This window comes from Scyliorhinus canicula, chromosome 28 (genome assembly GCF_902713615.1).
Source record: "Scyliorhinus canicula chromosome 28, sScyCan1.1, whole genome shotgun sequence".
NCBI lineage: Eukaryota > Metazoa > Chordata > Chondrichthyes > Carcharhiniformes > Scyliorhinidae > Scyliorhinus > Scyliorhinus canicula.
In genome coordinates this window covers 15,002,855-15,074,943 of record NC_052173.1, presented here as the reverse complement: position 1 = coordinate 15,074,943, position 72,089 = coordinate 15,002,855, and the positions used below count along the sequence as shown (strand labels likewise).

Below are 72,089 nucleotides of genomic sequence, written 5' to 3'. Positions count from 1 at the left end.
CAGCTATGGTAGTGGAGTCGGACACTTTAGGAACTTTCAAGCGGTTATTGGATAGGCATATGGAGTGCACTAGAATGATTGGGAGTAGGTTGATTTGATCTTAGTTGCAGACTAGTTGGGCACAACATTGTGGGCCGAAGGGCCTGTACTGTGCTGTACAGTTCTATGATCCCTCCAGTCAGACATTATGATCCTGCTAAAATAAACCAAATTCATATGGCCAACTGCATCTACCAGTGGGAGAAATACCAGAGTGAGGATACAAACCCCTGGCCTTTATTTAGTACAGAATATGGGACCTGTTCTCTGTAACAAACAAAAGATTATGTCCCCAGCCTTGTGCCTTTTTTTAAAAGCTGGGAGCTTGGCGAACGTATAGCTCCTGATTACTTTCTCCATGCAATGTCTGGGCAAATCACGCAATATGCCAGCTCATCACCACCCTTTTCCCTTGCAGTATAAATTGTTGTTGGAGTTTGAAATTTGGCATTCTTGCATTTGTCCTGCTCAGGAAAAGCTTCAGCAATATATCCCTCTTTTCAACAATATTTTGAGACCTTGTTTAATGGATCGGCACCATTTTTCCACGTTTACAACATGGAAATGATTTCCTTTCCGAAACAAAGTCAGAAGCTAGTCGGCTTGACCTGACTCAAAACTGGAGCCTCCGTCACTGCGATTATGGTGCATTTCTCTCCCCAGACCTGCCTCCAGCCTCCGCCACGGCTCCTCCAGTGCAGTTTTCCCGTTTTCCAATCCGCTCCGAGCGAGCGCGTCTGGAGAAATGGCTTCTCGTCCTCCCCCTGCACCTTGGGAGCCCCTGTGAGATTTATACTTAGCCCCCATTACTTCCTCGGGTGCATGCTACACCCAGCAGCGTCAACTGAAGACATGTCATCAGGGTCCACATGAGCACTGAGGGCACCCAGCTTCACCCCTCCATGAATATTGTCCAATCTGTCATGTTAACTTTAGTTTTTAGGCCCTTTCTGTAAGGGGAGGTGGTGGTGTCGAGGTGTTTTCACTGGTCTAGTAATCCAGAGACCCAGGGTAATGTTCAATTCCCGCCATGGCAGATGATAAAATTTGAATTCAAGAAAGACCTCAATTTTTTTTTTAAAAAAAAGACGAAACCAAAACCCATCTGGTTCACTAATGCTCTTTGGGGAAGGAAATTTACCACTGGCCCAACTCCAGACCCACATCAATGTGGTTGACTCTTAAATGCCCTCCTGAACAAGGCCAATTAGGTATACCATCACATGAGCAAAGAAAAAGGCTGGAAAAGTCTCTCTCACCAGCTGCAGCTGATGAGTCTTCGGCTGCAAGCTTCCGGTGTCCCAGCCTCCCATGAGGAGATGAACTGCTCAAGGATGTCGTGATCGATTCCGGACTTGTCAAATTTGGGCGTTTGAGTAGAAAGTGGCAGTTTCTCAAGTAACGAGAGGGAAAGAGAAGTTGAAGTGTAGTGTTCGAATAGATACTTTAGCGGGAGTTCTCCAGCCATTCGCTGGCAGCGGCATTCTCTGGCCCTGCTGGTACCCCCGCCCATGGGTTTCCCGGCGGCGTGGGGCAAGGTGGCTTCAATGGGAAATCCCATTGACGAGCGGCGGGAGTGGAAGCCCCTGCCGCTAGCAAACACCGTGCCACCGGGAAACATGCAGCTAGGGGGCCTGGAGAATCCCGCCCTTCAGAAAATTCCAAGTGACTTGATCACCCCATTGAGTCCTGTAACATGTGAATCCTCTTGTACATGGTATGTTGGTGTGAATCTGGGTATCTATGTAAAAATTATTAATCCTGATTATCATTGCATGTGTGTAATTGTTAGTTTATCGTATGCTTCCTTAATTCTCATGCAAGACAATAAAAGCGTTTGAAACCTCTGATCTTGTGAGACAATTTATTAAATATGTAATGACATCCATTTCCAACACCGCTTCCTGACCTTGCCTGCTGCCTCTGTGTTATCATTCATGCCCGCATTCTGATGAAGCCGTTTGCACATTTACATAGTGTCTTTTAACATGGAAGTCTGTCCCAGTGTCGATTCCAAAGTGTCCTTCCATGAGAATTTACCACAATCTCTCCCGGCGGGGAGATAGACTGCTCCGCTACATCAAGAATGTTATTGCTTCCTACCCCCACGCAATCGCGCTCCAATTCAGCACACCACAAAGAATTTGTTTGACTTGCAAAAAAAACTTTCTGCAAAACAGTAACATTTATTTTAAAACTGCTCAGCATCTCGCCCCCTCCACGGAGGGCGAATTCAGAATGTCCAATTCACAGAGAGGTGGCAGTTGTAATTTGATGCAGAGCAGTGTGTGGTGGCGCATTTTGTGAGGCAGAACGTGGAGCGACGATGGACTGGATTTACCGCTTCGCGATGCCGAGTGTTTAGAGCTGCGATCGAGCGGAGAAATGCGCAAAATGGAGGGGGAAATTTTTTCCGCCAGGTGCCCATTCCAACGCCATGCTCCGGTCCCTTGCGGGTGGCAATATCGAAGATTGCGCCCCGCGCCGGCCGATTCATGCAAAACCGTCATTTGCATGGATTTCAATATTATTAGCAGTTTGGATTCTTCATGCCCCAGCCTTTCACGATGCTCTACCCCCACTTTGGCAGAAGCCTCGCGGGCGTGAATTAGTGCAAGTATGGGCAAGCGGGGCCAGGGTGACATGCCTGCGAAGGGGGAGCGGGAGGCTTCAGAAACTTAAAAAGCCTCAATTGTCATATTTGCTGGGGTATGGCTGCCCGGGCTGGGGGCAGTAGGGGGTAGTGACTTGGTGCCAAGTCCATGGTCTCTGGGTGTCTCCCTCGGGATTGGGGTGGCCTGGCTCAGACCCCATTGCTGCAGTCTGTGGATTTAAAGCCACTCCGTTGGTGCTACTGACAGGCTCCTGGCTGCTCACACTGCTGACTGCTCACTGTGTCCTGTAAATGCTCAGAGAGCCTCTGGTCATCTGGAAGCCCACCCAGGCCGCCCCTCGGGCCACCCTCATACCCCAGCTGTATCATGAAGGGGATGGGTGTGGCCAAGCTCAATCAGGGTCCCACCAGGTGTTGGCGCTCCTCAGAAGCGCTGCCCCACTGCAGAGGAAGCAGAGGATCAGTAGAACTCACCCCAACCAGAGGACACCTGCACTGTGGCCTTCGGAACCCTCCCTGGTTCTCTGCCCCTCTCAGGGCCGAGGCCTCACCAGTGACCCCCACCCCTCCAGATCACCAGCTGCCTCCTCCTGGTAAAACTGACTGCCTTGGCCACCATCTCCAAGGCCGTGTTCAGGAGGGCAGGCTTGAGTCTGCGGCCTACACTGAGGAAGAACTGTGGGTCCTGGGTCTTTGGGGGGGGGGGGGGGGGTGTCTCTCTGAAATCACGCTGGCCGAGTGCTGGCCCATTGGCATGTCCTGACCTGCTTACCGAATAGCGCCCCCAATGGGAACACAAATCGCACACTATTCAGTCCTGACGGGAACGTGATAGGTGCAATTCTACCACCGCGTTACATCTGATGCCGATCTGGGTGCATCGTGGGACAGCCCCAAATTGGCCTCTTCACTCGACCTGCGGCTTAGCTGAGGCTGTAGTTTCCCGATGCTGGGAGTCACCTCCTCACTTCGGCGGCAATTAGTGCTGGTCGTCACAAGCGGAAACCAAGCGTGATGGCCACTCTGGGTGGTCTTGGAGGCCCCCCTCCCCAGGGGGTCAGGGACCCGGCAGGGCAGTACCCTGGAAATCTCCGGCTGCCAGGGTGCCCAGGTACTGGATTGGCACTACCAAGGGTCAGCCATGTGGGGGCCAGGCCCATGATAGAGTGGGGGTGGTTGGGGAGGGTGGGGGGTGCCTTTCCCTGCCAGGGGCTGAAAACCCATGTGGTTCATGGCCCTCCCATGAGGAAAGGAAGTCTGCCATCGTCACATGGTCCCATCGACATGTGACTCTGGACCTCCACAACAGTTGACTGACCTCTGAAATGCCCATCGAGGGCAATTAGGGATGGGCAACAAAAGCTGGCCCAGCCAGTCACGCCCACATCCCATGATGTAAAATGGGGAATGCGCTGCCCAGAGCAATCAGCAAAGTGAAGACTGTCAGACTCCCTTTCAGAGCTGGAGGCTAGCCTCCTACACTGTTCGCTCCCCTAAGGCATGCACAGGCAGCCCACAGTGCAGGCCATTCTCGGCGGCACGGCAACACAGTGGTTAACAACACAGTTGCTTCACACCGCCAAGGAACCAGGTTCGATCCCAGCTTGGGTCACTGTCTGCGCGGAGTCTGCACATTCTCCCCGTGTCTGCGTGGGTTTCCTCCGGGTGCTCCGGTTTCCTTCCACAGTCCAAAGATGTGCAGGTTAGGTGGAATGGTCACTCTTAAGTTGCCCCGTCGTGTCCAAAAGTAGGTGGGGTTGCTGGGATAGGGTGGGCTTGGGTAGGGTGCTCCCTTCCGGAGCCGGTGTAGACTCTGGGCTGAATGGCCTCCATCTGCACAGCTATGATTCATTCTGATTTGATGACACGAGGAGGCAGCACTAAATTTGCATCTCGATGGGGGCCAGGCGGATCACGAATTGCAATCCTCACATGTGAGAAACGGAGGGGGGGGGGGGGGGGGACAAATTGTTAGCTCTGATGGCAGGTTTTGCTTTCCTTGAATGAACGAGATGGGTTTTGATGGCCAGTGGCAATCATGGCTTCACATTCCAGAAACCTTAGTTAATTGAATTTAAACTCCACCAGTAACTGGTGAGATTTGAACTCATTCCCCAGATTGTTACCCTGGGCTTCTGGATTACAGGACCAGTGACATACCACCACGGCACCATCACCCCAATGCATCCTACAGCCATCGTTACTGCCACTTGGGCGAGGGAAGATATTCCGGCAGGTCAATAAATGTAAGTGAGTTCTATTATCTGTTTACCACAGGTCAAAAAAGAACAAATTTACAGAATCATCATTCAATCACCTTGATTCCCAGAATAAGCATATAATTCAATTATTCATGGATAAATCAGGAAGCCATTCAATATTAATCAACCGTTATTCTGCCAACAGAAAGTAATCACATATCTAAATCAAATCCCACCATCTCAAAATTCCCATCACATTTCGGGAAGGATTCTCAGCGCGAAGCCAAATCCCATTGGCTCTCGGGAGCATAATTTGCTTCCAGAACACAGGCAAATCCTTGGCATAGCACAGCACAATGCACATTGACACTTAGATCTACAGGATGCACAGTGGCAATTTACCAGCCCCAACGGGCATCAACATGGCAGCTTGAATGTAGTAAAAAAGGAGGTACTTCAGCGGACAAATTAACCCCAAGTCGCATAAGAAGACTGCTGCCTCACGGCGCTGAGGACTCGGGTTCGAATCCCGGCTCTGGGTCACTGCCCGTGTTGAGTTTGCACATTCTCCCCGTGTCTGCGTGGGTTTCGCACCCACAACCCAAAGATGTGCAGGGTAGGTGGATTGGCCACACTAAATTGCCCCTTAATTGGAAAAAAATAATTTGGTACTCTAAATTTGTTTTCAGTTTTCGGGAGCGTCTTAAAGTGAGGAGAGAGGGAGCGGAGAGGTTGAGGAAGGGAATTCCAGAATCGCAGGCAGCTGAAGGCACAAACTTCAATGGTGGATCGATGAAAATTGGGGATACAAAAGTGGCCAGAATTCGAGGCATACAAAGATCTTGGAGGGTTACGAATCTGGAGCAGGTTAGGGAGGGACGTGGTCTTGGGAAGGATTTGAAGGCATGAGAATGAGAAATCGAGGCATTGTCAAACCAGGAAGCACAGGGGTGGTAGGGGAACCGGACTCAGCACTTGTCAGGACATGAGCAGCAGAGCCTTGGTGAGAGGGAGGTGAGAGGTCGGTCAGGAGAGCATTGGAATAGTCAAGTTCAGAAGCAAAGATGGGATCTTGGACATTACATCCCTCCAGTAATTGACCACTGGTAAAGGACAGAAGCCGCAACATTGGAGGTGATAGTTTTTTACCACAAGTCACTCACTGACTTGGAAATATATTGGCCGTTCCTTCAATGTCCCTGGGTCAAAATCCTGGAACTCCCTCCCTAACAAGCACTGTAGAACTGGGAAGGAGAACCAGTGGACGTGATCTATATAGATTTTCAGAAGGCCTTTGACAAGGTGCCACATTGGAGACGGCCCTGGTGTCCAGGGTAAGATCCTGGAATGGATAGAGGATTGGCTGACTGGCAGAATGCAGATAGTGGGGATAAAGGGGTCTTTTTCAAGATGGCAGCCGGTGACTAGTGGTGTGCCTCAGAGGTCTGTGCTGGGACCATAGCTTTTCACAATATACATTAATGATCTGGAAGAAGGAACTGAAGGCACTGTTGCTAAGTTTGCAGATAATACAAAGATCTGTGGAGGGACAGGTAGTACTGAGGAAGCAGAAGGGGGCTATAGAAGGACTTGGACAGGCTAGGAGAGGGGGCAACGAAATGGCAGATGGAATAGTGTGAGGTTGTGCACTTTGGAAGGAGGAATGGAGGCATAGACTATTTTCTAAATGGGGAAATGCTTAGGAAATCAGAAGACTTGGGAGTCCTTGTTCACGATTCTCTTAAGGTTAATGTGCAGGTTCAGTCGGCAGTTAGGAAGGCAAATGGAGTGTTGGCTTTCATGTCGAGAGGGCTAGAATACAAGACCAGGGATGTACTTCTGAGGCTCTATAAGGCTCTGGTCAGACCCCATTTGGAGTATTGTGAGCAGTTTTGGGCCCTGTATCTAAGGAAGGATGTGCTGGGGCCTTGGAAAGGATCCAGAGGAGGTTCACAAGAATGATCCCTGGAATGAAGAGCTTGTCGTATGAGGAATGGTTGAGGACTCTGGGACTGTACTTGTTGGAGTTTAGAAGGATTAGGGGGATCTTATTGAAACTTAAAGGATACTGCGAGGCCTGGGTAGAGTGGACGTGGAGAGGATGTTTCCACTTGTAGGAAAAACTAGAACCAGAGGACAGCATCTCAGACTAAAGGGACGATCCTTTAAAACAGAGATGAGGAATTTCTTCAGCCAGAGGGTGGTGAATCTGTGGAACTCTTTGCCGCAGAAGGCTGTGGAGGCCAATTCACTGAGTGTCTTTAAGGCAGAGACAGATAGGTTCTTGATCAATAAGGGGATCAGGGGTTATGGGGAGAAGGCAGGAGAATGGGGATGAGAAATATATCAGCCATGATTGAATGGCAGAGCAGACTCGATGGGCCGAGTGGCCTAATTCTGCTCCTATGTCTTATGATCTAAGAGCGGCCCCAAGGTTCGCCGATGGAGAGCTCGAAACCCTGCTGGATGCCGTGGAGGAGAGGCGGGGTACCCTGTTCCCCGGGTGGGAAAGAGACTGCCACCTGCGGATGTCAATCGGGCCTGGGCACAGGTGGCAGATGCCGTGAGTACCGTGGGCCCCACTGCCAGGACTGGGCAGCAGTGCATGAAGAAACTGCACAACCTCCTCAGGGCGGCCCCGGTGAGTCACCACCCCCGTGCCTCTGGCACCACCCCCAACCCCCCCCCCCCCAATCCACCCAAATGTGGCCCACACCAGACGCCAGAGATGGGCCAGAATGGGCAGTCCACCAGGCCAGATATGGTGCTCCACTATCCCCGTGCCCCTGGCACCACCCTAGACCCACACACAGCCCCACCTCCCCACCCCATAGGGCGACCGGAGCCCACCCGCCGGCAGCCCCTCACACTCTGCCCCACATGCCAACACCCATACTACCCACCATGGCAAGAGGCCCCGCGCACACAGGCCACCAGGGGCGGGACCATGTCTGGGTGTCTCACACTGTTCGTTATCTGTCTCCCAAGGAGAAGCCGCCCCACAACCGCCGGGAGTGAGGACAGACCAGAGGTGTCCCACCGGACCTGTGGCCCCTCACCTTGGCGTAGCAGTGGCCGGTGGACCTGGGTGGCAGGGTGGCAGAGCGGGTAGTCGGCGAGGAGGAGGTCAGCACGGTACAGCCAGGTGTGCTCCTGATGCATTGCGATGTCCCTATGGCACGTGAGTCACACCCCCCTCCCTCCCCCAACACCACCCACGGACAACCATGTGTCTCGCATTGTGTCTCGCAGGGTTACCACCAGAGGATGCGGCCGGTGTCCCTGCCCCCAATTGCAACCCCGCCATTCGCCGAGCGATGGGGCGGGGCTGTGCGGTGTACCCCGTCCCCAGCAGCAACACCCCGGAGCACACGTCCGAGGACGACACCGACTCCCTCCACCTTCCCAGAGACTATCACCTCGGTGGGGAATTTTAGCGAAGAGGCTCTTGGGACACTATCTGGTCTACACCACACACATGCAGTGGTACAGCAGGTGGAGGTAGGAACCCCCCCCCCCCCCCCGCGGGAGCGGAGGGCAGGCCGACCTCAGGAACTAGCTGTCGTCTGGACAGGTCTCTGGCTTCTGGAACGGGCAGGCCCATCAACGCTGGACGTGCAGTCACAGAGTCAGGGACTGCACGAGGGGGTGTCAGCAACCATCCAGCGCCTACATGCGCAGGTGCAGGAGTCGAATCGACTGCAGGGGCAGGAGGCGGTGCCACCCAGGCCAACACTGAACAGATGGTGCCGCAGTGGAGGCCTCGGACCCGACGGTATCAGCTTGGGTCAGGATGTCGAAGGCCTGGGGCACACTGTGCGGGTGGCAGCTGAGGCCCAGGACAGGGCGGCCACGTCGCAGACATGCACATTGCTGCAGTGCTCCAGAACGTGGCCCAGTCACGATGGGTCATGGCTGGGAGGGTTGAGAGCAGTGGTAGGGCCCTGGCTGACTTGAGCCAGTTACTGAGTGACCTGGCCCAGTCCCAGAGGTGCTCTGTGGGCGCAAGCATGGAGACCCTGGCCAACACAACAGCGGGTCTCCAGGATTGCCAGAGGCTGCCCCCCCCCCAATCCTATGGAGTAGCCCGTGCGCCTTTGAACACCCCGAGGGAGGAGGAGGTGGTGGGGGCTGTACCAGCGACTCACGCAGGGGAGGTGCTGGAACGTAGCAGCATCTCGGACCCCCCCGCCCCCCCGCCCCCCCTGTCCCTGGTGCATCCGATGCGTAGCAGGAAGAACAGGGTGGCACCGTGCCACCTGGGTTACCCAGTGGACTGCATGGGCCCATCCAGGCCCGGTGGCTCCAGAGGACGGCCACCAAAAGGGAGCCAGGTCACGGGGCAGGAAACGCAGCATTTGATACAGCACTGGGGGACCACCTAGATAGCACAGTGGTTAGCACTGCTGCCTCACAGCACCAGGGTCCCAGGTTGGATTCCCGGCTTGGGTCACTGTCTGTGTGGAGTCTGCACGTTCTCCCCGTGTCTGCGTGGGTTTCCTCCAGGTGCTCTGGTTTCCTCCCACAAGTCCCGAAAGACGTGCTGTTAGGTGAATTGGACATTCTGAATTCTCCCTCTGTGACCCAAACAGGCACCGGAATGTGGCGACTAGGGGCTTTTCACAGTAACTTCATTGCAGTGTTAATGTAAGCCTACTTGTGACACTAATAAAGATTATTATTAAAATATTATTAGAAGGAGTGTTCGGGCACGTAAGGTTAAAAGTTTGACACCAGTTAAGTTGGCGCGGGTGGGATAGTGTTAGGGGCTGGGGCACGGTTACTGTACACAGCACTGTCACCAATACACCTGTTCACAAACTGCATCGACCCTCTGTCCGCAGGATGTGAGGGATGGGCAGGGGGCAGAGGGTGCGATGGGGGTGTTGGTGGCAACCAGGGGCACGGGGGCTGCTGGAAGGCATGGGGCTCTTGCAGTGGCGGGGCCTACCCAGTGGGAGACCCACCGTCTCACGCCACATGCCCCCCCATCCCCCTCCCCCACCCCAACCCCCGCTTGCTTGCAGGCGTCATGTGGGCAGAAAGTAGAATATGTCCTGGCCATCCTAGCCCTCCTCCGCATCCTCCTCATTTGACGAGGCATGCCATACCTCCAACTCCCTCCGTCAGCACGTTCCTCTCTGCTGCATCATGTTGTGGAGGGCGCAGCAGGCCACCACGATGTGGGCGACCCTGCCAGGGCTGTACTGAAGCATGCCTTCAGGACGCCGATGCGCCGCTCGCCCACGCCCTTGGTTGCTGCATCGGCATTGTTGTAGCGGGTTTCTATGTTTGTCTGTGACCTCCGGGTAGGCGGCATCAGCCGCTGCCACAGTGGGTAACCCTTGTCACCCAGCAGCAAGCCCCTCACCGGGGCACCATCTCAAATGTCTCTGGCACCGATGAGTGTGCCAGGATGAAGGCGTGGTGCACCCTGCCCAGGTTCTGATGGGGTGGGTGGGGGTGGGGGTGGGGGGGGGTGAAAAAGGAGAAAAATCTGTACAAACTGTATAGTTGATTGTTGGGATGAATGTTTCCCGGGGTGTTTATTTGCTGTAACCTACTTCGATACAAGTTTGAATAAAATGTGTTTGAAAAAAAATTAGACCTTAAATTCCAGATTTTTATTGAATTCAAATTTCACCATTTGCCGGTGTGGGATTTGAACCTGGGTTCCCAGAGCATGAACCTTGGTCTCTGGATTACTAGTCCAGTGACAATACCACTACGCCACCGCCTCCCCTGGAATAGAAAAGAGACTGTGAGAAAGAGCAGGAAAAGAGGACACAGGAGAAGTATCACGAGAGAAAGTAGAGAAAAGGGAAAGAAAAAATGGACAGCAAAAAAAACAGAGAGATAACAGAAAAGATCAAAATCAAAACAGTCAGATGATAGTACAGAACTTGCGTTTTGCTAAAAATGAGACATGCTGTCAAAGTTTTTCATCTTGCACTCATCAGAACAGTTTTGGAAGAATACCAATTCTTTTTTTAAAATACATTTAGAGTACCCAATTCATTTCTTCCAATTAAGGGGCAATTTAGCGGGGCCAATCCACCTACCCTGCACATCTTGGGGTTGTGGGGGCGAAACCCATGCAAACACGGGGAGAATGTGCAAACTCCACACGGACAGTGAGCCAGAGCCAGGATCGAACCTGAGACCTCGGCGCTGTGAGGTAGCAGGGCTAACCCACTGCACCACCGTGCTGCCCTTAAGAAGAATACCAATTCTAACAGGAAGAACACTTTACACTGCAGGGGAAAGAGCACTGATTGCTTGGCTCATGGACTCTGATTGGTCGTGGCGTTGCTATGGAGAATACACCAGAATACACCTTAACTGCCAAGCTTTGGGTCAAATTCAAACCAGGCAGGTCAACTCTGATTGGTCAAGACATTGCCATGAGGAATGAACCAGGGAAGGGCTGTACCCCAAGCTTTTGTTAAATTGAAAAAGGCGCAATGCGTGGACATGCAAATCAAAATGTGATTTGCAGTATTTGCCAGCCCTTCTTGAGGCGCAAATGCTGCGCTCCTGTTTGAAGGCTGATGGAGTGCTGGACAGAAGATGGGTGCAGGGAGGGTTGCCTAGTTTGACACTCCAGGGCACCATCATCAGACGGCATCAGTGCCAGCCCACATTTCAGCGTTGGAACACAACCTAGGATGCTCCACACTTTCAGGAAGGCCGTCACGCAGTGAATCTCTGTGTCCAGAACAGCTGATAACTCAGTTTCAGAGGGAGTGGGATGGACATACCGATCCTGCGAACCCAGGCCTGCTGCGTGGTGCATTACAGGACAGCTGACTGATTTGACACACACCAGTCGTGGCGAGTCGTAACAAAGCTAGATGCAGCTGGAACCTGAACCCTTGCAGAAGCAATCAGTTCCCTTTTCCCCTGCAGTATGAGTTGTTCTTCCTGTTAGAATTGGTATTCTTGCAAAACCGTTCTGATGAGTGCAAGATGAAAACGTTTGACAGCGTGTCTCATTTTTAGCGTGTCTCATATTTAGCAAAACTCAAAAGTTCTTTCTGCACATAGGTCTGTAGGAGATGGCACAGCTAGCTGGAACTCCTTTGTGAAGTTCAGCGATTTAATTGACACACAAAAAGAACTATGGAAACAACACCTGTACTTCATAGTGTAGCAATAGCACCATCTAGTGACACAGTAAGATTCTGAAATAAAAACAGAAAACGTATAAACTCAGCAGACCTGGCTGCATCTGTGGAAGGAGAGACAGAGTTAACGTTTCAGGTTGAGGACCTTTTCACATCCACTCGGATTTCTTGAGATGCAATCTTTATTTCAGTTCTATTACTAGCGTTCCTGCCATTATCATTGTGCTTCCTGTTGCATTCTTTTTTACAAATATATTTTTATGAAGAAATTTTCCAATATAACCTCTTCACATCCATAGGCAGACAAAGTTAACAATAGTCCAAACCTACCATCCCAAAGAACAACCAATCCCTTATACCATCGCCCCCCCCCCCCCCCCCCCCCCCCCTCCCTCCCCCACCTCCCCCACTAGCAATAAACTTACTGTGAAAATCCTCCAGTCGCCACATTCCGGCGCCTGTTCGGGTCACAGAGGGAGAATTCAGAATGTCCAATTCACCTAACAGCACGTCTTTCGGGACTTGTGGGAGGAAACCGGAGCACCCGGAGGAAACCCACGCAGACACGGGGAGAACGTGCAGACTCCGCACAGACAGTGACCCAAGCCGGGAATCGAACCCGGGACCCTGGCGCTGTGGGGCAACAGTGCTAACTACTGTGCTACCGTGCTGCCCACTTTGCTGTAGATCTGGAGCCATTACTGAACTAGATGGGTTTTTACAACAATAGTCATCACGATTGAATTACAGGTTTTTGTTGAATTCAAATTTTACCCATCTGCTGCGGTGGGATTCGGGATTCGAGCCGAGGTCCTATTACCCAAGGCCTCTGGATTAGGAGTCCAGTGATAATACCACCTGCAGGTCTGAGAAAATAGCTTTGTTTGCCTCAGCTCGGGCCAGCCCTCTGTTTTGCAAGCAGACTGGTCAGGAAGCACTTGTGTTCAGAAAAACTTTGAAGGACAAAAAGCAGGAAGTAGTGCAGGAGAGAAAACTTTTGCCTAGTTTATCATAGCCACTGTCTGGCACAAAAATAAAATAATGGACGAATTTAGGGCACTTGAGGTTTGCTGATGATGTGTTAATATATTTGAATAAAGCTGAGCATTGTCGTAATAAAGAGATCCAACTGGTTAATGCCTTCATTAAATTATTGGTGAAAGGACTTTCATGCATGCTTAACTACACTGCATAATTTCAACTCCTTAATTTCTCACATTTATTTTTAAAAATAGCATGTTGAAACTCAGCGAGTTTAACAATTGTCATAGCATGGATATTCCACTGGGCGGCGACAAAGCATACAAAATGTTCCCCACTTGCAGTATTTGGATAGCTGAGCAAGAGTGAGGTGAAATGATCTGAAAACCGAACAAGAAATCTGGTGTCTCCCCCTCCCCCATCCCGACCCTCCTCCAACACCCTCTCCACTGTCGTCCAGCTGGGTGTGACGGCTCCCACCTGCTTCCATTCTGATCTATCTAATCGTAGCCCGAGAATCACCAGCAATGGCTTCTCTTCCTGTTCCAGCACCGTTACCTCTGGTGTCCCCGTCCCCCCCGCCCCCCAGACCAAACTGGTCTTCCCAAAGTTTAGAAAATATTCATAGAATCCCGACAGTGCATCGCGTCTGCACCGACTCTCCGAAGGAACATCCCACCGAGGCCCAAGCCCCTGCCCTATCCCCGTAACCCCACCTAACCTTTTTGAGGCAATCCATTTATCATGGCCAATCCACCTAACCCGCCCATTTTTGGACACGAAGGGGCAATTTAACATGGCCAATCCACCTAACCTGCACATCTTTGGACACGAAGGGGCAATTTAACATGGCCAATCCACCTAACCCGCCCATTTTTGGACACTAAGGGACAATTTAACATGGCCAATTCACCTAACCTGCACATCTTTGGACACTAAGGGACAATTTATCATGGCCAATCCACCTAACCTGCACATCTTTGGACACTAAGGGACAATTTAGCATGGCCAATCCACCTAACCTGCACATCTTTGGACACTAAGGGACAATTTATCATGGCCAATCCACCTAACCTGTACATCTTTGGACACTAAGGGACAATTTACCATGGCCAATCCACCTAACCTGTACATCTTTGGACACTAAGGGACAATTTACCATGGCCAATCCACCTAACCTGTACATCTTTGGACACTAAGGGACAATTTAGCATGGCCAATCCACCTAACCTGCACATCTTTGGACACTAAGGGACAATTTAGCATGGCCAATCCACCTAACCTGTACATCTTTGGACACTAAGGGACAATTTAGCACGGCCAATCCACCTAACCTGCACATCTTTGGACACTAAGGGACAATTTAGCATGGCCAATCCACCTAACCTGCACATCTTTGGACACTAAGGGGCAATTTAACATGGCCAATCCACCTAACCTGCACATCTTTGGGCACTAAGGGACAATTTAACATGGCCAATCCACCTAACCCGCACATCTCTGGACACTAAGGGACAATTGAACACGGCCAATCCACCTAACCTGTACATCCCTGGACACTAAGGGGCAATTTAACATGGCCAATCCACCTAATCTTTGGACTGTGGGAGGAAACTGGAGCTCCCGGAGGAAACCCACGCACACACGGGGAGAATGTGTAAACTCTGCACAGACAGTCACCCAAGGCCGGAATTGAACCTGGGACCCTGGAGCTGTAAAGCACCAATGCTAACCACTGAGCCATATCCTTTGACCCCTTTCTACCCGAGCTATATCTAACTCCTTGAAGACACAAGGGGCTGGATTCTCCAGCACCCCTGTATTGGGCCCAGTCTTCTCCATTTGCGTCAAGAGGGTTTGGGTTTACCGAAGAGAGGCATTTTGTCTCTTATCGGATTAGCCCCTCGTTTATGGCTCTGAAGGCTGCTCGCAAAGACTTGTTTTCACTCCTCAGTGGCTGCGGGATTCTCTGTTCCCACCAGCAATGCACCCCCGCCCACGGGTTTCCTGGCAACGTGGGACGGCTTCAATGGGAATTCTCATTGACAGCGGCGGGTGTGGAGACTCCCGCCGCCAGCGAACCGTGTGCCGCCTCCCAGAAACACGCGGCTAGAGGACCGGAGAATTCAGAGAGTGACGAGTCTCTGTTCCTACCATTCACTACCACGGAAAGCAGTTCAGGTCAAAACATTGTGGGCGGGATTCTCCATCCCGCCGCACCCGTTTTCCGGCACGGCGCGCCCCCCCCGGCAGCGGGATTCTCCGTTCCTGCCGCCGGCCAATGGGGTTTCCCATTGTGGGCACCCCCATGCGTCGGGAAATCCGCGGGCGTGAGTGGGCTGCCGGCGAAGCGGAGGATTCCCGCCGACGGAGAATCCAGGAGAACCTGTCCCTGCATTTCAGACCCGATTGCAGCAACTAGCAGAACATTGTAAACTCGGCCCGGCCCTGACCATGCGAGACAGGTTAGTGTGCGGAATAAACAATATGACAACTCAAAAAATATTACTGGCAGAGCCCAATTTGGATCTTTAACCAAAAGCCATTGCGATATTTGTGGAGAATGAAGAAAAAGGGGCGAGGGGCTACAAGGGGCTTCAGACAGCAATGTCCCCCGGCTAGGGGGAGGGGCCCTGTGCAGAAGTGACCATTCCTCAACTGAAGATGGCTGTGTAAATCGCCCATCACCAAATCGGAGCTCAGCTCAGGTTCCTCGACAACAAAGTATTATGGCAGCCGGAAGGATGCTCAGGAACCCGCTCCGCAAGGTTCCAGATGCCAGGCTATAAAAAGGCACAGCTAAAAAAAGCTATAGGAACAAGCAATACACGTGTTACTTGAGGAAGAAGCCTAGGCCAACATAGGCCTAAACCATGCAGGTATACCCACTCCCAGAAGCAAAGACAATGCAACTAAACCATAACATCACGGGCAAGGTCACCCCAATAATGGTAGAACTGCTGGTAAATGGGCATCTATTAGAAATAGAGGTGAACACAGGGCTGGCATCTCCGCCATTGGAGAGCTGACATTTGATCACCCCCAAACTGGTATCCAACCCTTCAGTTGATAAGACACTCGGGCCAGACTAGCCACCTACACTGGGGAACTTTTACGGATTAACGTCACCATCAGGACCCCGGTGACCGACAGACAGCAATCAGCCTGACTTGTGCAGGGAGAGGGACCAAGTCTTATGGGTAGAAATTGGTTCCAGCCGATCAGGCTCAACTGGCCCGAAGTGGTCAGGCTGGCCATGGCAGGACTGTGAGTAGCCATCAGCAAATACCCTGAAGGCTTCCAGGAGGACCTTGGAAAACTAAAAAGGAGCCAGAGCCAGAATTTATGTCGACCCTGGTGCTACGCCGAAATATTTTACAGCAAGACTGGTTCTATATTCCCTGTCTGATAAGATAGAGTTTGAGCTTGGGTACCTGGAAAGACTAGGTATAGTGAGACACGTACAATTCACAAAATGGGCAGCGCCTGTCGCCCCTGTCCTGAAGCGGGACATATCGGTCTGCCTCTGTGGGGCTTATAAGCTTACAGTCAATCGGATGTCCAAACTGGATAGGTACCCTTACTAGGAAACCGGTATGCCAAAGGAGCAGGTGGCACTGGGAAAATCCCAGCGAGCCCATCACTAACTGCCCTCCATTTCAGAGGGCATTTTGAGAGTCAACCACATTGCTGTGGATGTGGAGTCACATTTAGGACAGACCGAGGTAAGGACAGCAGATTTCCTTCCCTTCAAAGGCATTAGTGAACAAGATGGGTTTTTACAACAAATGTTTCACAGTCATCATTGGACTTTTAATTCTATAATGTGCCGTGGTGGGATTGGAACCCGGGTCCCCAGATCTTGCCCCAGGTCTCTGGATCACTAATCCCGCAACAATGCCACTGCGCTGCCGCTTCCCATGAGAGATTCATAGACACAAACCATTGCAGAACATTAAGAACAAAGTACATGGCATTCATTTGTTTTTATTTACCCCCACATTTGGTTAAGGTGGGGCTTTTGTTACTTCCCCTAGTTATTTGATGTGGGACAATGCGGCAGAACAATCACAGGGAGTGGATATATTTAACACAATGCTACTTACCTGTTACGCACTTCAGGTATGTCCAGCTTTTCTTTCAGTTCAGTTGACCATTAACTGTTTGATCCCTTTCATTTTATTTCTACCTGAAAAAGAGTCCAGAGTTTGGTCTTCACTTTGCGCCTTTTTTCTAATATCTTGAGACTCGGCTGATCCTTCAGGAAATCTGGAGCAGTAAGGAATGAAGAATGACTTCGTCCCACCAAAGCGACTGAGGTAATTTTTGACTTCCGAAAGGTCGGGTTGCCAGCTATTGGCGAAGAGGCCACTATGATTTTAAGCTCCAGAAGGCCTCACATGAATCCAACTGGTGATGTGTGAATGTCAAATGGGCATCCTCAGGTAGTTTGCCAGTTTTAGGCTGTAGGAGTGTATGCCAACTAGCTGGTGGCATCTGGTCCCATCAGACACACAAAACTAGACGCCAACTCATGTGTGGGATTCCCTTTGGGTAGGCCGCAAGTCCGGGCACATTAATTCAAAGAAAAGACAGATCCATTTTCAATTCACATAATCTTTTTAATACTGTGTAATGCTGCTTTGAAATACAACCATTTGTTTTGAGGTAGACAAAGAACAAAGAAAAGTACAGGAACAGGCCCTTCGGCCCTCCAAGCCTGCGCCGACCATGCTGCCCGTCTAAACTAAAATCTTCCGGGGTCCATATCCCTCTATTCCCATCCTATTCATGTATTTGTCAAAATGCCCCTTAAACGTCACTATCGTCCCTGCTTCCACCCCCTCCTCCTTCAGCGAGTTCCAGGCACCCACTACCCTCTGTGTATAAAACTTGCCTTGTACATCCCCTCTAAACCTTGCCCCTCGCACCTTAAACCTATGCCCCTCGTAATTGACCCCTCTACCCTGCGGAAAAGCCTCTGACTATCCTCTCTGTCTATGCCCCTCATACCAGTACAGATGAAGACTGACATTCAAAAGACATGAAATAAATACTTCATGTACAATACATACCAATGAGGTAGAAATGGTAATAGATAACGTGAAGCATACACAAGGTTAAGCTTCTGAAGCAAGTACTATTTTGGGAACCAATGCTTTGAATATACAAATATCTTTTATCCCCATACCTAGCATCATTTGATTCTTTAGGAAGAGTAACAGTAGCTTGTCTAATATAGTTACTTTCACGAGATGAAATGCACTGATAGGTTTGAGTTTTCCCAAAGCACAGTTATGAAGCAGAATCATAGTAAGGTTACAGCGCAGAAGGTGACCATTCGGCCCAAAGAATCTGTGCTGGATCTCTGCAAGAACAACTCACCTAAGCCCTATTCCCCGTAGCCCTGCCATTTTCTTGGTCCAATTCTCTTTTGAAAGCTTCTATTGACCCTGCCTCCACCAAGCAACACGTTTCAGATCCTAACCACTGGCTGCGTGTGAAAGATTTTCTTGTTATCGTCGATGGCCTCTGATTCTTCACACTTTTGCCTGGAGGAGCAATTTCTCCCAATTTGTCCTCGACTTCCCATAATTTTGAACACCTCTGTCAAATCTCCTCTTAATCTTCTCTTCTCTAACCAGAACCGCTTCTCCAGTTTAATTGAAGTTCCTCGCCCCCCCGGAACCATACTTGTAAATTCTCTGCACCCACTATACTGCCTTCTGATGGTACAATGTTTAGTTTGGCTTTAGTCACCACTCATGAGTCATTATTTTCCTGGTTACCTCAAAGGTTCATACAGATACAGAGATATACATACCAATACATGGACAAACCGAGAGGGTGAGTGGGATTTTGCCGTGCTGATGGGTGTCTTGTCTATCGGTTTGAGAATCGGTGGGGATCCCCCCTCAGTTTCATGGGGGAGGCTCCGATGGAAACAAGTGACCAGTAGGCACATAACTGGCCACCTTCGGTTGGTTGACCCTGTGGTTGAGGTCACCAGTGGTGGTCTTGTAGGTGGCTATTCACCATCACCGACAGTGGCTGCTGGTCACACCAACCTGAGGTCAAGGGTCGCAAAGGGACTCTGCAGCATGGTGGCGCAGTGGTTAGCACTGCTGCCTCACGGCGCTGAGGTCCCAGGTTCAATCCCGGCCCTGGGTCACTGTCCGTATGGAATTTGCTCTCGTGTTTGTTCTCGTGTGAGAATTCTCGCTCTGGATTTCGCCATTTTCCCGGGAATGGGAGAAAGACAACGCATTCCCGCGATCACCACTCTTACGCCATTGACTTGAAGGTGAAGACGGGGCAATTATGGGAAAAAAAATGCCTCCCTGAAAATAATTGCTCCCAGCCACAATGGTCTTTCAACAAGCGAGAAAGTGTTGTTATTTTTGGGAGAGTGTGTCAAATGGTGTTGCGTCTTCCTTGTGAAATGTAAACCTTCCCTTTCTTCAGGCACTTTAGCACAAAGAGTTCAAAAGGCAAAATCAGAATCGAACCATAAACTTATCTTCAAAGCGCGAGCAACAAGGCTGAAGGCTAAGTGCATCCCTTATGTTTTTTTAAGATATGTATACACAAGTTTCACATCATTAAATCCACATTTATCTGCAACTTTTACTGGGATTCCCATTTCCTGGCAGACCTGGTTCCTTACGCATTCCCATTCTTGTCTTCCGCTGAAAGCTTAAATATGTGACTACACCTGATGGGTGATTGATACGCTGGTAACTTTATAACCTGTGCTCAAGCAACGACAGCTCACTCAATTTGTTAATTGCAGCGATGTATCGATTTGTGGGGTATAAAAGGGGGGGATATGCACCTCATTGTTTCTCTTGAGCATTTCATAGAACCATTGAATCCCTACAGTGCTGAAGGAGGCCATTCAGCCCATTGAGCCGGCACCGAGCCACCGAAGGAGCACCCAACCTAGTCCCACTCACCCACCCTATCCCCACCTAACCTGCACATCTTTGGACACTAAGGGTCAACTTGGCATGGCTAATGAACCTAACCTGCACATATTTGGACACTAAGGGACAGTTTAGCACGGCCAATCCACCTAACCTGTACATCTTTGGACACTAAGGGACAATTTAGCATGGCTAATCCACCTAACCTGCGCATCTTTGGACACTAAGGGACAATTTAACATGGCCAATCCACCTAACCTACACATCTTTGGACACTAAGGGACAATTTAACATGGCCAATCCACCTAACCTGCACGTCTTTGGACACTAAGGGACAGTTTAGCACGGCCAATCCACCTAACCTGCACAGTAAGGTCACAATCTACAGTTGATGAACTCAATGTTGAGTCCAGAAGGCTGTGAAGTGTCTAACCGAAGACGTGGTGCTGCTCCTCCAGATTGTGGTGTGTTTCACTGGAGCATTTCGAAGGACAGACATGGGGGCATGGGAACAAGATGGCGAGTTGAAATGCCAAATGCCAGGAAGGCCAGGGTCATGTTTGTGGACTGAGCGAAGGTGTCCGCCAAGCGGTCACCTAGTCTGCAGTTAGTCCCCCTGATGTAGAAGAAACCCACATTGGGAGTCGCGAATACAGTAAACCATATTGGAGGAGGTGCAAGTAAAATGTTGACCGGCGTGTTTGGACAGCGAGGAGGTAAAGGGCAGGGATGGCACCTTCTGCCATTGCATGCCATATGTTTTTAATTCAATAAACTCTTTAGTTACCTCTGACCACAATGTCTGTTGGGTGAGCAGCGAATCTTAAACTGTTCTATTGAATCCATTACAGAGCATTCACCATAATCCTTTGAGGTAAGTAAGAAAGATTATAATAAAACAACACAACATTAAGGGCACGATCATAAAACGGCCTGCTTATCAATCCAGCTGCAACAAGAACAGCCTTAAAGCACAATCACACATTTTAAGAAACATTGTCATTGTGATTAATTTGTGTCACAATTAAATTAGAATATAGGACAGTGTAAACACAAACCAGTATTAGAAACTTTACCATTACTGACAGAAATAGCATCAGTCAAATTCTCTAGCATGTGATTAAATCAAGAGCCTTGAAATTTGGTTATCTTTGGGTGTCTGAACCAAACAGGGTTCAAAATCTCGCATTCCAATGGGGAGCCCCGAATATCGGGGCTTGGGCCTCATCCTAACGTAGATGGGGCGGGGGCAGGAGGTTAATGCTCCAATTTGTCCTTTATCAAGATGGCATCCGAGCCATTCAGGCCTTCATAGTCTCCAAACCCTAGTTACGCACCCATTCTTCTTCGGAGCGTGCAGTTATCTTCACCGTTTCTCCGCTGGTTGCTCCCGCCCGCCACTCCATATCCGCTCCTCAGAGCTTCACGGTCAGACACAAGTTCCAAACAACTTGCTCCACTCGGTGTACAGCTCCAGCTCCTTTTGCGAGACGCTGGGCTGAACTTTGCGAAGAGCGTTCTCAAAGTCCTCGTAAGTGGTGGGCTGTAACTGCACGGTCGGACCGCGTCCTCGCCCTAGCGCCGCTTGCTGGCAGAGATGCGCGAGGTCACTCCCCGAATACCCCTCGGTGTGCTGGACGATTGAGCCAATTTCCCCATCACTGAGGCAATGGTCTTGTTGGGACAAGCCAGCGATTAAAATTTGATGCCTTGCAATGCTGTCAGGTGGAGAGATATAAAGTCGTTTTACAAAGTACCTGTGTATGGTCTCCTCAATATTATTGGGATGCCTTGTACCCGCAATGACAATAATATGGTCACTGTTTGAGTTGATCACACCTTCTACATGGGACAGTAATTTTGCTTTAATAGACTTCAGATGGATGCCCCCTTCACCGGCTGCACCCGAAAGCATGGCGTCGAGTTCGTTGATGAAGATAACAGATGGCTGGCGGGATCGAGCGATGAGAAACATGGCCTGTAAGATCATCTCTCCATCGTCCTTCCATTTAGAGATGAAAGATGACCCACTGACCTTGAGGAAAGTTGCCCCAAGGTGAGTGGCAATACACCTTGTGAGCATGGTCTTGTGCCCGCCACGAGGTCCAAATAGCAGAATGCTTTTGGGTGGCCCGTTGCCCCCAGCGTAAGTTCTGGGCCTCATCAGGGGCCACAACACGTGTTCTTCAATCACTGCTTTTGCAGTATCCATTCCAGCAATATCGTCCCATTGGACTGGAGGACCGCAGTCAACAATTTCATTGGTCACCAGGCTCAGAAGCTGAGAATCCAAGCTCTTGAATTGCTCCTCCAGCTGGCTGCTTGCTGGCTCAACTCTCTGTAGCTGCATCTGGTGAGCATGTACATCGCCACGGTCATCTTCCCCTTCTCGATTCATTAAAGCAGGGGCGAACTTCACAATTGCCTCAGTTGATCTGGATCGGAGTGGGCATTCCTCTCCGCGATATAACGGGGGCATCACTCTTTTTTGCTCGTGCCCTTCATATTTGCCAATCAGATCACCAGTGATGTGTTGTTTCCCCATAAATTCCACATCATCCGGGCGGAATTCATTCCCCGTACAATCATCCAGGGCCCCATCAACTGGCAACCGGTAAGGACCTGAAGGAATCCTGTGCTGTCCATAACTGTATCGACTAGTACCCTCGCCCTCCTTTGCTGCCAAATCTCTCCTCTTCAAATTACTGCTTGAGCCATTGTTGGCCGGTGCAACGGAGCTTGGGGTCACGTTGTGGCTTTGGTAATCATAACCAGGACCAATGGGCGGACGGGACAAGGGAGGAAGAGGGATAGGAGCTGCAATACCGGAAGGCAGATATGAAGATGGAAGTTGCACTCCAGCATAGCCAGGCCCAATGCTTGTTTGGCAAGGGTAACTGTTTGAAGGGTAGTTATACAGGGGGCTTACTCCAGCCAGAGCTGAACTGTAAGATGGGACCATAGCGGGTGGGGGATGTGCGGGCTGTAAAAGGCTTGAGCTGTTTATAGGTGATGTATAAGAGGAAGAAACAGCTGATGTGGTTTGACTGCAGAAGGCTGAGGGCAAATAGGTTCCGTTGTACCCTGATGAATATTCCTGAGGTTGAAGGCTAGATGGAATACCCGGGAGAGTCGTGTCACTTGGATAGCGAGATTCAGAGTGACTACTGGTCACCACAGAGGAACCTCCTATCCCAACAGTGCCACCGCCTGGTGGGAGAGTGGAATTAGTTGCCACTTTCGTGCCAGAGAGGCCATTGTGTGCTGAATTTACAGAATATGTGTCATCGACGTGAAGCGACATACGCCAGGTGTCATTTTCATTCTTTTGCTCATTAACTGGCGCAAAAGGCCCATCTGCGTACGTATTTAGCTCAGCTCTCTCATGCGACGTGTGCACAAGGCCAGAGTACTTTTCCGCAAACCTCTTGAGCAGATTTGAGGCAGTCAGTGCAGAAATGTCGTCGTTCGCCCACACGTAGCGGTGGCGTGGTCTGCTGGGACTGTTATCTTCTGCTTTGTGTGCTGGAGCTGATGTTGTAAATGAGATGTCAAGGTACTCCTCTGGCCTCTGGGCATGCTCCGGGCTCCAATGCATCTTCAGGCCTGAAAACATAGAACATAGAACATTACAGCGCAGTACAGGCCCTTCGGCCCTCGATGTTGCACCGTCCTGTGAAACCCCTCTAAAGTCCCTCTACACTATTCCCTTATCGTCCATATGTTTATCCAATGACCATTTGAATGCGTTTAGTGTTGGCGAGTCCACTACTGTTGCAGGCAGGGCATTCCACGCCCTTACTACTCTCTGAGTAAAGAACCTACCTCTGACATCTGTCCTATATCTATCTCCCCTCAATTTAAAGCTACATCCCCTCATGCTGGACGGTGCTATGTCTTTTCGTCCGACGTCATTTCGTCCAACGACACTTCGTCCACGTCTTTTGGTCCAACGTCTTTTTGTCCGCACGTCTTTTGGTCCAACGTCATTTTGTCCGGTGATTTTTTTCGTCAAAGAATTTTTGTGACTTTTTACGTGTTTTTGTCGAATGATTTTTTTTGTCAAAGAATTTTTGTGACTTTTTACGTGTTTTTGTCGGATGATTTTTTTTGTCAAAGACTTTTTTAGTAGCATAGTAATTTAGCATGACCAAACTTGCTTAGTAGCACTCCACTCCACTTTAACTTTTGTAAATAGAAATCTTCTCAAATGCACATAATATACAATAAAGGATCTTTATTACCAGCCTCTTTCCTTTAACGAGCCTTGTTAAAGGATAGTTATTATCGTTCTCTCCCCTTTAACGAGCCTCGTTAAAGGATAGATATTATCGGTCTCTTTCCTAATCCCGAATTCGCCCATCCAGAAATGGCAAAGTTCAGGGAAGGGCTAATAATAGGCAAAAAGGCTCAAATTCTTCGGGGAGATCAGTCGACGTCATGTACGCGATACAAGAAAATAACTGAACGCCTTAAAAGATTGGTCGTTGAATATGTTCCTACAGCGAAAATTGATTTCTTGAGGAATGTTGCTCACAATTTACATCAATTTTAAGTAATTTCGGGAATTCATCCTTAGTAAACTTTTAGATCTTTTTAAATGCATTTTTAGATTTTTTAACTTTTTAACTGCATTTTTCAACTTGCATTTTACTTGCATTTCATCAATTACTTGCATTTTAGCAATTAAATTCACTTGCTGTATTGTGCCTGCTTTCTATCAATTAAATGCTTTCATACGGAGTTGATTTGTAATTGGTTAATTGGACGAAGTGACGTTGGACCAAAAGACGGGCGGACAAAAAGACGTTGGACCAAAAGACGTGGACGAAGTGTCGTTGGACGAAATGACGTCGGACGAAAAGACGCGACACGATGCTGGACATCACCATCTGAGGAAAAAGGCTCTCACTGTCCACCCTATCTAATCCTCTGATCATCTTGTATGCCTCAATTAAGTCCCCTCTTAACCTTCTTCTCTCTAACGAAAACAGCCTCAAGTCCTTCAGCCTTTCCTCATATGATCTTCCCTCCATACCAGGCAACATTCTTGTAAATCTCCTCTGTACCCTTTCCAATGCTTCCACATCCTTCCTATAATGTGGCGACCAGAACTGCACGCAATACTCCAAATGCGGCTGCACCAGAGTTTTGTACAACTGCAACATGACCTCATGGCTCCGAAACTCAATTCCTCTACCAATAAAAGCTAACACACCGTACACCTTCTTAACAACCCTCTCAACCTGGGTGGCAACTTTCAAAGGTAACAAAAGGTAACAAAATACATTGTGACCCAGATCTTCAAAGACCAGGCTCCCCAGCTTAATCAAAACAACTATTCAGTTACCCATTTGTCAGGGCTGAATGGTCCTGACTATGTTGCTTCATCCTCAATATAAAACAGGCTATCGGGTTACTTGGGAAGCCTACTAATTTTCTTAATCCATTTATGGGATGGGGATGGGGACGTCACTGGCTAGTCCGGCATTTAGTGCCCATTCCTAAATGCCCCTTGAGAAGGTGGTGGTGAGCTGCCTTCTTGAACCGATGCAGCCCATGTGGTGTCGATTACACTCAAAGTGCAACACCACTTTGTCGTGGTTGGATACAACTGAGTGGCCATTTCAGATCACATTTTAGAGACTGTGCTGTGGTTCTGGAGTTACATGTAGGCCAGACCAGGTAAGGACGGCAGATTTCCTTCGCTAAATGACATTAGTGAACCCGATGGGTTTTTACAACACCCGATTCATGATCATCATTAGATTTTTAATTCCAGATTTTCATTGAATTCACATTCCGCCATTTGGCGTGGTGGGATTTGAACCCAGGTCCCCAGAGAATTACCCTGCGTTACGAGTCCAGTGACAATCCCACTACGCTACCGCCTCGCCTGTTCCCATGATGAAAGTGTACAGTCTTGGGGACGGGACTGGAAGAAAGAGCAAATAAAATTACAGCACAGGAACAGGCCCTTCGGCCCTCCAAACCTCCGTCCTCCAAGCCTGCATGTTTCCCGGTAGCGCCGTTCACTGGTGGTGGGATTTTATCTTCCCATCACTCGTCAATGTGATTTCCTATTGAAGTCACCGCACGCTGTTGGGGAACCCGCAGGCGGGGGGAGGGGGGGGGGGGGGAATGGGGGGTTGCTGCTGGCGGGAAAAGAATTCCAACAGCCGGAGAATTCCAACTTTGTTCTCCCACTTTTCACGGCCAACCCACTGCCTCGCATGGAACTGAATGGTTCAGACCAGGGAGGTTCAAACTTGAGTTCAGCCAAGGATAGGGCAGTCATGGACTTTCAATACGCAATCTACTTTTGTTTCATGTTGCAACTTAGGAAAACTCTGCTCACTGACTGTAAAATGTTCTATTCAATAGCCTGAACTGATTGATTTTCTCACTAACTGGCTAAATGATCTTACCTTGCTGTAAGTAGACATGTGGACAGGAGCGGGTAAGAACAGAATTGGACTAGGCCGAGTTTCCCCGGTAACCCTGACATGATAAAATACTCTTCCAACACTTGCTGTCGAGGTTCACATCGGAATCTCTGATTTACTGAAAAAGATTTACCCGACGTTGTCCAGAGTAGATTTTCTGTCCAAATTTTCAAAAATAATTGCTTCCCAATAACAGGCTCAAATTTAATCAGTGGAATGGTCTTTCGTGTCTTCCACGTTTGTTAACGGTTTTATTTCAAGGTCTTAAGGTTGGTCAATTTATTTTTTTTAAATAAATTTCAGGTACCCAATTATTATTTTCTCCAATTAAGGGGCAATTTAGCGTGGCCAATCCACCGAACCTGCACATCTTTGGGTTGTGGGGGTGAAACCCACGCAGACACGGGGAGAATGTGGATTAATAGTCCAGTGACTATCCGCATGGACAGTGACCCCGGGCTAGGATCGAACCCGGGTCCTCGGCGGCGTGAGGCAGCAGTGCCACCATGTCGCCCCAGCCTCCCCGAACAGGCGCCGGAATGTGGTGACTAGGGGCTTTTCACAGTAACTTCATTTGAAGCCTACTCGTGACAGTAAGCGGTTTTCATTTTCATTTCATTTCATTCAGTTTGCTCAATTTCAAGGTTGACCAAATACCAACGCTTAACGATATTGTTCCTCAAGCTGAATGTTGGGGGTCAAAAAGAGTGAAACGGGGGTCAAAGAGCCATTGAATGTGTCCTTCTTCAATCCTCAAAGAGAAAAAAAGAACTTGAAAGTAAATTGACAGCACAGCCCAACAGGCCCAAGGCTGTTCTGTGGGCAATTAGCAATGCGAATGAAGCGGGAAGAATTTGGGGGGGAAAAGAAAACAGCTGAGGAGAGAGAGACACAGCACAAGTTTGAGTTCTGATGTCAAGCCATCAAGCGGAAACATTAACTCAGGGGCTGGATTCTCCGTCCTCCCAGCCGCCTGTTTCCCGGCAGCACGCCATTTTCTCTCCTCCAGTGTTTCCTGGCCTGCCGAGCAATTCCAGGATTTTATTTCTCATTGCAGATTTCCAGAATCTGAGGTATTTTGAATTTTCCAGTCTGCATGGGCTTTGCACAAGGTCCTGTCAACCACGTGCGACCGCAAAATGTCCCCTATTTTCTTAGGTCAGTGGAATGATTGGATTATTTAACGGGGTCATTGAATCCTGTGTTTTCAGACAGCCATGTTCTCAGAGTTAACATTTCGATCAGTATTGGCTCTTCGAAGAGAAATGAACTCAAAAAGTTAACTCTGTTTCTCTCTCGCCTGATGATGTCAGGCTGACTGAGTTTTCCCAGCACTTCCCATTTTATTTTAGATTTGCAGCATCCACACTATTTTGCGATTAGAACATAGAACAGTACAGCACAGAACAGGCCCTTCGGCCCTCGATGTTGTGCCGAGCAATGATCACCCTACTTAAACCCACGTAACCCGTATACCCGTAACCCAACAATCCCCCCATTAACCTTACACTACAGGCAATTTATCATGGCCAATCCACCTAACCTGCACATCTTTGGACTGTGAGAGGAAACCGGAGCACCCGGAGGAAACCCACGCACACACGGGGAGGACGTGCAGACTCCACACAGACAGTGACCCAGCCGGGAATCGAACCTAGGACCCTGGAGCTGTGAAGCATTGATGCTAACCACCATGCTACCGTGAGGCCCAAAATTACTTTTGGTTAAAATCTGATTACTTACAGATTTCTCAATTCATTCGCTTCAAAATCTCTGAATAATAATTCCATTCCAATTCTCTCCCCACACTTAGTGGGGACACGAAGGCAGGCTTTCATCTGTTTCCATAGCTAGTAATTCCCCGGGATAGGTCGCTAGTCTGTCGCCGGGAATTAATAGCTTGAGGGGCTCCACTCCACATAAAGCCTGGGTGACCAGGAGTCTCTCCCGCTCTTACCATTGGTGTGTTGGGAAGGATTTACAGGTTGACAAACTCAACGTGTTTGGCTGCGTTAGGAACACACCTTCCTTGACCGTCAAGTCCTGGGCTGGGACTCGAACCGGATGTTCCGGCTCAGAGACAGGGTCATTAACCCACTGCGCCACAAGACCTCCTGCCTGAATAATAATGGGGTGCCAACTTTGTAGCAGACGCCATATATTTTGGATGTGTCACTGGTGTCACCTCTCAGGGTCAATTCTGAGTTCTGCTCAAATTGGAGCAAATAAATATTTTTACCAGCAAGAGCAGATGTTGCCCGTGACAGGATGTTGCAAGATCCCAGATGGCGTGTACAGAGAACATACAGTGCAGAAGGAGGCCATTCGGCCCATCGAGTCTGCACTGACCCACTTAAGCCCTCACTTCCACCCTATCCCCATAACCCAATAACCCCTCCTGACCATTTTAGTCACTGAGGACAATTTATCATGGCCAATCCACCTAACCTGCACGATTTTGGACTGTGGGAGGAAACCGGAGCACCCGGAGGAAACCCACGCACGCACGGGGAGAACGTGCAGACTCCGCACAGACAGTGATCCAGTGGGGAATCGAACCTGGGACCCTGGCGCTGTGAAGCCACAGTGCTAACCACTTGTGCTACCATGCTGCATATAACATGATACATAGTTTGCAAGGCATTTCAAGGGAACAATGACAATGATGCCAATTGCTTTTCTCACTGTCACTTTAACAGTGGGAAATATAGTGCCTTTCAGATCCTCAAAACAACCCAAAATGCTTCAGAGCCAATGGCTGCTATCTTCCAGCGATCCACGCCGGCGGGATCTTCCATGGCATTGGGTGGATTCGATGGGAAATCCCATTGACTGGATCCCAAAGATCCCGCCACTGGCAGACCATCTCCTGCTGCCGAGAAACACGGCAATGAAGTACTTTTGAAGTGCAGGCACTGTTCTCATATAAATATGTGCACAGTAAGATCCCACTAACAGCAATGAGAACCCACCTCCCCGTCTAATATCCCTTTCTTTGGCACATTTATGTTTTATAGCACTTGGAATGGTTTTCCACCTTAAAGGCGCTTTATAAACGTTCTCGCTCAATCTCGAGTTTGTCGGGTAATGTGGCCAAATATTCGGTTTTGCGGTGATGTTGGCTGAGGGATGAATGTTGGCCAGGAGAATGTCCCTATTTTTCTCAAATAGCAGATAGATAGATGGAATAGAATACCTACAGTGCAGAAGGAGACCATTCAGCCCATCGAGTCTGCACCGACACTCCGAAAGAACCCCCAGCCAATCCCAATAACCCCAGTAACATCTTGGACACTTAAGGGATCTGGGCTGGTTTAGCACACTGGGCTAAATTGCTGGCTTTTAAAGCAGACCAAGGCAGGCCAGCAGCACGGTTCAATTCCTGTGCCAGCCTCCTGAACAGGCGCCGGAATGTGGCAACTAGGGGCTTTGGCCAATTGGATAAATAACTGGCTATCACATAGAAGACAGAGGGTGGTGGTGGATGGAAAATTTTCAGACTGGAGACCAGTTACCAACGGTGTACCACAGGGATCAGTGCTGGGTCCTCTGCTATTTGTGATTTTTATCAATGACTTGGAGGTGGGGGCTGAAGGGTGGGTCAGTAAATTTGTTGATGACACCAAGATTGGTGGAGTAGTGGATGAGGTGGAGGGCTGTTGTAGGCTGCAAAGAGACATTGATAGGATGCAGTGCTGGGCTGGAAAATGGCAGATGGAGTTTAACCCTGATAAGTGCGAGGTGATTCATTTTGGTAGGAAAAATTTGAATGCGGATTACAGGGTCAACGGCAGGGTTCTGAGAAATGTGGAGGAACAGAGAGATCTTGGGGTTCATGTTCACAGATCTCTGAAGGTTGCCACTCAAGTGGATAGAGCCGTGAAGAAGGCCGTGTGTTAGTGTTTATTAACGGGGGCTTGAGTTTAAGAGCCGTGGGGTTATGCTGCAACTGTACAGGACCCTGGTGAGACCACATTTGGAATATTGTGTGCAGTTCTGGTCACCTCATTATAGGAAGGATGTGGAAGCATTGGAAAGGGTGCAAAGGAGATTTACCAGGATGCTGCCTGGTTTAGAGGATAGGTCTTATGAGGAAAGGTTGAGGGAGCTAGGGCTTTTCTCTTTGGAGCGGAAGAGGATGAGAGGCGACTTAATAGAGGTTTATAAGATGATGAGGTTGGATAGAGTGGACGTTCAGAGACTATTTCCTCGGGTGGATGTAGCTGTTACAAGGGGGCATAACTATAAGGTTCAGGGTGGGAGATATAGGAGGGATATCCGAGGTAGGTTCTTTACTCAGAGAGTGGTTAGGGTGTGGAATGGACTGCCTGCTGTGATAGTGGAGTCGGACACTTTAGGAACTTTCAAGCGGTTATTGGACAGGCACATGGAGCACGCCAGAGTGACAGGGAGTGGGATAGCTTGATCTTGGTTTCGGACAATGCTCGGCACAACATCGAGGGCTGTAGGGCCTGTTCTGTGCTGTACTGTTCTATAATAAATAATCCAATCCCTGGTCCAAGAGAAGCTGAACCCACGCCTTATTTTTCTTTCTATTCGAAGGTTTGAATTTGGTTCCAGGTCCGTGATTCGTGAAATTATTCCCAATCTCAATTATTTTTACATTGATCGGAGGATCTATGTGCCCAGCTATTTTCATTCCAGCGTACGTTACAGTTTACCTTAGAGCCTCGCCTTATGAGGTTTACTCTGAAGAAGATGGTGGTGTAGTCGGAATGGCACTGGACTAATAATCTGGATGATCAGGGTAATGCTCTGGGGATGATGGGTTCATATCCCACCATATCAACTGGTGGAATTTAAATTGTTTCAATACAAAGCTAGTCTCAGACCATGACAACTATCATTGATTGCGGTCAAAACAAATCTACTTAGCTTTGACAAAGAGTCATTAGACTCGAAACGTTAGCTCTTTTCTCTCCCTACAGATGCTGCCAGACTTGCTGAGATTTTCCAGCATTTTCCCTTTCGTTTTAGATTCCAGCATCCGCAGTAATTTGCTTTTATCTACTTCACTAATGCTCTTTAGGGAACAAAATATGTAATTCTTAACTGGTCTGGCTTACATCTGCCAGTCAGGAGTGTGATGGAATACTCTCCACTTGCCTGGATGAGCGCAGCTCCAACAACACTCAAGAAGCTCGACACCATCCAGGACAAAGCAGCCCTGCTTGATTGGCACCCCATCCACAAACATTCACTCCCTCCACCACCGACACACAGTGGCAGCCGTGTGAAATGAAAGTGAAATGAAAATCGCTTATTGTCACAAGTAGGCTTCAAATGAAGTTACTGTGAAAAGCCTCTAGTCGCCACATTCCGGCGCCTGTTCGGGGAGGCTGGTACGGGAATTGAACCGTGCTGCTGGCCTGCCTTGGTCTGCTTTCAAAGCCAGCGATTTAGCCCTGTGCTAAACCAGCCCCGCATATACCATCTACAAGATGCACTACAGCATCTCACCAAGGTTCCTTCGACCTCTACCATCTAGAAGGACAAGAGCAGCAGATACCTGGGAACCCCACCACCTGGAGGTTCCCCTCCGAGTCACTCACTTGGAAATACATTGGCCGATCCTTCACTGACGCTGGGGCAACATCCTGGAACTCCCTCACTAACCACACAGTGGATGTACCTACACCACATGGGCTGCAGTGGTTCAAGAAGGCAGCTCACCACCACCTTCTGAAGGGGCAATTAGGGATGGGCAACAAATGCGGACCTAGCCAGCGAAGCCCACATCCCATGAATGAACATATTTTTTAAAAATTAGTTACTTTCTAATTTCATGCTGGAAAATGTGACAGTGAAAGTGAAAGTGAGTTGTGCAAAATAACAATTTTGTTCAGCAAACTATTTAAGCAAACCATTGCATTGCATTCAGAGAACGAAAGTGATGGAAAGGTTAGCACAGGGGCTGATAATCATTGGTCCTTGGCAACGAACACACCATAGAACATAGAACATAGAACACTACAGCGCAGTACGGGCCCTTCGGCCCTCGATGTTGCGCCGACCTGTGAAACCATCTGAAGCCTATAGCATCATCTAGTGGACTGATCAAGAAATACTCCGGTCACAGGCCACCAATCAGAGAGCCTTGGCTCTCATCGTTAAAGTTGGCAAAATTGCGGACATCAATTGAAAGGCGAAATGTTGGAATAATGAAGAAAGACTTGCATTTCTGTACCGCCCTTCGCGATTTCAGCACGTCCCAAAGCGCTTTGAAGCCAATGCAGTCCCTTTGAAGTGCAGGCACTGTTGCAAATGTGGGGAACGGAGCAGCCGATTTGCGCACAGCAAGATCCCAGGCACAGCAACGAAATAAAAGAAGCAGCGAACGGACATTTCGCGCAGATTTATTGTATCTCTGAGAACTCATCCTGCTCCAAGTCACGAACAGTCTGAAAAATACTTTGCAAGGTTTTCATGAACAACATACAGGCATAGTTTCACAGCAGTGAAGGATACGTGAACAGCAAATGTTTGACTGCAGGCCATACTTGGCATTAGAATACTTAACAATGAACATTATTTTAATGTTTATAATCATCCTCACCCCCTCGCACTCCCTGAGCTCACCTTGTCCAAGCAATCCCTCAAAACCATTCAAACCAAACTGTTGGTCACCCATAGAATCCCGACAGTGCAGAAGGAGGCCATTTGGCCCATCAAGTCTGGACCAACCCTTCGAAAGAGCACACTGCCCAAGTCCACTCCCCGCCCAATCCCCGTAACTCTGCACATCTTTGGACACTAAGGGACAATTTAGCACGGCCAATCCACCTAACCTGTACATCTTTGGACACTAAGGGACAATTTAGCATGGCCAATCCATCTAACCTGCACATCTTTGGACACTAAGGGACAATTTAGCATGGCCAATCCATCTAACCTGCACATCTTTGGACACTAAGGGACAATCCACCTTGAATGGCTGCATCTGCTCTGTCTGCCTCTGTTACTCAGTTGGCTGCTGTGTCCAGAGCTGGTGGTTGCTGAATAGCCTGGATGAAGGAGAAAGGAGAGAGTGAGGATGACATTTGCTGCTGCCTGGTTTATCTGAAGCTCACCCGCGGTCCGTCCCCCTGTGCCCCATCCTCCCTCCCCTCCCCCCTCCTCCCCCCCCCCCCCTGTACTCGGGGCACCCCGCGGTCCGTCCCCCTGTGCCCCATCCTCCCTCCCCCCTGTACTCGGGGCACCCCGCGGTCCGTCCCCCTGTGCCCCATCCCCCCTCCCCTCCTCCCTCCCTTCCCCCTGTACTCGGGGCACCCCGCGGTCCGTCCCCCTGTGCCCCATCCTCCCTCCCCTCCCTCCCCTCCCCCCCCCCTGTACTCGGGGCACCCCGCGGTCCGTCCCCCTGTGCCCCATCCTCCCTCCCCCCCCCCCCCCCCCCTCCCCCCCCCCCCCTGTACTCGGGGCACCCCGCGGTCCGTCCCCCTGTGCCCCATCCTCCCTCCCCTCCCCTCCCCTGTACTCGGGGCACCCCGCGGTCCGTCCCCCTGTGCCCCATCCTCCCTCCCTCCCCTCCCCTCCCCTCCCCCCCCCGTACTCGGGGCACCCCGCGGTCCGTCCCCCTGTCCCTCCCCCTCCCCTCCCCTCCCCCTCCCCTCCCCTGTACTCGGGGCACCCCGCGGTCCGTCCCCCTGTGCCCCATCCTCCTGTCCCTCCCCCTCCCCTCCCCTGTACTCGGGGCACCCCGCAGTCCGTCCCCCTGTGACCCATCCTCCTGTCCCTCCCCCCCCCCCGCTCCCCTCCCTCCCCCCCCCTCCCCTCCCCTGTACTCGGGGCACCCCGCAGTCCGTCCCCCTGTGACCCATCCTCCTGTGCCCCCCCCCCCCTCCAGTTACTCTCTCCCTCTCCTTTCTCCCCTATCGTCCACTACTGACCGGGATGGCAGCAACGCTGCCTACGCCGGTGATGGGGTCCTCGACAGCCACCTATACGGGAATGGTGGTCTCCACCCTCCCCACTGTTCCTGGGGTTAGGTCACCGTTTCGCCTCATGACCCAAAAGCTTGGGGTGAAGCTACGCCCACCCCACCATGTCAATCGAGGCCTGTGTCTGTGCTATGGCCGAGGTTGTTGGCCCTTCGGCCATAGTTGCAGCCTCCAAGGTGTATGGCTGTCTTCATTTTGAGAGCCGAGCGGGCTGGAAAAGGGGCTCATGGTGGGCGGGGTCTACCTGGCGGTGGACCCGCTGGAGGCCACTACGGAGAGAGTTATCCCCTCTACTGTCCCGCCTTTTATTCCCACGGAGCTCCTTCTCACCCACCTCCATCAACTGGGAGAGGTACAGTCAGGGCTGATACTGCTCCTGCTAGGCCTCAAAGATCCCACCCTCAAGCATATTTTCCCATTCCGCCGCCAGGTCTTTGTTTCCCTGGCCCGGGAGGAGGTCCAGGAAGGGACTTCTGAGATCCCTTTTGGGGACGAAACCTACCGCATCTTCTGGGCCCCCGGGCAGCGTGCGGTGCCACGCCTGCAAGAAGGTGGGACAAGTTAGAACAAATTACCCCACCTCTAACACTGCCCCTGATGGTGCCGCCCCCCTCCTCTACTCACACTGGCATTGAGGTGAGGGGAACAGCCGCGTGGCCGAAAGGCTGAGAGGAAGACCAACAGGGCAATTCGCCAGCGGTCAGGTTAGGATCCTTCTGACCCTGTGACCCTGACTGACCCTGTGACCCTGACTGACCCAGTGACCCTGACTGACCCAGTGACCCTGACTGACCCTGTGACCCTGACTGAGCCAGTGCCCCTGACTGACCCTGTGACCCTGACTGACCCAGTGACCCTGACTGACCCTGTGACCCTGACTGACCCTGTGACCCTGACTGACCCTGTGACCCTGACTGAGCCAGTGCCCCTGACTGACCCAGTGCCCCTGACTGACCCTGTGACCCTGACTGACCCAGTGACCCTGACTGACCCTATGACCCTGACTGAGCCAGTGCCCCTGACTGACCCTGTGACCCTGACTGACCCAGTGACCCTGACTGACCCTGTGACCCTGACTGACCCTGTGACCCTGACTGACCCTGTGACCCTGACTGAGCCAGTGCCCCTGACTGAGCCAGTGCCCCGACTGACCCTGTGACCCTGACTGACCCAGTGACCCTGACTGACCCTGTGACCCTGACTGACCCTGTGACCCTGACTGACCCTGTGACCCTGACTGACCCAGTGACCCTGACTGACCCTGTGACCCTGACTGACCCTGTGCCCCTAGCTACTGACCCGGGTGCAGCCGTTACACCTCACCCCACCATCACCCAGCAACACCCAGCAACCCGGTGACATTTCACCATCGGATGCTGGGCCCGGCGACACTTCTGCGCTGGCCCCTCTGGGTGGCGGTAGTGAGGTGCGTGACCTCGAACCAGAGGGTGCTCTGTCCCAGCCACAAATTCTGGGGAGAAGCATTGAAGGACAAGGAGTCAGCCTGGAGGGGCCTCCAGAGATAGAGATCTCCCCGGGGTGTGACCCTCTCCCCCGCAAATGGCGTCAATCCAGGTTCTTCTTCATCGATGTCACGGCCAGTCCCCGGAAGGAAAGAGGCGGGGGGGGATAGTGAGGAAGCTGCCGCTGTCCCCCGAGCAGGGTGCTTCGGGGTCGGACACCACCCAGTACAATTTAGCACCCCGGACTCTCTGCCACCATCCAGGACCCTCTGCCACCCTCCCGGACCCTCTGCCCCCATCCCGGACCCTCTGCCCCCGTCCTGGACCCTCTGCCCCCGTCCCGGACCCTCTGCCACCATCCCGGACCCTCTGCCACCATCTCGGACCCTCTACCCCCATCCCGGACCCTCTGCCCCCATCCCGGACCCTCTGCCACCATCCCGGACCCTCTGCCACCATCCCGGACCCTCTGCCCCCATCCCGGACCCTCTGCCACCATCCCTGACCCTCTACCACCAACCTGGACCCTCTTCCACCATCCTGGACCCTCTGCCACCATCCCGGACCCTCTGCCACCATCCCGGACACTCTGCCCCCATCCCGGACCCTCTGCCCCATCCCGGACCCTCTGCCGCCATCCCGGACCCTCTGCCCCCATCGGGGACCCTCTGCCGCCATCCCGGACCTGTTTCTGGAGTTATTTTCGGGGCCTTCCGGTGACCAGGCGACGGGGGGGAGCAGGTATCTGCACCACCCCCTCCCGCTGGCCCGGGACCCCGGGAGGAGCCTGAGGAGATCCCGCCTGTCGATGATCCTGGTGGTGGGATAAAGGCAGCCCCTGGATTGGTTGGTGGGCCCGTGCCGCCCACTGCATTCAGTGTGGTGGAGGATTCGGGCCCAGAGGGCGACTGTCCGAAGGCTTTCCCTGCAAACTGTCACTCCAATCTCCAACCTTTCTTTCTTCTTCAAAGTTCTTGAACATGTTGTCCCTCCCAAATCCACACGCATCTCTCCCTGCAAGGGGGGTTCCCCAGGGGCTGACCTTTTCCCCAACTTGGTGCTCTCCCTCAACATCGCCACCTGCTGCCGGAGGCCTCGCTACAATAACATTATGTAATTTGACACTCCCTTTCTGACCTTCTCGAACAGCTTCCCATCTCTGCCACACTGAAATGGCTTGAATTAAAGTTACAAAGGTGACGATTATTCCCATTTGGCAACAGGGTTAAGGAAAATCCCTGTGATGATCGGAATACCTTGCCCCTTTAAGAGGCTTGTGATGATCGGAATACCTTGCCCCTTTAAGAGGCTTGTGATGATCGGAATACCTTGCCCCTTTAAGAGGCTTGTGATGATCGGAATACCTTGCCCCTTTAAGAGGCTTGTGATGATCGGAATACCTTGCCCCTTTAAGAGGCTTGGAACCCTGGGGGACTCCGCCTCTGGCTACGCCCCCTGGGAAACAGTACTTAAGATGAGACTCCATTTTGCGAGCACACTTCTCATGGAGGCTGCCATTGTTCACTGCTTATTAAAGCCTTTGATTACTGACCTAACTTTCCTGTCGTAATTGAGAGTGCCTCAATCCCAAAGCCTTTTATTCATATATAAGGAACAAGAGAGTAACTAGAGAAAGGATTGACCCACTCAAAGACAAAAGAGAGAATTTATGCATTGGGTCAGAGGAAATGGGTGAGATTCTTAATGAGTACTTTGCATCGGTATTCACCAAGGAGAGGGACATGACGGATGTTGAGGTTAGGGATGGATGTTTAAATACTCTAGGTCAAGTCGGCATAAGGAAGGGGGAAGCTTTGGGTATTCTAAAAGGCATTAAGGTGGACAAGTCCCCAGGTCCGGATGGGATCTATCCCAGGTTGCTGAGGGAAGCGAGGGACAAAATAGCTGGGGTCTTAACATATCTTTGCAGCATTCTTGAGCACGGGTGAGGTCCCGGAGGACTGGAGAATTTTTAATGTTGTCCCTTTGTTTAAGAAGGGTAGCAGGGATAATCCAGGGAATTATCGACCTGTGAGCTTGATATCAGTGGTAGGCAAACTGGCAAACTGTTGGAGAAGATATTGAGGGACAGGATCTATTCATATTTGGAAGAAAATAGACTTATCAGTGACAGGTAGCATGGTTTTGTGCAGGGAAGGTCATGTCTTACAAACCTAATAGAATTCTTTTGAGGAAGTGACAAAGTTAATTGATGAGGGAAGGGCTGTAGATGTCATATACATGGACTTCAGTAAGACGTTTGGTAAAGTTTTCCATGGCAGGTTGATGGAAAAAGTGAAGTCGCATGGGGTTCAGGGTGTACAAGCTAGGTGGATAAAGAACTGGCTGGGCAACAGGAGACAGAGAGTAGTGGTGGAAGGGAGTGTCTCAAAATGGAGAAGGGTGACTAGTGGTGTTCCACAGGGATCCGTGCTCGGACCACTGTTGTTTGTGATCTACATAAATGATCTGGACGAAGGTATAGGTGGTCTGATTAGCAAGTTTGCAGATGATACTAAGATTGGTGGAGTTGCAGATAGCGAGGGGGACTGTCAGAGAATACAGCAAAATATAGATAGATTGGAGAGTTGGGCAGAGAAATGGCAGATGGAGTTCAATCCAGGCAAATGCGAGGTGATGCATTTTGGAAGATCAAATTCAAGAGCGGACTATATGGTCAATGGAAGAGTCCTGGGGAAAATTGATGTACAGAGAGATCTGGGGGTTCAGGTCCATTGCACCCTGAAGGTGGCAACGCAGGTCGATAGTGGTCAAGAAGGCATACAGCATGCTTGCCTTCATCGAACGGGGTATTGAGTACAAGAGTTGGCAGGTCATGTTACAGTTGTATAGGACTTTGGTTAGGCCACATTTGGAATACTGCGTGCAGTTCTGGTCGCCACATTACCAGAAGGATGTGGATGCTTTGGAGAGGATGCAGAGGAGGTTCACCAGGAAGTTGCCTGGTATGGAGAGTGCTAGCTATGAAGAAAGGTTGAGTAGATTAGGATTGTTTTCGTTGGAAAGACGGAGGTTGAGGGGGGACCTGATTGAGGTCTACAAAATTATGACAGGTATGGACACAGTGGACAGCAAAAAGCTTTTTCCAAGAGTGGGGGTGTCAATTACAAGGGGTCACGATTTCAAGGTGAGAGGGGGAAAGTTTAAGGGAGATTGCGTGGAAAGTTTTTAACGCAGAGGGTGTTGGGTGCCTGGAACGCTTTACCAGCGGAGGTGGTAGAGGCGGGCACGATAGCATCATTTAAGATGCATCTGGACAGATATATGAATGGGCGGGGAACAGAGGGAAGTAGATCCTTGAAAAATAGGCGACAGGTTTAGATAAAGGATCTGGATCGGCGCAGGCTGGGAGGGCCGAAGGGCCCGTTCCTGTGCTGTAATTTTCTTTGTTCTTTGTCCTTCTCGATTCCTCTGCAGTCGTTGACCACACTATCCGTCGCTAACATGTGTGGACCTTGGGGCTGGGGTGCACAACATTATGCCCTCAGCTTGCAAGGTGGTAGCTTCATGCGTCACAATGTTGCTTCTGATAGGGACCTCATTATGGACTTGAATAAGAAGCAGCTTTACTACATGAAGGACCATGCTCTCCAGACGAGCAATGTTCCCTTTCATTCTTTCTATGCATGTGAGGAATTCATTCTGTAATGTGCACCAATATCAAGTCAAAACAAAGAAAACCTATGCATAACCTATATTTTTATAAAATTACTGTCGTTATAGAAGAATAAAGAATACCTAACTCAGCCATTGACATGCTAGTCCACAAATTACCTGATTTGCCTACTTTTTAAGTAAAGCATGGTGGCATTTTAACTGGTCCACAGTACCCCGATGGTACAGAAGGAGGCCTATCGAATCTGCACCAACCCTCCGAAAGAGCACCCAACTTAGGCCCACACCCCTGCCCTACCCCATCACCCCGCCCTACCCCATCACCCTGCACATCCCTGGACACTAAGGAGCAATTTAACATGGCCAATCCACCTAATCTGCACATCTTTAAACACTAAGGGGCAATTTAGCATGGCCAATCCACCTAACCTACACATCCCTGGACACTCAGGGGTAATTTAGCATGGCCAATCCACCTAACCCGCACATCTTTGGACTGCGGAAGGAAACTGGAGGACCCGGAGGAAACTCACGTAGACACAGGGAGGATAAATCTTTAAAATGTCTTTAAGACAGAGCTAGATAGCTTCTTGATTAATGGGGGATTAGAAACATAATAATAATCTTTATTATTGCTACAAGTAGGCTTATATGGACACTGCAATGAAGTTACTATGAAAATCCCCTAGTTGCCACACTCCGGTGCGTGATTGCGTACACAGAGGGAGAATTCAGAATGCCTAATTCACCCAACCTGCACGTTTTTCGGGACTTGTGGGAGGAAACCGGAGCACCCGGATGAAACCCACGCAGACACGGGGAGAACGTGCAGACTCCACGCAGACAGTGGAGGGAATCGAACCTGGGACCCTGGAGCTGTGAAGCAACAGTGCTAACCATTTTGCTACCATGCCGCCCGACATAGCAGCCATGACTGAAAGGCGGAGCAGACTCAATGGGCCAAATGGCCTAATTCTGCTCCTTTGTCTTATGGTCGTATTGTTCTTGTGAAGATTCATGGTGTACATATTGAAATAGTTATGAACGCCAAGTATCTCAATGTCAAAGTGGATGATGGGTTGAATTGGGGGGCGACAGTGTACATGAGGCGGCCAAGGGACATGCACGATTATATTACCTCAGAAAATTAACATCCTTTTGTGTGGATCTGACACTTTGATACAGCTGTAGTTGAGAGTACTGTCCTTCTTTAATGTTTTGTCTGGTCCTGTTGTCTGAGGTAAGCAGACTCAGTAAAGGTACAGAGATTACTGGACCAGACAAGAAGCAAGAACTCATTCCTCCGTCGTCAGGCTAAGGGAATTTAGATAAGCAGATTGCCGTCAGGTCACAGACTTTTTAAGGGTACAGAGATTATTGAGCCATGATATTTGATGAGCAGATCTTTCGTGACGAAACCAGCTCTCGAAGAATTCTGACCCGAGTGAAGAGTATCATGAATCATGAGAATCACTGCTTGTTCCAGTCTGACTGCTGGTTATTGTTCAGAGGACAGGCTACAATCCCTCAGATAAAAGACAAATCAGTTCCTGAACTTAATTGTGTTCCTCTCAATAAGAATTCCGAACAGGTGTTTGATGCATGGATGAGGATATAGACTCCGAGCAGGATTCACTGACTGATTATTTTAATGCAACAGTAGTGAACACGCCAACATTGAGGGCATTTAAAAATTTATTGGATAAGCATATGGATGATAAGGGCATAGTGTAGGTTAGATGGCCTTTAGATTTTTTCCATGTCGGTGCAACATCGAGGGCCGAAGGGCCTGTACTGCGCTGTATCGTTCTATGTTCTAATGGAATAGTTTTTAATAAATATTTAATCAAAGTCACGTCTCTGTGGTTGGGTCATTTTCTTTCATTGGTATTATTCATTTATATGTCATTTAAACAAAAAAAATTTGGAGTATTCAATTATTTTTTTCCAATTAAGGGGCAATTTAGGGTGCCCAATCCACCTACCCTGCACATCTTTGGGCTGTGGGGGTGAGACCCACACAAGCACGGGGAGAATGTGCAAACTCCACACGGACAGTGACCCAGGGCCGGGATCGAACCTGGGACCTCAGCACGTAGGCAACAGTGCTAACTACTGGACCACCGTGTCGCCCATATATGTCATTTTTAACATATGAACAATGTAGCCAAAATGAATTTCCATGTTGATAATAAAGTGAAATTGAATTGAATTTGAAATGTAATTGAATTAATTGCCAGTTGATATATTTCAGTGCTGCTGTTTCAAGGATGAACGCTTGCCAGACACCGTGAGACCTCCTGCTCTTCTGTGAACGCTGGACAAAAGGCATGGGCATCATTGTATGTATGAAGCAAATGGGTCATTGCTGGTGACCAGCAGGCTCCTGCTCCTTTACCCACTCAGCGTGGTCCACAGACCCCCTGTGGCCTGCGAAGGTACTCCAGGCAGCCCACCGAGGCTGCTCCACACTAGAACATCACTGACATGCCACGGCACAGCCAAGGCCTTGTGAAAGAGCCTCATCCCCACCCAAATAGGCCAGCTCCTGCCTGCGGGGCACGATTTGTCAACGATGTGTATTCCGAGCAAGGTTCACGTTGCTGCCAACGGCATGCACCCGCGAGATCGGCTTTGCCACCCTCGTGGGGCTGAAAACAAAGAGGAGGAACTGGTTCACTATGGAACCCGAGATGGCACTCTTCAGCCTGGAAGCAGGCATCACCCCCATTGGTGTCTGATAAAAGAAGCCGCTCCATTCTTCCCATTAATTCTGATGACTGTTTTGTTTTTGTGGTGGCAGCCGAAAGTGGGTGGGGTAGGACAGGTATGTGGTCCACAGGGCCTTCTGTACCATCCTCACAGGCAGAAAAAAACACTTGTTCCAGTCTCTATGTCTTGTAACACACCTGGAGAGACTTCCTCAAGCTCACTTCATAGAATCCACAGAATCCCTACAGTGCAGAAGGAGGCCATTCGGCCCATCGAGTCTGCGCTGACCCTCCAAAAGAGCACTCTACCCAAGCCGCCACCTCCACCCTATCCCCGTAACCCTACCTAACCTGTTAATCTTAGGATACTAAATGGCAATTGAACATGGCCAATCCACCTAACCTGCACATCTTTGGACACTAAGGGACAATTCATCATGACCAATCCACCTAACCTGCACATCTTTGGACACTAAGGGACAATTGAACATGGCCAATCCACCTAACCTGCACATCTTTGGGCACTAAGGGACAATTTAACATGGCCAATCCACCTAACCTGCACATCTTTGGACACTAAGGGACAATTGAACATGGCCAATCCACCTAACCTGCACATCTTTGGACACTAAGGGACAATTTATCATGACCAATCCACCTAACCTGCACATCTTTGGACACTAAGGGACAATTGAACATGGCCAATCCACCTAACCTGCACATCTTTGGACACTAAGGGACAATTTATCATGGCCAATCCACCTAACCTGCACATCTTTGGGCACTAAGGGACAATTTAACATGGCCAATCCACCTAACCTGCACATCTTTGGGCACTAAGGGGCAATTTAACATGACCAATCCACCTAACCTGCACATCTTTGGACACTAAGGGACAATTTAACATGGCCAATCCACCTAACCTGCACATCTTTGGACACTAAGGGACAATTTATCATGACCAATCCACCTAACCTGCACATCTTTGGACACTAAGGGACAATTTAGCATGGCCAATCCACCTAACCTGCACATCTTTGGACACTAAGGAACAATTTATCATGACCAATCCACCTAATCTGCACATCTTTGGACACTAAGGGGCAATTTAACATGACCAATCCACCTAACCTGCACATCTTTGGACACTAAGGGGCAATTTAACACGGCCAATCCACCTAACCTGCACATCTTTGGACTGTGGGAGGAAACCAGAGCACCCGGAGGAAACCCAGGCAGACATGGGGAAAACGTGCAGACTCTGCACAGACAGTGACCGAAGGTCAGAATTGAACCTGGGTCGCTGGTGCTGTGAGGCAACAGCGCTAACCACTGTGCCAGCGTGCTGTTCACTTATTACATCGTCCGGGATATGTGTAAGACTGCGAGCAGGCTACTTGTCCAGGGCAGTGATCGCAGACAAGGGGCCAATGGTCGGACTTCGCCTTGGGAGCAGGTGTAGCTTCGTGATAACATTCTGGGACTTGTTGGCTTCAAAAGGAGCCAGCCACTGGCACGCCGGTATATGTTGGTGCCAAACCCCAACCTGGATCATCGGCGATGATAGTGGCAGAAAGTGGCTGTAAAAGCACCCACCAAATACGAGAAAATTAATTTTATGATTAATATGAACATTGCAAAGGTTCTTCCTGTTTATTCCCTTATTTCCCCGTTCCTTTATTGTGCTGTTACATTTTTGATCCATGGATTATTGCTGACCATGTGTCTTTAAGACAGCCTGTTTCTTCAATTCACGCAGAAGGAAGCAGTGGCCTGTGCCTTTAATTCAAACAGAAGATTCCAGAAGGCCATGCTGGTTTAGACTGGTGATTCCAGACTGGCCGGCATCAGTGTTGACTCGGTTTGATTGATTTGACTGATAGCCAATGAATTGGCCCAAACGGCTGTGCTCTGCCCGGTAACAGGTGGTGATTGGATCTGATCCCACTAGAATGTTTGCAGAGTCACGAGGTTCCAGTTTGGGTTCCGATTTGATTCCGGCAGCCTGGATGAAGAGATGTCATGAACTCTCTCCAAAAAGATCAAACTAATCCTCTCCGTAAGGCCACGATGTGGAGATGCTGGCGTTGGACTGGGGTGAGCACAGTAAGAAGTCTTACAACACCAGGTTAAAGTCCAACAGGTTTGTTTCAAACACTAGCTTTCGGAGCACTGCTCCTTCCTCAGGTGAATGAAGAGGTTTGTTCCAGAAACATATGTATAGACAAAGTCAAAGATGCCAGACAATGCTTAGAATGCGAGCATTTGCAGGTAATTAAGTTTACAGACCCAGAGATAGGAGTAACCCCAGGCTAAAGAGGTGTGAATTGTCTCAAGCCAGGACAGTTGGTAGGATTTTGCAAGCCCAGGCCAGATGGTGGGGGGGTGAATGTAATGCGACATGAATCCCAGGTCCCGGTCAACCGGCAAACCAGAGACTTTAACCAACAAGCGTGCTGTGAGGAAAGTGTGCAAAATAGCCACCATCTGAAGCAAACGCTTGCCTTTTGACCTTCAGCCTTATTATTTTTACCCCTCCCCCCCCTCTGTGTTTGTCTGTCTTGTGTGTGTGGGTAGAGGGTGGGACAGTTAAAGTGGGTAGTAGGTATTAGCTTGTCATTATCCAGTTGTAGTTACTGCATATTTCATGATATAAATAAACAGTAATCGTGTTTCAACTCACAAACCTGGTGACTGTAATGGATTGGGTACTTTTATGAGAACTTTTTACAGTAACTTCATGGCAGTGTTAATGTCAGCCTACTTGTGACAATAAAGTTTATTGTTATTAAAGAAAAGAATGATTGGTTAATTCACTTGTGTTGTGTCTCTGGGGCACTTGGGGCTTGAATTGACCGTGCACTAGCCCAGGGTGTGGTAACATGATCAAGCAGCAGTGCGACGAGCATATGCAAAACCCGAGAGAGAAAGTATAGTCCAGGTTGTTGCCTCCTAGAGACGGCTTAACTGTTCTTTCTTGCAAAAAATATGTTTTGTGTAAATGTGCATGGGAGTCAGCACGAAGGGGGACATCAAACAAGAGGAGGGTGGTTTTTAGCCAATAGCATATATAGTATACATTTGTCATATGCTCCTGGGTGACTATGGAGGGATTTGTCTCTGGGTGGCCTCCTGAAGAAAGTCAGAGGCTAGTAATCCCTGAGCTCTCCTTCATTTTGGGGTTGTGCCTTTATATTATACGCAAACAAAGACTCAGTATCGACATGTGGTGAATTGAAAGAGGCAGGTAGAGTGGCAGACACATTGTGTTTCATTTAGCGACTGTGTATCCAGCAGCTTTGCTGTTGCAGAAATAAATTGCGGCTTGAGCATGTGCGCTGCGGAAGTCTGGGTCGCCATGCAATGCCATTGAAAGAGCTGTAAAAAAAAATTCTCCCCCCTCAGAATTTGGCACGGGACATGGAACAGAGTTACAGGCAACACGTTGGCCTCCTACCTGGTATGTGCGACTGTAAGGTTGTCTTACCCAGCCAGACATTGTAAAACGTGCACGCTGCTCCTCCGCATCTGTTCCTGGAACGCGACAGAGTGCTCAGCGATGGCTTCCACCTTCCGTCAGACCCGATGGCGCTACAGTCCTGTGGGGAGAATTTCTTGGGAGTGCCAAGCAGGTCAACCTTCCCAGCATCAAGCACAGCCTGCCCACCTCAACAGCCATCAAATTGGATACTGTACTATTTGTGCAAAGACTTGGTTTTAAACCTTCACGTTTGCCCCCTCGTTCGTTTTTGTTTTCACCTTCCGAAAGGCGATAAGACCATTTACCCTGTGTGTTCTTCTTCATCCTCTGTATTAAATTTACCTCAAAAACTGATAAAAGGTCAGCTCTCCATACTTATCATATTGCATTGCAAAAGGATCACAGATTTGTTGAGCACGACAGAAACAGAGACAACAATAACATCCTGCATTTGTTTAGTGCTTTCAGCCTAGTAAACTGCCCCAAGGGGCTTCACCATGAGTGATACTGCGCCACATAAGGACATATTAGGACAGGTGACCAAAATCTTGGTCAATGAGGTTGGTTTTAAGGAGCGCCTTAAAGGTGGAAAGTGAGGGATAGAGGGGGATGGCGGGGTTTAGGGAGGGAATTCCAGAGCTTGGGGGGCCCAGGCAGCTGAAGGCACGGCCGTCAATGGTGGACCGATTAAAATCAGGGATTAGCAGGAGGTCAGATTTGGCGGAACAAGGAGATCTCCCAAGGTTACAGAAGGTTACAGAGACAGGGAAAGGCGGCTCCTTGGAGGGATTTGAAGACACGGGTGGGAATTTTTAAAATCGAGGTGTTGCTTGACTGGGAGCTAGCGTGGGGTTCGTGGGTACAGGGGGTGAGAGGGGAAATGGGACTCGTTGTGAGGGAGGAGACGGGCAGCAGAGTTTTGGATGAGCTCATGTTGGTTTAGGATGGGAGACCAGCAAGGAGAGCATTTGAAAAGTTAAGTCCGGGTGCAGTAAATGCACGAATGCGAATACCAGCAGATGTGTTCAGGCAATGGCGGAATCCGCTGATGTTATGGAGGTGGAAGCAGACAGTATAGAACCTTAGTTAGGCCACACTTGGAGTTCAATTCTGGTCGCCACACTACCAGAAGGATGTGGAGGCTTTAGAGAGGGTGCAGAAGAGATTTATCAGGATGTTGCCTGGTATGGAGGGCATTAGCTATGAGGAGAGGTTGAATAAACTCGGTTTGTTCTCACTGGAACGACGGAGGTTGAGGGGCGACCTGATAAAGGTCTACAAAATTATGAGGGGCATAGACAGAGTCATTGGTCAGAGGCTTTTTCCCAGGGTGGAGGGATCAATTACGAGGGGGGCATAGATTTAAGGTGCGAGGGGCAAGGTTTAGAGGAGATGTACGAGGCAAGTTTTATACACAGAGGGTAGTGGGTGCCTGGAACTCGCTGCCGGAGGAGGTGGTGGAAGCAGGGACGATAGTGACGTTTCAGGGGCACCTTCACAATTACATGAATAGGATGGGAATAGAGGGATACGGACCCAGGAAGTGCAGAAGATTTTAGTTTAGACTGGCAGCATGGTCGACGCAGGCTTGGAGGGCCGAAGGGCCTATTCCTGTGCTGTACTTTTCTTTGTTCATTCAATATTACACAATAGCCTGTGATAAACTAATTCACTCTGAATTCACACAACAGGCCACTGGAATTCAACTTCTTTTCAATACTCAGAAATAATCCAGTGTCAAAGCGTGGCCAATGTCAGAGAAAGAGAATCATAGAATCCCGGCAGTGCAGAAGGCCATTCAGCCCATTGAGTCCGATGCGACCCTCTGAAAGAGCACCCTCTCGAGGCCCAAACCATCCCCATAACTCCACCGAACTTTTGGACACTAAGCGACAATTTATTATGGCCAATCCACCTAACCTGTACATCTTTGGACACTAAGGGACAATTTAACATGGCCAATCCACCTAACCTGCACATCTTTGGACACTAAGGGGCAATTTAACATGGCCAATCCACCTAACCTGCACATCTTTGGACACTAAGGGACAATTTAACATGGCCAATCCACCTAACCTGCACATCTTTGGACACTAAGGGACAATTTAGCATGGCCAATCCACCTAACCTGCACATCCCTGGACACTAAGGGACAATTTAACATGGCCAATCCACCTAACCTGTACATCTTTGGACACTAAGCGACAATTTATTATGGCCAATCCACCTAACCTGTACATCTTTGGACACTAAGGGACAATTTAACATGGCCAATCCACCTAACCTGCACATCTTTGGACACTAAGGGACAATTTAGCATGGCCAATCCACCTAACCTGCACATCCCTGGACACTAAGGGACAATTTAACATGGCCAAGCCAGCTAACCTGCACATCTTTGGACGCTAAGGGACAATTTAGCATGGCCAATCCACCTAACCTGCACATCTTTGGACACTAAGGAACAATTTAGCATGGCCAATCCACCTAACCTGCACATCTTTGGACACTAAGGGACAATTTATCACGGCCAATCCACCTAACCTGCACATCTTTGGACACTAAGGGACAATTTAGCATGGCCAATCCAACTAACCTGCACATCTTTGGACACTAAGGGACAATTTATCACGGCCAATCCACCTAACCTGCACATCTTTGGACACTAAGGGACAATTTAGCATGGCCAATCCACCTAACCTGCACATCTTTGGACACTAAGGGACAATTTATCACGGCCAATCCACCTAACCTGCACATCTTTGGACACTAAGGGACAATTTAGCATGGCCAATCCAACTAACCTGCACATCTTTGGACACTAAGGGACAATTTATCACGGCCAATCCACCTAACCTGCACATTTTTGGACACTAAGGGACAATTTAGCATGGCCAATCCAACTAACCTGCACATCTCTGGATACTAAGGGACAATTTGGCGTGGCCAATCCACCTAACCTGCACATCTTTGGACTGTGGGAGGAAACCAAAGCACCTGGAGGAAACCCACGTAGACACATGGGTGTGAAAACTCCGCACAGTCACCCAAGGCTGGAATTGAACCCGGGTCCTTGGCGCTGTGAGGCGGCGGCGTTAACCGTTGTACCACCGTGCCGCCTCACGCTGATGCAGAATATAAATTATAGATACAGAAGAAAAAAATTCATCAACTAAATGGAGAGATTGGATTCAAAATGACTTGTGTTGTACTTTATTTGACAAGCAGTCCATACAATCTCTGCGGTCTAAACTGGCAGTCCCTGGAGATCCATCCAGCTAGACAGCACTTTCATCGAACAAATCTCGCAGATTCCAACCCACCTGACTCAGCCAGGTAAATGTCAACTCACAGGTTCTGAAACCTTTAATTCCTCTTCACAAGAGTTAGTACATCACCTGAACACTCTCATAGGGACTAACTAACGGCCAACTCCATTGACGAGTGGAATAGGCCCTTGTGCATCAAACGCCTATTGCCGCAAGTACGTGCCTTGTTGGCATTTCCATGCCTGGAGAAATGGTAACCCCAGCGCAAGCATTTTTTTTCTTTTTATGCCATCACAGAACAGCACAATATGGAACACTCCATGCACCCTTCTCTTCCCTCCGTGAAAAGCCTACACTGCTGCAATATGTACCAGCCACAACTGTCGCATCGCCAAGTCTCACATCCATCTTCAGTGTTGTCCCATTAGGTTTGATCAGCCAGATCAACACATTATAATGAGCAATTATCAACACATTTCATCATCCCGGAAATAGAACTCCCCCCCACCTCCCCCCACCTCACCCCTCCATGACACAATCACCTGAAAGAAGAACAGAGATCCATTGACGTTCCAACGTGCCTTCCAACCTTCAGGTCTCCTTGGATTGCAGGTAACTGAAAAACACAGAAAAACAGAAACCCAACTGGCCCCGAAATGTTCGGAACCCTCAGCTTCTTTTTGCTTGAACTTTACCGACCGTGACTGTGTTTGGGGCTTCACTCTCCTTTTTGATTTTAAGCCTTTGAATGGCTTTAGTTAAAGGGAATGCATCCACTTCTATTAAGGACTCCCCATCATGGGGACCACCTTCAGGTACTGACATACTCCCTGTGAACCTCCTGTAAATACTGACACACTCCCCGGAGACCCTCTGTAAATACTGTTACACTCCCCGGGGACCCCCTGTAAATACTGACACACTCCCCGGAGACCCTCTGTAAATACTGTTACACTCCCCGGGGACCCCCTGTAAATACTGATACACTCCCCGGGGACCCCCTGTAAATACTAACACACTCCCCGGAGACCCTCTGTAAATACTGTTACACTCCCCGGGGACCCCCTGTAAATACTGACACACTCCCTGTGAACCTCCTGTAAATACTAACACACTCCCCGGAGACCCTCTGTAAATACTGTTACACTCCCCAGGGACCCCCTGTAAATACTGATACACTCCCCGGGGACCCTCTGTAAATACTGTTACACACCCCGGGGACCCCCTGTAAATACTGATACACTCCCCGGGGACCCTCTGTAAATACTGTTACACTCCCCGGGGACCACCTGTAAATACTGACACACTCCCCGGGGACCCTCTGTAAATACTGACAAACTCCCCGGAGACCCTCTGTAAATACTGACACACTCCCCGGGGACCCCCTGTAAATACTGACACACTCCCCGGAGACCCTCTGTAAATACTGATACACTCCCCGGGGAACCCCCTGTAAATACTGTCACACTCCCCAGGGACCCCCTGTAAATACTGACACACTCCCCGGGGACCCCCTGTAAATACTGACATACTCCCTGTGAACCTCCTGTAAATACTAACACACTCCCCGGAGACCCTCTGTAAATAATGTTACACTCCCCGGGGACCCCCTGTAAATACTGACACACTCCCCGGAGACCCTCTGTAAATACTGATACACTCCCCGGGGACCCCCTGTAAATACTGACACACTCCCCGGGGACCCTCTGTAAATACTGACACACACCCCGGGGACCCCCTGTAAATACTGATACACTCCCCGGGGACCCCCTGTAAATACTGACACACTCCCCGGGGACCCACTGTAAATACTGACACACTCCCCGGGGACCCACTGTAAATACTGACACACTCCCCGGGGACCCCCTGTAAATACTGATACACTCCCCAGGGACCGCCTGTAAATACTGACACACTCCCCGGGGACCCCCTGTAAATACTGACACACTCCCTCCGGGGACCCCCTGTAAATACTGACACACTCCTCGGAGACCCCCTGGAAATACTGACACACTCCCCAGGGACCCCCTGTAAATACTGATACACTCCCCGGGGACCCCCTGTAAATACTGACACAATCCATGGGGACCCCCTGTAAATACTGACACACTCCCCGGGGACCCCCTGGAAATACTGACACACTCCCCGGGGACCCACTGTAAATACTGACACACTCCCTCCGGGGACCTTCTGTAAATACTGATACACTCCCCAGGGACCGCCTGTAAATACTGACACACTCCCCGGGGACCCCCTGGAAATACTGACACACTCCCTCCGGGGACCCCCTGTAAATACTGACACACTCGCCCCCCGGGGACCCCCTGTAAATACTGACACACTCCCCCCCCGGGGACCCCCTGTAAATACTGACACACTCACCACATACCCCCCTGTAAATACTGATACACTCCCGGGGGACCCCCTGTAAATACTGACACACTCCCCGGAGACCTTCTGTAAATACTGACACACTCCCCGGGGACCCCCTGGAAATACTGACACACTCCCCGGGGACCCCCTGTAAATACTGATACACTCCCCAGGGACCGCCTGTAAATACTGACACACTCCCCGGGGACCCCCTGTAAATACTGACACACTCCCCTGGGACCCCCTGTAAATACTGACACACTCCCCTGGGACCCCCTGTAAATACAGACACACTCCCTCCGGGGACCCCCTGGAAATACTGACAAGCTCCCTGAGAACCTCCTGTAAATACTGACACTCCCCGGAGAACCCCTGTAAATACTGACAGACTCCCTCCGGGGACCTTCCTGGAAATACTGACACACTCCCCCCGGGTACCCTCTGTAAATACTGACACACTCCCCGGGGACCCCCTGTAAATACTGATACACTCCCCGGGGACCCCCTGTAAATACTGACACATTCCCCACATACCCCCCTGTAAATACTGACACACTCCCCGGGGACCCCCCTGTAAATACTGACACACTCCCCGGGGACCCCCCTATAAATACTGACACACTCCCCGGGGACCCCCTGTAAATACTGACACACTCCCCGGGACCCATTGTAAATACTGACACACTCCCCGGGGACCCCCTGTAAATACTGACACACTCCCTCCGGGGACCCCCTGTAAATACTGACACACTCCCCGGGGACCCCCCTGTAAATACTGACACACTCCCCGGGGACCCCCTGTAAATACTGACACACTCCCCGGAGACCCTCTGTAAATACTGTTACACTCCCCGGGGACCCCCTGTAAATACTGACACACTCCCTGTGAACCTCCTGTAAATACTGACACACTCCCCGGAGACCCTCTGTAAATACTGTTACACTCCCCAGGGACCCCCTGTAAATACTGATACACTCCCCGGGGACCCTCTGTAAATACTGTTACACACCCCGGGGACCCCCTGAAAATACTGATACACTCCCCGGGGACCCTCTGTAAATACTGTTACACTCCCCGGGGACCACCTGTAAATACTGACACACTCCCCGGGGACCCTCTGTAAATACTGACACACTCCCCGGAGACCCTCTGTAAATACTGACACACTCCCCGGGGACCCCCTGTAAATACTGACACACTCCCCGGAGACCCTCTGTAAATACTGATACACTCCCCGGGGAACCCCCTGTAAATACTGTCACACTCCCCAGGGACCCCCTGTAAATACTGACACACTCCCCGGGGACCCCCTGTAAATACTGACATACTCCCTGTGAACTTCCTGTAAATACTAACACACTCCCCGGAGACCCTCTGTAAATACTGTTACACTCCCCGGGGACCCCCTGTAAATACTGACACACTCCCCGGAGACCCTCTGTAAATACTGATACACTCCCCGGGGACCCCCTGTAAATACTGACACACTCCCCGGGGACCCTCTGTAAATACTGACACACACCCCGGGGACCCCCTGTAAATACTGATACACTCCCCGGGGACCCCCTGTAAATACTGACACACTCCCCGGGGACCCACTGTAAATACTGACACACTCCCCGGGGACCCACTGTAAATACTGACACACTCCCCGGGGACCCCCTGTAAATACTGATACACTCCCCAGGGACCGCCTGTAAATACTGACACACTCCCCGGGGACCCCCTGTAAATACTGACACACTCCCTCCGGGGACCCCCTGTAAATACTGACACACTCCTCGGAGACCCCCTGGAAATACTGACACACTCCCCAGGGACCCCATGTAAATACTGATACACTCCCCGGGGACTCCCTGTAAATACTGATACACTCCCCGGGGACCCCCTGTAAATACTGACACAATCCATGGGGACCCCCTGTAAATACTGACACACTCCCCGGGGACCCCCTGGAAATACTGACACACTCCCCGGGGACCCACTGTAAATACTGACACACTCCCTCCGGGGACCTTCTGTAAATACTGATACACTCCCCAGGGACCGCCTGTAAATACTGACACACTCCCCGGGGACCCCCTGGAAATACTGACACACTCCCTCCGGGGACCCCCTGTAAATACTGACACACTCGCCCCCCGGGGACCCCCTGTAAATACTGACACACTCCCCCCCCGGGGACCCCCTGTAAATACTGACACACTCACCACATACCCCCCTGTAAATACTGATACACTCCCCGGGGACCCGCTGTAAATACTGACACACTCCCCGGAGACCTTCTGTAAATACTGACACACTCCCCGGGGACCCCCTGGAAATACTGACACACTCCCCGGGGACCCCCTGTAAATACTGATACACTCCCCTGGGACCCCCTGTAAATACTGACACACTCCCCTGGGACCCCCTGTAAATACAGACACACTCCCTCCGGGGACCCCCTGGAAATACTGACAAGCTCCCTGAGAACCTCCTGTAAATACTGACACTCCCCGGAGAACCCCTGTAAATACTGACAGACTCCCTCCGGGGACCTTCCTGGAAATACTGACACACTCCCCCCGGGTACCCTCTGTAAATACTGACACACTCCCCGGGGACCCCCTGTAAATACTGATACACTCCCCGGGGACCCCCTGTAAATACTGACACATTCCCCACATACCCCCCTGTAAATACTGACACACTCCCCGGGGACCCCCCTGTAAATACTGACACACTCCCCGGGGACCCCCCTATAAATACTGACACACTCCCCGGGGACCCCCTGTAAATACTGACACACTCCCCGGGACCCATTGTAAATACTGACACACTCCCCGGGGACCCCCTGTAAATACTGACACACTCCCTCCGGGGACCCCCTGTAAATACTGACACACTCCCCGGGGACCCCCCTGTAAATACTGACACACTCCCCGGGGACCCCCTGTAAATACTGACACACTCCCCGGGACCCATTGTAAATACTGACACACTCCCCGGGGACCCCCTGTAAATACTGACACACTCCCCGGGGACTCCCTGTAAATACTGACACACTCCCTCCGGGAACCCCCTGTAAATACTGACACACTCCCCGGGGACCCCCTGTAAATACTGACACACTCCCCGGGGACCCCTCTGTAAATACTGACACGCTCCCCGGGACCCCCTGTAAATACTGACACAATCCACGGGGACTGCCAGTAAATACTGACACACTCCCCGGAGAACCCCTGTAAATACTGACAGACTCCCTCCGGGGACCTTCCTGGAAATACTGACACACTCCCCCCGGGTACCCTCGGTAAATACTGATACACTCCCCGGGGAATCCCTGTAAATACTGATACACTCCCCGGGGACCCCCTGTAAATACTGACACATTCCCCACATACCCCCCTGTAAATACTGACACACTCCCCGGGGACCCCCCTGTAAATACTGACACACTCCCCGGGGACCCCCCTGTAAATACTGACACACTCCCCGGGGACCCCCTGTAAATACTGACACACTCCCCGGGACCCATTGTAAATACTGACACACTCCCCGGGGACCCCCTGTAAATGCTGACACACTCCCCGGGGATCCACTGGAAATACTGACACACTCCCCGGGGACCCCCTGTGAATACTGACACACTCCCCGGGGACTCCCTGTAAATACTGACACACTCCCTCCGGGGACCCCCTGTAAATACTGACACACTCCCCGGGGACCCCCTGTAAATACTGACACACTCCCCGGGGACCCCTCTGTAAATACTGACACGCTCCCCGGGACCCCCTGTAAATACTGACACACTCCCCGGGGAACCCCCTGTAAACACTGACACACTCCCCGGGGACCTTCCTGTAAATACTGACACGCTCCCCGGGGACCCCCCTGTAAATACTGACACACTCCCTGAGAACCCCCTGTAAGTACTGACACACTCCCCGGGGACCCCCTGTAAATACTGACACACTCCCCGAGTACTCCTTTGTAAATACTGACACACTCCCCGGGGTCTCCCTGTAAATACTGACACACTCCCCGAGTACTCCTTTGTAAATACTGACACACTCCCCGGGGTCTCCCTTGTAAATACTGACACACTCCCCGGGGTCTCCCTTGTAAATACTGACACACTACCCGGGGACCCCCTGTAAATACTGACACACTCCCCGGGGACCCTCCTGTAAATACTGACATACTCCCCGGGGACCCCTTGTAAATACTGACACACTCCCCGGGGACCCCCTGTAAATACTGACACACTCCCCGGGGACCCCCTGTAAATACTGACACACTTCCCGGGGACCCCCTGTAAATACTGGCTCACTCCCCTGGGACCCCCTGTAAATGCTGACACACTCCCCGGGGACCACCTGAATATACTGACATACTCCCCACATACCCCCCTGTAAATACAGACACACTCCCCGGGTCCTGTAAATACTGACACTTCCCGGGGACCCTCTGTAAATACTGACACACTCCCCGGGGACCCCCTGTAAATACTGATACACTCCCCGGGGACCCCCTGGAAATACTGACACACGCCCCGGGGACCCCCTGTAAATACTGATACACTCCCCAGGGACCGCCTGTAAATACTGACACACTCCCCGGGGACCCCCTGTAAATACTGACACACTCCCCGGGGACCCCCCTGTAAATACTGACACACTCCCCGGGGACCCCCTGTAAATACTGACACACACCCCGGGGACCCCCTGTAAATACTGACACACTCCCCGGGGACCCCCTGTAAATACTGACACACTCCCCGGGACCCATTGTAAATACTGACACACTCCCCGGGGACCCCCTGTAAATACTGACACACTCCCCGGGGACTCCCTGTAAATACTGACACACTCCCTCCGGGAACCCCCTGTAAATACTGACACACTCCCCGGGGACCCCCTGTAAATACTGACACACTCCCCGGGGACCCCTCTGTAAATACTGACACGCTCCCCGGGACCCCCTGTAAATACTGACACAATCCACGGGGACTGCCAGTAAATACTGACACACTCCCCGGAGAACCCCTGTAAATACTGACAGACTCCCTCCGGGGACCTTCCTGGAAATACTGACACACTCCCCCCGGGTACCCTCGGTAAATACTGATACACTCCCCGGGGAATCCCTGTAAATACTGATACACTCCCCGGGGACCCCTGTAAATACTGACACATTCCCCACATACCCCCCTGTAAATACTGACACACTCCCCGGGGACCCCCCTGTAAATACTGACACACTCCCCGGGGACCCCCCTGTAAATACTGACACACTCCCCGGGGACCCCCTGTAAATACTGACACACTCCCCGGGACCCATTGTAAATACTGACACACTCCCCGGGGACCCCCTGTAAATGCTGACACACTCCCCGGGGATCCACTGGAAATACTGACACACTCCCCGGGGACCCCCTGTGAATACTGACACACTCCTCGGGGACCCCCTGTAAATACTGACACACTCCCTCCGGGGACCCCCTGTAAATACTGACACACTCCCCGGGGTCTCCCTTGTAAATACTGACACACTACCCGGGGACCCCCTGTAAATACTGACACACTCCCCGGGGACCCTCCTGTAAATACTGACATACTCCCCGGGGACCCCTTGTAAATACTGACACACTCCCCGGGGACCCCCTGTAAATACTGACACACTCCCCGGGGACCCCCTGTAAATACTGACACACTTCCCGGGGACCCCCTGTAAATACTGGCTCACTCCCCAGGGACCCCCTGTAAATGCTGACACACTCCCCGGGGACCCCCTGTAAATACTGACACACTCCCCACATACCCCCCTGTAAATACAGACACACTCCCCGGGTCCTGTAAATACTGACACTTCCCGGGGACCCTCTGTAAATACTGACACACTCCCCGGGGACCCGCTGTAAATACTGATACACTCCCCGGGGACCCCCTGTAAATACTGACACACTCCCCGGGGACCCACTGTAAATACTGACACACTCCCCGGGGACCCCCTGTAAATACTGATACACTCCCCAGGGACCGCCTGTAAATACTGACACACTCCCCGGGGATCTCCTGTAAATACTGACACACTCCCCGGGGGACTCCTATTGACACACTCCCTGGGGAATCTCCTGTAAATACTGACACGTTGCCCGGGGACCCTCTGTAAATACTGACACACTCCCCGGGGAATCTCCCGCAGATACTGACGCACTCCCCGGGGAATCTCCCGCAGATACTGATACACTCCCCGGGGAATCCCTGTAAATACTGATACACTCCCCGGGGACCCCCTGTAAATACTGACACATTCCCCACATACCCCCCTGTAAATACTGACACACTCCCCGGGGACCCCCCTGTAAATACTGACACACTCCCCGGGGACCCCCCTGTAAATACTGACACACTCCCCGGGGACCCCCTGTAAATACTGACACACTCCCCGGGACCCATTGTAAATACTGACACACTCCCCGGGGACCCCCTGTAAATACTGACACACTCCCCGGGGACCCACTGGAAATACTGACACACTCCCCGGGGACCCCCTGTGAATACTGACACACTCCCCGGGGACTCCCTGTAAATACTGACACACTCCCTCCGGGGACCCCCTGTAAATACTGACACACTCCCCGGGGACCCCTCTGTAAATACTGACACGCTCCCCGGGACCCCCTGTAAATACTGACACACTCCCCGGGGAACCCCCTGTAAACACTGACACACTCCCCGGGGACCTTCCTGTAAATACTGACACGCTCCCCGGGGACACCCTGTAAATACTGACACACTCCCTGAGAACCCCCTGTAAATACTGACACACTCCCCGGGGACCCCCTGTAAATACTGACACACTCCCCGAGTACTCCTTTGTAAATACTGACACACTCCCTGGGGTCTCCCTGTAAATACTGACACACTCCCCGGGGTCTCCCTTGTAAATACTGACACACTCCCCGGGGACCCCCTGTAAATACTGACACACTCCCCGGGGACCCTCCTGTAAATACTGACACACTCCCCCGGGACCACTCTATAAATACTGACATACTCCCCGGGTACCCCTTGTAAATACTGACACACTCCCCGGGGACCCCCTGTAAATACTGACACACTTCCCGGGGACCCCCGGTAAATACTGGCTCACTCCCCGGGGACCCCCTGTAAATGCTGACACACTCCCCGGGGACCCCCCTGTAAATACTGACACACTCCCCGGGACCCATTGTAAATACTGACACACTCCCCGGGGACCCCCTGTAAATACTGACACACTCCCCGGGGACCCACTGGAAATACTGACACACTCCCCGGGGACCCCCTGTGAATACTGACACACTCCCCGGGGACTCCCTGTAAATACTGACACACTCCCTCCGGGGACCCCCTGTAAATACTGACACACTCCCCGGGGACCCCTCTGTAAATACTGACACGCTCCCCGGGACCCCCTGTAAATACTGACACACTCCCCGGGGAACCCCCTGTAAACACTGACACACTCCCCGGGGACCTTCCTGTAAATACTGACACACTCCACGGGGACCCTCCTGTAAATACTGACATACTCCCCGGGGACCCCTTGTAAATACTGACACACTCCCCGGGGACACCCTGTAAATACTGACACACTCCCTGAGAACCCCCTGTAAATACTGACACACTCCCCGGGGACCCCCTGTAAATACTGACACACTCCCCGAGTACTCCTTTGTAAATACTGACACACTCCCTGGGGTCTCCGTGTAAATACTGACACACTCCCCGGGGTCTCCCTTGTAAATACTGACACACTCCCCGGGGACCCCCTGTAAATACTGACACACTCCCCGGGGACCCCCCTGTAAATACTGACACACTCCCCGGGGACCCTCCTGTAAATACTGACACACTCCCCGGGGACCCCCCTGTAAATACTGACACACTCCCCGGGAACCCCCTGTAAATACTGACACACTCCCCGGGGACCCGCTGTAAATACTGACACACTCCCCCGGGACCACTCTATAAATACTGACATACTCCCCGGGTACCCCTTGTAAATACTGACACACTCCCCGGGGACCCCCTGTAAATACTGACACACTACCCGGGGACCCCCTGTAAATACTGACACACTCCCCGGGGACCCTCCTGTAAATACTGACATACTCCCCGGGGACCCCTTGTAAATACTGACACACTCCCCGGGGACCCCCTGTAAATACTGACACACTCCCCGGGGACCCCCTGTAAATACTGACACACTTCCCGGGGACCCCCTGTAAATACTGGCTCACTCCCCAGGGACCCCCTGTAAATGCTGACACACTCCCCGGGGACCCCCTGTAAATACTGACACACTCCCCACATACCCCCCTGTAAATACAGACACACTCCCCGGGTCCTGTAAATACTGACACTTCCCGGGGACCCTCTGTAAATACTGAAACACTCCCCGGGGACCCCCTGTAAATACTGATACACTCCCCGGGGACCCCCTGTAAATACTGACACACTCCCCGGGGACCCACTGTAAATACTGACACACTCCCCGGGGACCCCCTGTAAATACTGATACACTCCCCAGGGACCGCCTGTAAATACTGACACACTCCCCGGGGATCTCCTGTAAATACTGACACACTCCCCGGGGGACTCCTATTGACACACTCCCTGGGGAATCTCCTGTAAATACTGACACGTTGCCCGGGGACCCTCTGTAAATACTGACACACTCCCCGGGGAATCTCCCGCAGATACTGACACACTCCCCGGGGAATCGCCCGCAGATACTGATACACTCCCCGGGGAATCCCTGTAAATACTGACACACTCCCCGGGGAATCTCCCGCAGATACTGACACACTCCCCGGGGAATCTCCCGCAGATACTGATACACTCCCCGGGGAATCCCTGTAAATACTGACACACTCCCCGGGGACCCTCTGTAAATACTGACACACTCCCCGGGGAATCTCCCGCAGATACTGACACACTCCCCGGGGAATCTCCCGCAGATACTGACACACTCCCCGGGGACCCTCTGACACACTCCCCGGGGAATCTCCCGCAGATACTGACACACTCCCCAGGGACCCCTGGTAAATACTGACACACTCCCCGGGGATCTCCTGTAAATACTGACACACTCCCCGGGGACCCTCTGTAAATACTGACACACTCCCCGGGGGACTCCTATTGACACACTCCCTGGGGAATCTCCTGTAAATACTGACACACTCCCCGGGGGACTCCTATTGACACACTCCCTGGGGAATCTCCTGTAAATACTGACACACTCCCCGGGGAATCTCCTGCAGATGCTGACACACTCCCTGGGGAATCTCTCGCAGATACTGACGTAGTCCCTGAGGACCCTCACAGTTACTGACATCCCCCTGAGTGACCCACTCACATACTGACACATCCATTCATTCTTCTTCCCTCTTGCTCTTTTAACAAACATGGTGGCTTTTGGGATTATTCTCTGCTGCCTGCTGAGGGCAGGCCTTGCTGATTTCAGGAAAGAGACCAGTTTTATTCATCAGCAATAGGGGTGACAAGAAGTCGTTCATAAAGCCCACTCTTAAATGCCCTTTAACTGGTCGAGAGCAAGTGAAGCCAGTGATAAACATGCGTCGCAGAGTTTGGTGCTAAAGCCTGGTGAAAATGAAGACTGCAACATTAGTGATCTTATTATAGGCCCCAACCCTTAACGTTTCTCTCATTTCCAGATCACCGGGGAAGGTTTTGCTTTTTGTTTACCCCGACACCCCCCCCCCCCCCCCCCCCCCCCCCCCCCCCCCCCCACCCCCTGCTGTTGCAGTATCAGTTTGGCGTTCATTTGGACTTGCGAGAAGATGTTTCAATGTGACACACATCGCAATGTCCTTTCTGTTTCACACCTGACTGTTGAAGCCAGGACTTGGAGATTGACGTCCTAGAGAAAGCTTCAGAAAATAAATGTTGTTATTGCTTAAGTTATTGAGACGGGGGAGGGATGAGGGAGAAACGAGGTCACACACTTTGAATGAGCAGAATTTCAATACCGCGATGCAGTCAATGTTGGAATGTTGGCAATGTGGCAGCCAGTTTGTACACAGCAAGCTCCCATAAACAGCAATTCGGTAATGGACAGCTAATGTTTTTGCGTACGTTGGTTGACGGCTAAATATTTGGCAGGATACTGGAAAGAATTCCTTTGCTCTTCTTCAAATAGCACCATGGGGCCTTTTTACATCCAACCAAGAGGGCGGACAGCTCTCTCTCAGCCGAAAGATGGCACCTCCAACAGTGCTCCCTCAGTACTGTATTGGAGTGTCAACCGAGCTTGCATGTGCAAGAAGGAAATGTATAGGAGCCCAGATTCAGGAGGTCTAAAGGCTGGAACGCAAGACCGGGTGAGGTTGCTGAAGTTGGCTGCGATAAAACCAAAAATAGGAAGTTGCAATCGAGGGCGGGTATTTTGAATTTGATGAATGGGGCTAGGGTGCAGGTTGCAAGATGAGCACCTCCTCCCCATGCCTAGTCTGATGCATCCGTCACGTCCTCAGATAGGACACAGTCGTCTTTAGTTTCTCAACATGTGCGCCTTCCTCTCCCTGAGCTCTTGCAGGAAAACTTTCAGCTCCTGGCCTGTCATACTGGTATTTTTCATTCGAAAATGCCTAAATCATAGAATCCCCACAGTGTAGAAGGAAGCCATTCAGCCCATCGGATTTGCGCATCTAGTGATATTTCAGGCTTCCTTATTGTAGCCCGCGGCAGATTTTGAGGATATATTGCTCTGCCCTTCTCATTTTGCAGGACAGACTTTCCACATTTTAGCGCATAGACTGGAAACAACAAAATGTGTGTATCAATAGAAGGCAGAAATTCATTCAAAAGTCTTTATTAATCTCCAGTTTGCCCACATGTCTTCATGCCCCGATTCGTACCCACAGCCGCAGTGGAGCCGAGCTGAGCTTCAAAATTGCGTCTGCTATTTTTAGCACTTTGGCGTCATATTCCTGGATGTAACATTTTAACACATTTAAAATAAGCACCATTCTCATCATGTAAATAGGGCACACAAGGGTTTGGCATAAACGTGCAATGGTTGGCGGCCAAATGTCTGGGAGAATCAAGTCCTCAGTATCGGCAGCAAAATGTATCTAGCTCGCTATTACTTTAATCACGACAAAGAGTGGCCAATGTATGATGGTGCCAGAGGCTTGCAGCTTGAGGGGCGCCACTCCACATCAAGTGGCGCTGGCCAGGAGTCTCTCCCGCTCTTACTGTCAACGATTTGCGTGTTGGGAAGGATTTGCAGATTGGTACTCAGCCTGTTTTGGCTGCATTATGAATGCCCTTTCCTAGGCCGTCAAGTCCTGGGATGGCACTCAAACCCAGAGCTTCTGGGCTCAAGGGCAGCAGCACTAACCACTGCACCAGGAGACCTCTCAGATTCTGTGTGAAGCAAAAGTGATTTTTGTTATTGTTGGAATTTATTGCAAGGTTGGACAGTCAAGGGTTAAAAACGAGTGTCCTGCTACCCTTGGAGGGTGCGAGCTGCTTCATTGTAAATGGGCAAAGTTCTTCTGCGGGATACTCCGTCGGCAGGATTCCCCGCTCTGCCAGCAGCGACAACGTGGGGCGATTGCAATGTGGAAACCCCATTGGCCGACTGCAGAAATGGAGTATCCCGCTGCCGCGCAGGAAAACGGGGCTGGGGAGATGACGACTCCCGTCCCTTATCTTGATGTCCAACCATTGCATGTGTCTGGCAATCTGCAAATGAAGTCAGAATTGCAGATATGAGGGGAAAAAAGGTATCTTCGTTTTGGGCGCAGAATGTATTGATACATAAAGCTGGCCGAAATACAATATTGTTACCACTTGCATTTTTAGATGTTCGAGGCTGTACGTTTGGAGAAAGAACCCCATTTTAAGAGCATTTTTTGATTCAAAAATGATTGCAAACAAATTGTGTTTCAGGTGACAAATCAATAAACCACTGTACCCAATTTAAGGCAATGAATTTAAACAACTTAGAAAGCGAGCCCATCTCGTACGGGAGAGGAGTGGCAACCCTAATTCTTCGTCCACCAATATATCAAGATTTTTTCTCGGTTAGGCTACATCTGTCCAGCCCACAGATCAAATCTAAAATCTTGACTGAAGTGTCCTGTACCTGAATAGACAAAGTTCCAGCACCAACTACTTTAGATCTCTACTCTTAGAGCAGGCCTTTGTGCATGCGTATGAACTCTTTATCAGCGGCAACATTGGCTTCTACCACTGGAGACGCACATTCCCCACGGGTTTCATCCACCGAAGGTTGAAAGTTCAGCTTCTCACACAGTCACAGCTGTAAGAAAGAAAGTTCAGCATTAAGTTTCAAATCACCTTCAATTCCCAACAAACCAGTTGCCTTCTCAACACCCCCGCCTCCCCCACATACTCAATCACCATTTTTAGTCCAGTTCACAGAATCCCTACAGTGCAGAAGGAGGCCATTCGGCCCATCGAGACCACCCCCCCCCCGCCCATCCCCGTAACCCCACCCTACCTTTTTGGACATTAAGGGTAATTTAGCATGGCCAATCCACCTACCCTGAATATCTTTGGACTGTGGGAGGAAACCGGAGCGCCCGGATGAAACGCACACAGACACGGGGAGAACGTGCAGACTCCACATAGGTAGTCACCCGAGGCTGGAATTTAACCCGGGTCCCTGACGCTGTGAGGCAGCAGTGCTAACCACTGTGCCACCATTCTCACCGCCCCTCTTCTCTCAACTCTTTCGGTGACAGGGTTCTGCCTAGTTCCCCCCATTTCTTGACAATCTTTCTGAAAGCCATCCATTCTGAGGGAAGAATAATGTCCCTTGTGTTAGCCTTGGCTCCCTCGATAGCCTCTCTCACCCTGAATCTGTCGTTTATCGGCTCAAACAGCGCAATGGATTTAAGCGCACTATGCAAGCCAACATTGCAGCCTGGTACTGAAGGCCCATCAGCTGAGAAGTTAACCTGAGGTGAATTTTAACTGTTCCCCGGGGAGTGGGGGGCGGGGGGGGGGGGGGGCGGCAGAACCATTGCAGGAACATTGACTTATGGGTAAGGGCAATTGTGCAGGTCTCGGACTGGTGGCCCAACTCCCATTGCTCCTTGCCACAACCAAATGCAAGTAAACATGCGATGGAATGAAGGAGAAAAGGCACCATTACACGAATAGAATATGGAATGAACACACCATTAGACAACCTGCATTATGAAACTCATAAACAGTGGGCGGGATTCTCCGCTCCCCAAGCCGCGTGTTTCTCAGCCGCGTGCCATTCGCTGGTGGCGGGATTCTATCTTCCCGCTGCTTGTCAATGGGATTTCCCACCGATGCTGCGACTGATGAGGTGCTGGAAGCTGTACCATGTAAAATGCTCGGCCTCCACAAAATAAACAGCCGGAGAACGGTCGGGCCCGTGGCCGCCCATGAGCGCGGCAATTATTTTCAGCGGTTGCGCCGTAAAGCATGACGCCAGCCGTGGGCGGACACAACCGGCCAGATAGTTCCTCCTGGCCACCACCCGACAGTCCTCCCCAGCCCTCGCGGAAGACCCCCCCGCCCCCCCCGGCCAGCAGCACCCGCCCGACTGTGACGGTGCTGGACGCAGTCCGCAGCCGCCATGCCGTGTTCCCGCACGGCTGAGACCACAAGTGAACCGCGCCATCGGGAACTCGGCCCATCGGGGGGCGGAGCCGGGGGAGGGTCTTCAGGTGACACGTTGAGACCGCCCCAACTGCTTGCGGCGTACGCCATGATGATGCCGTTTCAGAGGGGGCGGAGCATACGAAACCTGCGTCAAAAAGCCGCCGCCCCCGACTTCGGCATCAAAAGGGATTCTTCGCCCGCCCGATCGCCGATTACAAAATAGCCGTTGGGGATCAGAGAATCCGGCCTCGAGTGTAGCCCTCTACTATACTAACTCTCAATTCAGGAGACTTGCATCTTGCAACATATTGTAATGGTTTGTAAATATTTGGACACAACCAAAATTGTGCAACCATTTTATTATTTAATACTTAATTTTAATAATTGTCTGCAATGATGTTATAAATTATGATTACTTGGTTTATACAAACAAATGTACAATTATTTTTGTTGTTGTGACAATTCACCTCCATGATGATTTTTCAATAAGCTAATTATCTAGCTATCGAACCCACAGCAAGCCATTTTGCACCCTTATGGAAACAGTTAAAATCAAACCCTGTCTATTTGCAGGGGCCCAGTAAGTGTTGCAAAGCAATTGCCCAGGAAGTTCAAACTCTAATTGGAACCATCCAAAAAGTCCAACTTAACTTGCAAAATTCAGATGGTACTGATACAGCAATAACTATCGCGGAAAACTTGGAAGAATAAAAACTGCTTCTAACTCCTGGGTAACTATAGTTCTGATCCCCCTCCCACTCCTCCACCCGTAACCACTCCCAATGGAGCCCCCCCCCCCCCAACCACTTGAACCGCTCCCCCCATAACCAATCCCTGCGATCACCAATGCCCCCAACCCCCACTTACCACCCAGCCCCCGACTGACACACCAACTAACCACCTTACCAATCCCCCCAAACCAACCTCCCTGACCAACCCTCCCCCGACCACCACCAACCCCACTGACCATGCGGCTCTCCCCACTGACCAAACCCTTTGATCATCCAATCATGAACCCCCCCCCCCACCGACTACCCAGCCCCCTGACTGAACACCTCCCTCCCCACTAACCACTGACCCCAACTGACTGCCCCCCCAACTGACCCCAAAATGTCGCCAACTAACCACCCGACCCATCCAACGATCCGCCGCCAACCTACCCCCATTGACCAAGCGATTTTCCCCACTGATCACTCAGCCCGCAGCCCCTTCACTGACCACCCAAACCCCCACCCACCACCGACCTCCAACCACCAAGCTCCCCCCGCCTGACCACCTGACTCCTCCTGCCAATCCACCCACTACCGACCTCCCTGATGGACCACCCCTCATTGACCACACAACCCCCCCTGTTCATTGACCATAAACCCGCACCCCCTACTGACCAACTGGTCCCCAACCGAAAATGTGACCCATCCCTGAATCACCTGGCACTCCCCCCTATGGTCGACACCCCCAACCACCTGACCTCCCATCCCCTAACTTCAATCAACTTAGCTTACAAACTTACAGTATTGGGCAAGGTTGCTGCTTAAATGACAAGTGATTTATTCAAACAACAATGAGGTAAAACTACATCCAGGCACAGAAACTATAATAGTCCTTTACACCTTGACTCCTGGGTTCACAGACCCGTGTGCTTTCTTGCCATTGGCCGAAATTTGCGCGCTTCCAAACAATAGGTCCTGGGCGGGTCACATGACCTGCGAATGATTGCCCCTTTAAGGGGCCAGACGACCACATCCCTCCCCCCTCAAGTCCCTCAATACTACATACATAACAAGATACTCACAGGTAACCATTGACAACGAGGGCAAAACCACAAAAGTGGATTGATCGGGTACCATCCTTCATAAGGTCAGTCTATCTGCCGACTTCCGAGGTTGGGTGGAACACCTCAGTTCTCTGACAGGTTCTTCCACCATCGGGATGGTGATGTCATTAGCAGCAGATAGTTGTTTAGTTGGTGTGTTCCCAAATTTCTGGCTCTGATGAAGAAACATTGGTAGAAAGCACTTAACCCACTTGTCCTGCTGTTGGGGGTTGGGCAGATGTGCTGGATACCATTGCTATGTACCAAATTGCCCTGTAAAGGCAATTCCGTCATCCGAAACTGTGATTTCTGGGAGGCGGTGTGACGCTAAAATCTGATTTAATCTTTCGATGGTGGCTGCCAAAATCGTTGTGCGCAATTCTTGGACATCTAACCACTGGGTGTTCACCAGCACCAAGGAACTGGCAGAATCTACATGCAATCTTGTCCAAGGGAGGCCCAGTCATTCCCAGGGATATAGTTGAGCTGCAGGCAGCAGGATCTCTTATGATCGGCAAAACTCACAATGGTGGACCAAAGTTCCGATGTCTCTGTCAATGCCCGCCTTCAGGCATAGCTCCTGGCCAACATCTTCATTTTGGTTTCTCCAGGATGAGTGCTGTGTAGTGGCTCTCTTGCTGCGGGTGGTACCATCACCAAAGTAATACCCTGTCTTTGCATCTGAGTTAATCGTCCCTCAGTTGGTCGGGTCTGAGCTGAGCCCACCTCTGTACCCTGGCCGAAGCGATGGCTGGAATGGGCGAATCCTCGCGTTATAACCCAGTAACGGTTTGTGATCAGTAATGATGGTACAATGGCGACCATAAGCATATTGCTGAAACTTTTTTACCCTACACACCACTGCCGGGCCCCCTTTCTCGATTTGGAAATATTTTCTTTCTGCGATGGTTAGGAACATAGGAATTTGGAGCAAAGGTAGGCAATTCAGCCCTTCGAGCCTGCTCCGCTATTCAATCAGATCATGGCTGATCTCTTCCTGGTCTCAAATCCACCTCCCCACCTGTTCCCCATATCCCTTTAAATGGTTTCCAGAGGAAGATAGATATATTTCTGATTGACAAAATGGGTTAATGATTCTGCATTATGGGCAGCGAGTTCCACAAATTCACCACCCTCTGCGAGAAGTAGTTCCTCCTCATCTCAGTTCTAAATCTACCACCTCTCATCTATATCTGTGACCTCTCATTCTAGATTGCCCCAGAAGGGGGAACATTTGGTCTACGCTTACTTTATCAATCCCTTTTAGTATTTTATACACCTCAATCAGATCCCCTCTCATCCTTCTAAACTCCAGCAAGTATAAACCCAAACGGTTCAATCTCTCCTCATACATCAACCCTTTCATCCCCGGAATCAATCTGGTGAACCTCCTCTGAACTGCCTCCAATGCCTCCACATCTTTCCTCAAATAAGGAGACCAAAACTGGACACAATACTCCAGATGTGGCCTCTCCAACACCCTATACAATTACAACAACACTTCTCTACTTTTATACTCCCGTCCTTTTGCAATAAACACTAACATTCAATTTGCCTTTTTAATTACCTGCTGTATCTGCAAACCGACTTTCTGTGATTCATGAACAAAGACACCCAGATCCCTCTGCCCAGACTATTTGGATCTGCTTCCATTTAGATAATAATTTGCCTGAGTATTTATTTGGCCAAAATGGATAACCTCGCATTTATCTACATTAAACTCCATCTGCCAGATCTGTTAACGTCCAGGATGCGTAAACTATAGGTCGGTCCGTATCATCTTCCATTTTGAGTGACAGAACAGCTCCTATCCCATCGGGTGAAGCATCACAGGTGGGATTCTCCGACCCCCCCGCTGGGTCATAGAATCGCCGGGGGGCGGTGTGAATAAAGCCCCACCTCCGGCTGCCAAATTCTCCGGTGCCGGTGTTTTGGCGGGGGTGGGAATTGCGCCACACCGGTCGGGGGCCATTGGCAGCAGCCCCCCCCCCCGGTGATTCTCCAGCCCGTGATGGGCCGAGTGACTGCACGTTTTCGGTGGGTCCCGCCGGCGTAAATCACAACAGGTCCTTAGCGGTGGGACCTGGCTCCACGGGCAGCCTGCAGAGTTCTCAAGGGGGCGCGGGGGGATCTGCCCCCAGGGAGTGCCCCCACAGTGGCCTGTCCCGCGATCGAGGCCCGCCGATCCGCGGGCGGGCCTGTGCCGTGGGAGCACTCTTTCCCTCTGCGTCAGCCGCTGTCAACCTCCGCCATGGCAGGCGCGGAGAAGAACCCCCCCTGCGCACGTCTCGGTGCAGGAACCTCTCCGATTGCTTTCACTTTATCTTCTGAGGAGTGTAGGCTTTTGGCCTCAAACTTAAACCCCAAATATGTAACTTCACTGACATGAAAGGTGCATTCTTCCCTTTTCATTCTTATACCTGTGTGATGAATATTGGAAATGTTTACATTGATTGCATTTATATCTGTTGCATTAATGTTATTAAAAGCCTGTGTTAGGGCATATTGTTGCAGTAATATTATTAAAGAACCTAGGTTAAGGTAGCCAGTCTATGGTCTGCTGAGGCTGCAATGAAGATGTTGTAAAAGTGAGATAATCATCCATTCCAACCATGTAATTGTTTACTATCTGGGATTAATGGGAAGATTATGTATTTTGGATGGTTCCCTGGGGTAGGGTAGATAATTTGAGGCATTGTGTTTTGACTTAGGTATGCAGGTCATGGGATATGAGTGGGACAGACATGATGTATTTAGTGGGCCGAGTGGGGTCTGTAGCAAGCGGTTTTGGCTGTAGTTTTTTTTGAGTCTGACAGAGACAGACTAGTGCAATGCAAGTGCATCACCAGATTTACACGGAACGGGTGAGTTGAGCTTTGCCAGAAGTAAAAATCAGGCAAAAATCATTCTTTGACTGAACCGCCAACTTGAGGAAACATGGGAATCTATCAGCAGAAGTCAATAAAAATGGACTTCAAAAGTCAAATGTCTCCGTTTCATATATGCAGAAAGCATATATTTAGTTCTGGTGGGCATCACTGGCTAGGCTAGCATTCATTGCCCATCCCTAATTGCCCCTTGAGAAGGTGGTGGTGAGCTGCCGCCTTGGATTGGATCATGTGGACATCAGTGAATGAAGGGAAATAAAAGAAAATCAATGTGCAGGGTTGCACAATGACAGACATTAAATTAACATTTGGTTCCCTCATCCAAATCATGGATCTATGTTGCGAATAGCTGCGGCCCAAGGCTGATCCATGCGGGACCGCGCCAGTCACCACCTGCCACCTGGGATTTCCCATTAAAGCCACCCCACGGGCCGGGGTGCACTGCCGATGGGATCAGAGAATCCCAGATGTAGGAGTTTATCAAAAACTTTCTGAAAATCCAAATACCTTATATCCACTGGTTCACCCTCATCTATTCTACTAGTTACATCCTCAGAAAAACTCCAGTCGGTTTGTCAAACATAATTTCATAAATCCATGTTGACTTTTGGCCAATTCCGTTGCTATTTTCTAAATGTCCTGTTATTCCATCCTTTAGAATAGACTTCAGCATTTTCTCGACGACTGATGTTCGACTAACCGGCCTGTAATTCCCTATTTTCTCCCTCCCTCCTTTTTTAAATAGCGAGCATACGTTTTCCACTCTCCAATCTGCCGGGACTGTTCTAGAATCTACAGAATTTTGGAAGATGACAACCACATCCACTATTTCCATGGCCACCTCCTTTAGCACCCTGGGATGTAGATTATCAGGCCCTGGGCATTTATCAGCTGTCAGTCCCATTTATTTCTCCAGGACTAATGTTTTCACTCAACACTAATTTCCTTCAATTCCTCCTTCTCACTGGACCCTTGGTTCCTGAGTATTAGTCGAGAAGGATGTTATTTGTGTAGTCTGATTTTCAGCCAGCGTTCGAAACCATGGTCGTTCAGTAATTAGCTTTTCCTGTGTTGGCATCTCATTAATAATCAATTCAACTCACCATGTTAACCAGTGAGTAGACAAAATAATTGGCCTCAATGACACGGCCGCTGAATTGTAGTTACGTTACTGCTGACATACAGTCAGCTGGGAGGTGAAGCTTGAAGTTCATCAAATCAACAAGCGGTGCCCAGATCAGGTCCTTGAAGTTCTACAGCAAATATGATCATCGCACTGACCTGCTACTGTCCTGTATTTCCTCTCCTATCATCTTCAAAGAACAGGCCAAAGTCGGAGTGTCAGCGAAAGACCAGGGTCTGAATTCTCCGGCCCACATATTGCACTTTGCTACGTTATGAATGCTTATTCCGATGTTGCACGAATCATCTTTATTATTGTCACAAGTAGGCTTACATTAACACTGCAATGAAGTTACTGTGAAAATCCCCCAGTCGCCACATTCCGGCACCTGTTCGGGTCACTGAGGGAGAATTCAGAATGTCCAATCCACCTAACAGCACATCTTTCAGGGCATGTGGGAGGAAACCGGAGCACCCGGAGGAAACCCACCCAGACACAGGGAGAACGTGCAGACTCCGCACAGATGGTGACCCAAGCCAGGGTCCCAGGTTCGATTCCCCGCTGGGTCACTGTCTGTGCGGAGTCTGCACGTTCTCCCCGTGTCTGCGTGTGTTCCCTCCGGGTGCTCCGGTTTCCACCCACAGTCCAAAGACGTGCAGGTTAGGTGGATTGGCCAGGATAAATTGCCCTTAGTGACCAAAAAAGGTTAGGAGGAGTTATTGGGTTATGGGGATAGGGTGGAAGTGAGGGCTTAAGTGGGTCGGTGAAAATTCGATGGGCCAAATGGCCTCCTTCTGTACTGTATGTTCTATGTTCTATGTAGCTGGAGCACTCAGGAGAATCTTTATTAGCTCCTCTGTCGGTTCATCTACCAGCTGAAGAAAAGAGTAGGATCAGATGGCTACATAGTTTGTACCATGCAGCAGCATCTTGAAGACCAGAAGACATTGGAGCAGAATGAAATGTCATTCAAACCTGTTTAACGGGCCTGTTACTAATTTCCTCTACTCGGCCCATTGAGTCTGCTCCGCCATTCAATGGGATCATGACTGATCTGATAATCCCCAACTCCACTTTCCCGCCTTATCTACATACGTGGGTCAGGGTCGATTCCCTGACTGATTAAAAATCTGTCTCTCTCAGCCTTGAACTTACTTAACGACCCAGCCTCTACAGCTCTCTGCGGTAAAGAATTCCACAGATTCACTCCCCTCTGAGAGAAGAAATTCCTCCTCATCTCTGTCTGAAATGGGCGACCCCCTTACTCTGAGATTCTGCCCTCTGGTCCTAGACTCCCCCACAGGGGAAACAACCTCTCAGCATTGACCCTGTCAAACCCCCCGAGAATCTGATATGTCCCAATAAGGTCGCCTCT

At 50.5% G+C, this 72,089-nt stretch overlaps 1 protein-coding gene across 2 annotated transcripts; it reads right to left on the bottom strand.

Annotated features, from left to right (window-relative positions):
• Positions 1-20,168: 20,168 nt before the first annotated feature.
• LOC119958224 (fidgetin-like) lies at positions 20,169-36,798 on the bottom strand. Of its 2 annotated transcripts, XM_038786629.1 has the most exons (3): positions 36,708-36,798; positions 32,533-32,766; positions 20,169-23,494 (listed from the first exon to the last, which is right to left on the bottom strand). In XM_038786629.1, exons 2-3 carry the CDS (start codon positions 32,732-32,734, stop codon positions 21,318-21,320), a joined length of 2,379 nt encoding a protein of 792 aa, XP_038642557.1. In that variant the 5' UTR covers positions 32,735-32,766; positions 36,708-36,798; the 3' UTR covers positions 20,169-21,317. The 2 variants fall into 2 exon arrangements, with proteins under 2 accessions (XP_038642557.1, XP_038642558.1); XM_038786630.1 differs by lacking the exons at positions 32,533-32,766; positions 36,708-36,798 and adding an exon at positions 32,935-33,092.
• Positions 36,799-72,089: the final 35,291 nt, after the last annotated feature.

Coding starts and splice junctions, on each gene's coding strand:
- LOC119958224 (XM_038786629.1), bottom strand. CDS start 32,734: ATGAGTTCTCAGAGATACAATAAATCTGCGCGAAATGTCCGTTCGCTG. Junction 23,495..32,532: donor GCGAAGGGCGGTACAGAAAT/GCAAGTCTTTCT, acceptor CTATGTTTTCAG/GCCTGAAGATGCATTGGAGC.